The sequence below is a fragment of the Chlorocebus sabaeus genome, chromosome 6 (assembly GCF_047675955.1).
Source record: "Chlorocebus sabaeus isolate Y175 chromosome 6, mChlSab1.0.hap1, whole genome shotgun sequence".
Taxonomy (NCBI): Eukaryota; Metazoa; Chordata; class Mammalia; order Primates; family Cercopithecidae; genus Chlorocebus; species Chlorocebus sabaeus.
The window spans coordinates 18,217,947-18,289,535 of NC_132909.1; the positions used below are offsets into that span (position 1 = coordinate 18,217,947).

Sequence of the window (71,589 nt, forward strand, 5' to 3'; positions counted from 1 at the left end):
TAGTTGTTCTCTTTAATCTGTAGGATGAAATGGATGGATGAGATGTTCCCTAAGCACCTTCCTTGCTTTTACATTCTCTAGTCTAAAGCCCCCAAATCTTTTCCTTTGGGAAGGAGGAAAGGGACAGAGTCTTTGGGAACCTCTTTCCCCATGTCTTCCTCAGCACAGCCAAGATTTACCCCACGGAGCTGTGAATAGGAAATTAATCCTTCATGACCTCCTGGAGCGTGGTGCTGAGTTCGGCAGTATCTGCAGAAGGACAGGCCAGCATTAGAGTCTCAAGTTATTCTGGTTGGCCCTGGAGCCCTGCACAGGACTTTGCCCACCTGTCTGTCTACACTTGTCTTGGATCCCGTCTTTCTATCTTTCTCTTTCTCCTTTCCTGCAAGTTAATGTTCCCCTCAATCACCCTGTGTGCTCCTGCATCTTTGTATTTTGTGCCATTTTGTCCAGTGGGTTCTCCTGGATGCCTCTGCCATGTTTATCCTCATTGATACAACTGTCTGTGTGTCATTCTGGGTGCATGCTTGTAGTGTCTATGTGCATGTGTGTTTCAGTATGTCCATGTTGATACATGAATTTATGTGTGCACCAGGCTTTGTGGGGTGTATGTTTGTGTTTGATAATGGGTATCCATTCCAACTTATGTCTACACATGCACATGGGTGTGTGTGCCTGACAGGGTATGCCACTGTTTCTCAATGCTTGCCAATCTTTATGTCTGTCTTTGCATACAGCATGTGTGTACACATGATTTAGGGGTGTCTATGATGTGCATTTCTGTGTGAAACAAGATGTATGCTGCATATTCATATTTGTGTGTATGCATTCACAACTGGGTGACTACATGTAAGTATGTGGATGTTTTCATGTGTGCATTCAGGTGTCTGTATGCAGGCTTGTGGGCCATGTTGCATACATGTGAACAGCTGATACTTTCCTGTGCTCGTCTGTGTTTGGATTAAAACAGTCCTAGCCCAGCTCCATGTATCTGCTTGAAAAAACCCCAGAACTGTGGGAAGATTTTATGAGCATAATCTTAATTAAACTCCTCATCGCAAGACTGTGAGGTTGGCTTTATCGTCTCCATTTTGCAAATGAGTTAGGTAAGGCCCCCAAAGTCGGTTGTAACTGACTTGCTTCTGCATTCCACAGCTAATGAGGGTAGAGTCTTAGTATAGTCTTGTGTGACTGTAAATTTCATTCTTTCTTTCTCTCTCCTTCCTTCCTTCCTTCCTTCCTTCCTTCCTTCCTTCCTTCCTTCCTTCCTTCCTTCCTTCCTTCCTTCCTTCCTTCCTTCCTTCCTCTCTCTCTCTTTCTTCTCTCTCTCTCTCTCTTTCTTTCTTTCTTTCTTTCTTTCTTTCTTTCTTTCTTTCTTTCTTTCTTTCTTTCTTTTCTTTCTCTCTCTCTTTCTCTCTTTCTTCTTTCTTTCCTTTCATTCTTTTTTTCTTTTTGAGATGTTTTGCTCTATTGTTCTCGTTGCCCAGGCTGCAGTGCAATGGTGCAATCTCGGCTCACTGTAACCTCTGCCTCCTGGGTTCAGGTGATTCTGCAGCCTCAGCCTCCCGAGTAGCTGGGATTACAGTCACCAGGCCCAGCTAATTTTTGTATTTTTAGTAGAGACGGGGTTTCACCATGTTTGTCAGGCTGGATCTCTTGACCTCAGGTGATCCTTTCACCTTGGCCTCCCAAAGTGCTGGGATTATAGGCGTGAGCTACCACACCTGGCTGTGAATGTAAATTTCATGCTGTTAATCACTACTTTGGGACTGCCAGGCCCCACCTGTTTTTCTTTATGAAACATTAGAAAAACTGCTTGTAATCTCTTGTGTTTCTTCAAATACTTCCGTGTAAACATGTAACAAAAGATTTCAAAATGTTAGAAAAAAAGTCTTTTAATAGGAGGGAGACTTGACCTTCTATAGTGTTTGCACTCTTTGGAACCTTAACCAAAGACCTAGTTGACCAGTATAACCCTCAGGCCATTGGCAATGAAGCAGTAGGGGAGTTGGGGTAGTAGGGGTTGTGGTCAGAGAGTGAAATGTCTGTGTTTCACATTTCAGAGTGATGACAAGGATTAGGGTGGGGCTGTGGGAATGTTGGCTGAAATAGAGTGAGGAAGGTCAAAGCAGAGAAGAAAGTCAAGATTCTTTTTTTCTGAGTGTTTGGGCAGCGCACATCCATTGCCATGAAGTTCCTCCCTACAAGGAAAATGGCAAGACTTAGAGTCCAGAGATGGGAAAGAAGTTGGATAGATGACAGGGATGAACAACATTTGTGTGTGTGTGTGAGACAGAGTCTTGCTTTGTCGCCCAGGCTGAGTGCAATGGTGCGATCTCGGCCCACTGCAACATCTGCTTCCTGGGTTCAAGCAATTCTTCTGCCTCAGCCTCCCGAGCAGCTGGGATTACAGGCACCCGCCATCATGCCCGGCTAATTTTTGTACTTTTGTAGAGACAGTGTTTCGCCATGTTGGCCAGGCTGGTCTTGAACTCCTGACCTCAGGTGATCTGCCCGCCTCAGCCACCCAAAGTGTTGGGATTAGAGGGATGAGCCACCATGCCTGAACAACTTATTTATTTTTATTTTTTTATTATTTTTATTTTTAAGAGGACAAAGATGTCAGCCGCCAAGTGCACTGATGAAGAGTTTCTTCTGGTAATATTTGAGTAGCTTCTATTGGAATAAAAACTATTAACTCTGTGGAAAACATTTGTAACAACCTAATTCCCTGAAATCACTGGGGAGTGAAAAAAAGCAGCAGCTTCTGAAGGGAGTTAGAAGAAAGGGATTTCCAGATGAAAAGAAAAAAGAAAACACATAGCTTTGGTCTTCCTTATTTTAGAATATTTTTCATCTTATTAAAATCCTTTAAAATGCAGACCACTTCTTGACTGGGAGGGCTAGGTAAATAATAATTCCTAAGGGAACTAATATTTTTTACATGCTGTGTCTCTTTAAATGTAGAAAGGTGATCAAGATGGCTGACCAGATGCAAGTAGTATGGCCTTCTTCATGGAGAGGAACTCCATTTTAAACAGATTATCTAGGAGAGAGTGCTTGGATTCATCAGAGAAGAGATGGGATTCAACAGAGAAGAGAGGGGAAGCACCAGAAGTGAGTAAGGAAAGGGGATTGACTGAAAGCTGAGAGTGGCTCCTGGATGTGGGGAAATTATAAGAGAGAAACTCCCAGGGCTCCACACTTTGAAATGGGCATTTATGATCTTGGCTATGGTAGAAACCCTCAACCCACTTGGGTCTTGGGCGTGACATATGGAGCTCCCTAAAGATTGTGCAGAGACATTGCCCTGGAAAATGGAACCCACACGGAATCCCATCTGAGCCTAGAGCAGCCTCAGCTGGGTGCCATTTTGAGAACCTAGATGCTAGAGATCTACAGAAATGGTTGCTGCCCCTCTACTGCTTCAGGTAGGTATGGAGGAGACCCAGCACTCCCAAGCACCCATGGGAGGGTCCTTTCTGCCTTGCTATGGGCTGCTATTGAGACTGAGATGTGAGTGAACCACACTCCCTGCAGCTTCTTACCCTGGTTGCAGGCCCAAGAAACCATTTTGAGAGTTTAATACTGTGCTGTGCCCTACCCTCAGGCCCAGTTTGAGTTGACCTGGCTGCAGCCACCACCTGGCCAAGGAGGGACAGGGAAACAAAGCTCCTTTACATACACTTAGGACAAGTCCCCTGACCCTGCTATGGGCTGTTGTGACAGGGAGACTTGAGCGGACCCCACTCCCCACAATTTCTTGTCCATACTGCTAACCTGAAAGGGTCCTGGCCTCTTGGGTCACAAGCCCACAGCTTGCACAATTATGAGAGTTTAATGTTGGGCTCTGTCCCCCTTTTTGCCAAGTGTGAGTTGACGCCACTGTAGCCACCACCCAGATCAGGGAGGGACAGGGAAGAACAAGCTCTCCTAAGCACACTTAGGACAATACCACCACCCTTCTACAAGATGCTGTGGGACTGGGGAGTAGCCCACCGAACCCACTGCATCTACCAGCAACACCAACATGGACTGCCTGGGTCCTAGTGGATTGCTCCACTACCACTACCGCCATCACCCATATCTCACCAGGTTGTGCTTCCCAGAGGCCTGAGAACTTGCCCACATCCCTGTCCCCCAACTCCCATGACTACCCTCTCACCAAGCCACTAGGAAGCTCAAGAATCAGTCTCCCAAGACTCACTAATACCAAAGCCAGTGTAGGCTGCTCTGGGGCTCAGGCACACTCTCCAAGCTGCTGCCACCACCAGGGCCCAAGGATGGGCTCAGTTGGCATCCAATACCCAGCTAAATTTTTCCACAATCTCAAGTAATAACTGTACTCTAAGCTACCAAGGTAATCAAAGATACCAGTGACCCTGGGTACTGCCTATGAAGTCATACTAAGATCACACTACCATAGGCACCCAGAATGAAAGCCAAAGTATCCTACTCAACTAACAACATACATACATTTTTCAGGAAAAAAATTTCTCCTACAAAAACAATTAAAAAAAAACTCGAACAAGCTACTGCTACACAAGATTTGCAGATACCAATGAAAAGACACAGGAAACATGAAAAAGGAGAAAAATGAGACATCATCAAAGGACTACAACAATTGTCCAGCAACAGATCCCAATCAAAAAGAATCCCTCAATATGCCAGATAAATAATTCAAAATATTGATTTTATAAAGCCCTACAAGATGCAAGAGGAATTTGAAAATCAATACAAAGAATTAGAAAATCAGTCCAGGAAATGAATGATAAATTTAACAAGGAGATAGATACTTTAAAAAATAAAATAAAAAACCAAGCAGAAACTCTTGAACTAAAAAAATTCAATAAAGGGAATACAGAATATATTCAAAAGCTTCAATAGTAAACTGGACCAAGCAGAAGAAAGAACCTCAGAACATGGCTGGGTGAAGTGGTTCATGCCTGTAATCCCGGCATTTTGGGAGGCCAATGGTAAGCGGATTCCTTGAGGCCAGAGTTCAAGGCCAGTCTGGGCAACATAGTGAAACCCTATCTCTAAAATTAGAAAAAAAGAATCTAAGAACTTGAAGACAGGTCTTTTGAAATATCCAGTCTGATGAAATAAGGAAAAATGAATAAAAAAGAAAAGACAAAGACTTTGAGATATCTAGGACTACATAGTGTAACCAAACTTATGCATTTTTGGTATTTCCAAGGGGGAAGAGAGATTTTAAAAAATTAGAACACCTAATTTTAGGAAGTAATTGATGAAAACTTCCACATCTAGCAAGAGAGTTAGACATCCAGATACAGAGCCCCAGCAAATACATTGCAAAAAGAACTTCACATAATAGTATATTTAGAAAGTCTAAAGTCAAGAAGAAAGAAATAATTTTAAAATTAGCAAGAGAAAAGCATCTAGTTACCTATTAAGAAAACTCGTCAGACTAACGGCAGACTTTTCAGTGGAAACCTTATAGGCCAGAAGAGAACAGAATGGCATTTCAAACTGCTGAAAGAAAAGTACTGTCAGCCAAAAATCTTATATTCTGCCAGAATAAGCTTCATAAATGAAGGAGAAATAAAATCTTTTCCAGACAAGCAAATGGCGAGTGAACTTGTCAACACTAACCTGTTCCTATGGGAGATGCTCAAATGGGTCTTAAACATGGAAATGAAAGGTCAACACTCAGCATGATGAAAACATACAGAAAAATAAAACACATTTCTTATAAAAACAACCTCATAAATGAGGAAAAGAATCAAATGGCAACATGGCAGAATCTCATCAAACCACAATGACAAAAAGAGAAAAAGAAAGAACTTATCATATAAAACAACTTAAAACAATTAACAATATGACAAGAATAAAGCCTAGCATATCAATATTAACCTTGAATAAATGGATTAAATGCTCCACTTACAAGATATGTATTGGCAGAATAAACAGCATGATGCCCAACACCTTAGGAGGCTGAGGCGAGTGGATCATCTGAGGTTGGGAGCTTGAGACCAGCCTGACCAACAGGGAGAAACCCTATCTCTACTAAAAATACAAAAATTAGCTGGATGTGATGGCATATGCTTGTAGTCCCAGGTACTGGGGAGGCTGAGGCAGGAGAATCACTTGAACCTGGGAGGCAGAGGTTGCAGTGAATCGAGATCATGCCATTGCACTCCAGCCTGGGCGACAAGAGTGAAACTGTATCTCAAAACAAACACACACACACATACATGCACACACACACACACATACACGATGCAACTATATGCTGCCTATAAGAAATCAACTTTACCCGTAAAGACACATATAGACTGAAAGTACATAGATTGAAAAAGATATTCCATGCAAACAAAAAACAAACAAGCAGGAATAGCTATATCTTATACCAGTTAAAACAGATTTTAAATCAAAAACATTAAAAATAAATACAAAACAAAGAAGGTCATTATATAGTGATAAAGGGATCAATTTAGCAAAAGATTATAACAATGCTGAATATATATGCACCCAACATCACAGCCCCCAAATTTACAAACAAACATAACTAGACCTAAAGAATGAGACAGACAGAATACAATGAAAGTGGGGAACTTCAACATCCCACTCATACACTAGACAGATCATTGAGAGACAAAATTAGCAAAGAATCATTAGAGTTTCATATGCTTTGGATGTGTGTCCCCTCCATATCTTATGTTGACATGTGATCTCCAATGTTGGAGGTAGGGCCTAAAGGGAGGTATCAGATCATAGGGGTAGATCCCTCATGAATGGCTCAGTGCCATCCCCTTGGTGATGAGTGAGTTCTCACTCAGTTTAAATGAGATCTGGTTGTTTAAAAGAGTCTGGGACCACCCCCTTCCATCTCTTGCCAATGTGATACACTGGCTCCTCCATTGCCTTCCACCATGATTGTAAGCTTCCTGTGACCCTTATCAGCAGCAGATGCCAGTGCCATGCTTCGTGTTCTGCCTGCAGAACTGTGAGCTGATTAAACCACTTCTCTTTATAAATTACCCAGCCTTGGGTGTTCCTTTAGAGTGATGCAAAAATAGACAAACACAGACTTAAATCGGACTTTAACCCAAAGGACTCAACAGACACTTATAAAACATTTTACCCAACAACTACAGAATATACATTCTTTTCATCAGCACATGATATATTCTCCAAGATAGGCCATATATTAATCCACGAAACATGTCTTAACAAATTTTTAAAAAATCAAAATTATGTTAAGTATCATCTCAGACCACAGTGGATAAAGCTAGAAAAGGGTTCCATTCCATCAATACTAGGAGGAACTTTGAAATGGTATAAATGCATGGGAATTAAACAGCATGCTCCTGAAAGATCACCAGGTCAACAAAGAAATTAAGGTGGAAATTAGAAAAAAATTTGAAATGAATAATAATGAAAACACAACATACAAAAGCCTGTGAGATACAGCAAAAGCAGTACTAATAGGGAAGCTTATAGCACTGTGCCTACGTCAAAAAAGTAGAAAGGGCCAGGCATGGTGGCTCACAGCTGTAATCCCAACACTTTGGGAGGCTGAGGCGGGTGGATCACTTGAGGTCAGGAGTTTGAGGCCAGCCTGGCCAGTATGAAGAAACACTGTCTCTACTAAAAAATACAAAAATTAGCAAGGCTTGTTGGTGCATGCCTGTAATCTCAGCTACTCAGGAGGCTGATGTGGGAGAATGACTTGAACCTGGAAGGCAGAGGTTGCAGTGAGCTGAGATCGTGCCACTGCACTCCTGCCTGGGTGACAGAGTGAGACTCCATCTCAAAAAACAGTAGAAAGATCACAAATTAACAACCAATGTCACACCTCAAGGAATTAGAAAAAGAACAAACCCAAAGTTAGCCAAAGAAATAACAAAGATCAGAGCAGAACTAAATGAAATAGAAACCACAAAAACAATAAAAAAGATCAACAAAACAAATCTTGGTTCTTCAAAATGTTAAACAAAATTAATAAACCACTAGCTAGACTAACCCAGGAAAGAAGAGAAAATGAAAATAAAAACAATCAGAAATGAAGAATGGGACATTAGAACTGACAGTATAGAAACACAAAATATCATGAGAGACTACTATGAACAGCTATACCCTCACATACTAGAAAACCTAGAGGAAATGCATAAATTCCTGGACAGTTACAGTCTATCAAGATTGAACCAGGAAGTGGAACTCTTGAACAGATCAATAATGAATAGCAAGACTGAATCAGTAATTAAGTCTCCCAAGAAGGCCGGGTGTGGTGGCTCATGCCTGTAATCCCAGCACTTTGGGAGGCCGAGGTGGGCGGATCACTTGAGGTCAGGAGTTTGAGACTAGCCTAGTCAACACAGTGAAACTCCATCTCTACTAAAAATACAAAAATTAGCTGGGCGTGGTGGCGCACGCCTGTAATCCCAGCTACTCGGAAGGCCGAGGCAGCAGAATCGTTTGAACCTAGGAGGTGGAGGTTGCAGTGAATCGAGATCATGCCACTGCACTCCAGCTTGGGTGACAGAGTGAAACTCCATCTCAAAAAAAAGTCTTTCAAGGACCAGATAGATTCACAGATGAATCCTGCCATGCATACAGAGAAGAACTAATAGCAATCCTGTGAAACTATTCCAAAAAATTGAGGAGGAGGAATTCTCCCTAACTGATTCTATGAGGCCAGTATCATCCTGATAACAAAATCTGGAAGAACACAACAAAAAACAAAACTATAGATCAATATCCCTGAATCACATAGATACAAAAAGCCTCAGCAAAATACTAGCAAATCAAATCCAACAGCATGTCAAAAAGATCACACACCACGATTGGGTCGGATTTAACCTGGGGATCCAAGGATGGTTTAACATATGCAAATCCATAATGTGATACATTCTATCAACAGAATGAAGGACAAAAGTCATATGATCATCTCAGTAGATGCAGAAAAAGTATTCAATAAAAATCGGCATTTCTTCATGATAAAAATCCTCCACAAACTAGGCATAGAAGCAACATACCTCAACATAATAAAGGTTACATATGACAAGTCCACAGCAAACATAACATTTAATGGTGAAAATTTGAAAACGTTCCCTCTAAGAACTATAACGAGACAAGAATGCCACTTTCACCACTCTTATTCAACACAGTACTGGAAGTCCTAGTCAGAGCAGTTAGGCTTCAGGCTGCGTCCACTCATAGTGGAAGGCAAAGCAGAGCCAGCGTGTGCGGTGATCACAGAGTGAGAGGGGAAGCAAGAGAGAGAGAGTATGGCCAAATTCTTTTAAACAATCAGCTCTCATGGCAACTAATAGAGCAAGAACCCATTCATTACCATGAGGAGGACATCAGGCAACTCCTGGATCATGAACCAAACACTTCCCATTAGTTTCTACCTCCAACATTGGGGATCAAATTTCAATGTGAGGTTTGCGAGGACAAACATCCAAACAAGAGCAGTTGGTGAATGGGAAATTCAGCCACTTCTCCGGGACCACTCTTACCAAGAGTCCCATAATTCAGCAACTACGGAGGCCTCCAGGACCCTACTCCATCTTCAGACAATGTTTCTGCTGCCCTAGTTGTTAAATATGTTTATTGTCATCATCTGTAATATTTAATTCCATACATACATCCTCCTTACAAGGAATCTTGCAATATCTCACAACTGATGATTTGTACTCCATGGGTATAAATGGGGTCAAATTATGCATTTTATACCTTTTGAGAAACTCTGAACTAATAATATTTCTGAGACCTCTTCAAGCTCTGACGTGCTATGTTTAGACTGGAACCCCAAGCTTGAGTGTAAGAGTGAGAGGAGATGCAGAAAAGAAGTTGGGGGCAGGTATGAGTACCAGGAAGACTTCCCTGTGGATATGGGACAGTATGGCATTAAATTACATTGATACACAGAAACTGTGGGAAACAACCAATCGTTTTTGTCTTAAGCCTCGGTATTTTCTAGTTATGATAGAAAATAGGTAATTTTCCATTAAAGGGAGAAATACCAAGTTCCATCTTAATGAATTTAAGTTCTTAAAAAGGAGAGTCAATTAAAGAAACATTAAATTAATATATGGGGGTACTCAGACACAGCAAAAAAAAAAAAAAAAAAAAGAAGGCAAATGTCCAATGCTGGACAAGCACTTACCTTGGTTCAATGATTTTTCAATCATTTTTTCACAGAAGCCTAATTTCCTAAGATATAGTGAAGACCTGAAACAGCAGTTTAAAGGGGCTTACACAAAATGGAAATGTAATTTTCTTTCTTTCTTTTTTTTCTTTTTTCTTTTTTTTTTTTTTTTTTTTTTGAGATGGAGCCTCATTCTGTCACTCAGGCTGGAATGCACTGGCATCCTCTCAGCTCAATGCAACCTCGGCCTCCCGGGTTCATGCGATTCCCCTGCCTCAGCCTCCTGAGTAGCTGGGATTACAGGTGTGTGCCACCACACCGGGTTAATTTTTGCAGTTTTAGTAGAGACGGGCTTTCACCATGTTGGCCAGGCTGTTCTCGAACTCCTGACCTCAAGTGATTCACCTGCCTTGACCTCCCAAAGTGCTGGGATTACGCCTGGTGGAAATTAAATTTTCTTACACTTAATGGCTCTGCATAAGCAACCCAGAGCTCATCAGGTAGTTCACTGATATCAAAGGCCCAGGTTTCTTCCATGTTGCTGCTGCTGCTTCCTAAGTTGTTGCTCTTGCTATCCCCACATTTCCATCCCGGTTAGCCAGAAAGAGGAAATATTCAGGAAGAAAATCTTGCCCCTGCCTCTAAAAGCATAAACTGAAAGTTACATACACCACTTCCACTCACTTCTCATTGGTCAGAACTTGGCTACATGGCCATACGCAGCTGCAAGGGAGCTTGGGAAATGTAGTTTTTCACTCTAGATAATCATATCGCTGGATAGAATTCCATTACTGCGGAAGACGGGGAAAACAAATATTGGGAGACATCTAGGTGCCTCTGAAATATGAACCTTTTCTCAAATACAGTCATATATGAATTTAATGTAGCAAACCAGATGACAATGAGAGCTATACTCCCGAGCACTGGAAACATCTGAATACCTTTTCCCCAGTATGAAAGGTATTACACGGAGTTAAAAAAAAGAAAAAAAGTTTATCCAACAACTTCAGGTTATAAGAATATTTGTTTTAGGGTGACCTGAATCATCTCTGACTATTTAACATGCCCCTCCTGGCAAGCTGGTTGTTTGGATTGGAGGATACCCTGCTTGTCAAGCACACAGCTCCATGCCTGGCACAAAGTGACAACAAATTTAAAAAATTTGATTGGGCGCAGTGGCTCATGCCTGTAATCCCAGCACTTTGGGAGTCCAGGCAGGTGGATCACTTGAGGTCAGCAGTTCAAGACCAGCCTGGCAAATCTGGCAAAACCCCGTCTCTGCTAAAAATGCAAAAATTAGCCAGGCATGATGGCGGGTGCCTGTAATCCCAGCTACTCCCGAGGCTGAGGCAGAAGAATCGCTTGAACCCGGCAGGCAGAGGGTGCAGTGAGCCAAGATCACACCATTGCACTTCAGCCTGGGCAACAGAGAAAGACTCCATCTCAAAAAAAAAAAAAAAAAAAAAAAAAAAAAAAAAGTCTGGCAGCATCACATTTCTTAGTCCCAGAAACAGGGCATGTGACTAGGTATAAAATGACCCAGGTTCCATTTCACACACAGTCCCTGAAGCCCAAATCTCCTTCTCTCTATCCCACTTAGACCTCGGTTTGTCTCTTGTCTCTGTGTCTCTTTGTTTCTTTGCCTTTCTCTTTGTTCATCTCCATCTCCAAATTTTTCTCTAGTTGGATTTCTCTCTGAGTCACTGGTGCTTTGTTGGTTGGTTGGTTTTTTAGAAATGAGGGAGAAAGTGCGTTCACACTTTGGGTTCCTCTTGATTCTCTTCTCAGCCGTATATCACTTTCTCAGTCTCTGTCTCACTGAAACTTTTTTTCCTGTCTTTTATTCTTTCTGCTTCTATCTCCCTCTCTCTGCTTCTTTGAATTGTCTTCTGTCTCTGTGTCCTCCTTGACATTTATCTTTGACTCATAGAATCTCTCTCTCTCTCATCTTTATTTTGTTTTGTTTGTTTTGTTTTTGAGACAGAGTCTCACTCTTGTTGCCTAGGCTAGAGTGCAGTGGCGCGATCTCGGCTCACTGCAACCTCTGCCTCCCGGGTTCAAGTGATTCTCCTGCCTCAGTCTCCTGGGTAACTGGGATTACAGGTGCCCACCACCACACCTGACTAATTTTTTGTGTGTGTGCATGTATTTTTAGTAGAGACGGGGTTTCACCATGTTGGCCAGGCTGGTCTCTAACTCCTGACCTCAGGTGATCCACCTGCTTCGACCTCCCGAAGTGCTGGGATTACAGGTGTGAGTCACCGTGCCCAGCCCCATCTCACTCTGGTTTTGATCTCGTTCTGGTTGTGTTTCAATGCACCTCTATTTTCTCTCAATCTTGATCTCTGTCTCAGTCACACATAATCTGCCATGCTCTGAATTTCTCTGCCTCAAGTCCTCTGCAATTATTTTTCCTCTTTAGCTTGCTTCTACTTTTTAGTTCAAGTTCCTCCATTCCTGGCTTCCTATCTGGAGGTGGGATGTTGAGGGGAGCTGTTCTAAGAGTACTTGCTCTCTCCCTTCCTGTCTGAATCGGAAAACCAAACTCACAATCAACCAACATCACCACACACACACCACCACCGCAAGATGGTTAAGAGATTAGTCCTGAATGGGTGTTAAGTGTTGGGGGGTGAGGATCAGAATGGGGTGGGGAGGCAAAAGCTAAGAGAGTCAAAGGAGTTGGTCTGAGCTGAGTCTCTACTCCAAGAAGGACATTCTAGTAGCAGATCCAAGAGACAAAAAGTGATACTGTGTGTGAGTCACTCAGTTTTCCCAGAACTCCCACCACTTCTGGACACAGGATGCCTCGGCTCAGCCAGCCAAACCCCATTCCCCAAACCTACAGATACCTTGAGGGATTCAGCTTCCAAGTCTGAGGATACAGTTGCATGAAAAGGACATTGAATTCTGTTAAATAGTATATGTGGGTAGGATATAATATCCAGGAAGTTCATGTCAGGACAATAAGGCTTTGAAAATATTTGGTGCCGAAAAGGTAGTGAATCACTTTTTAGATTATAAGAAACGCAATCACTAATTGCGCTGGAGGAGACGTTCCCCTCCAGAGACTGCGGTTCAGGGGTGATCCCTACACCTTAGGCTTTCAAAATACACACACACACACACACCCCGACACACACTACAGCAAAGTTCTTTTTTTATTTCTTTTTTAAATTTGATACAGCAAAGTTCTGACACACCAACACAGGTAATCTTTGGTTATTGTTATTTAACATTATCTTGAGTAGAAAACAAGAACTTTTTGAACAAAACCCTTTCAATTGATTTATTTCTCTTGTTTTCTAAATCTTCAGCTTACTTGCCTTATTGACATTCTAGTGTTCCATTACACAGTAGGGTGGCTGTAGTTAACGATAATGCATTGCGTCTTCCAAAATAGTTAGAAGAGAGGATTTTAATGTTCTTACCACAAAGAAATGACAAATGTCTCAGTAATGGATATAATAATTACCCAAATTTGATTGTTGTACATTGCATGCCTGTATCAAAACATCACACTGTACCCCACAAATATGTACCATTATTGTATCAATTAAAAACATTTAATAACTGATTAATTAGGGTTATCCTTAATTAAATAATGAACAAAGACTTTTCCTTGTTGTCTATCAAGCCTTTCTAAAACAACATGGTCTGCCAGCTGCGGTGGCTCACACCTGTAGTTCCAGCACTTTGGGAAGCTGAGAGGCGCGGATCACTTGAGGCCAGGAGTTCGAGACCAACCTGGCCAACATGGTGAAACCGCATCTCTAGAAAAATACAAAAATGAGCTGGGCATGGTGGTACGTGCCTGTAGTCCTAGCTACGTGGGAGGCTGAGGCATGAGAATCACTTGAACCCGGGAGGCAGAAGTTGTAGTGAAATGAGATCATGCCACTACACTCCAGCCTGGGTGACAGAGTGAGAATCTGTTTCAAATAAAATAAAATAAAATAATACAAATAAAACAACATGGTTTCCCTATTTGATAGATGGTGAAACAAGTCCCAGAGGTTAAGTGAGTTGCCCAGTGAAGAAAAGACAGAGCTGCCACTTGTACCCAGATTGTTTGGATCCTAAAACCCAAAGCCTAAAAAGAGAATAATCCGCCTCTTACCCCCCACCAAGAAATTCTGTCAATTCTGTTGAGCTGAGAGAGAAAAACAGACAGACTGGAAATATGAAGAAAGTGGAATGGCCCCAGAGGATTTCCCTGTGTGAATTCAATTTACCCTTATTCAGATGGGAGATTATAGGTTATATAACCACCCCCCAAATAAAGCAATCTCTTCTCCAATGACATTCAAACCCGGAAAAGATGAATCCCAGGGTGTTCAGATTTCAGTATAAGCTGATCTCCCGGGACCTATTTAGGCAGGATCTGGTGCCCAGGACAGAACCTGTTGACCTGGCACCATGGAGCTGGGAGGGGCTGTCACCATCTTTCTGGCACTCTGCTTGTCTTGCCTGCTCGTCCTCATTGCCTGGAAACGAATGAATAAGGCAGGAAAGCTGCCCCCAGGTCCTACACCAATTCCTTTCCTGGGGAACCTGCTGCAAGTTCGAACTGACGCTACGTTTCAGTCTTTCATGAAGGTGAGTGTGTCTGTCTCCTCTAACAGGGCTTAGAGCAACTAATCCTATAGCCAGATTCACATAGAACCTTATGCCTTCTAAAGATAGACTCTCAGAAGCACAGACTTTGCAAATCTTAGAATTCTGAAATTTCAGAATCCTAAAATGTTGGAAACACACATTCTCAGTGCATTGAAATAAGACTTTCATGATCTCAGGACTTTGGAATCACAGTTCATTATATTTTTGAACACAAGGACACTTTGACTCAGGTTGTCTTAGCGCTTTGAGACTTGGTATCATGAAGTCTAAGATTCTAGAAATTTAACATTTCAGAGAGAGAAGTATGAATCTTGGAATTTATCGAATCCAGGTCCATTATTTTATAGATGAGAACAGTAAGTCTTGTGGGGAAGGATGAGCTTTTGCCTAGGATGATAGAAGCCAAGACTTCCGCGCCTGTTTCCCAATAGTCCTTCCAAGCCCAGATTTACCCTGATTCCTTAGTACCATGTTTATATCCCCCTGAAATCGCCATCCTCTAAAATCCTCGATTGGCCTATACTTGGTACTCCAATCAGTTCCTCCTCTTATGTTTTCCTTCACTCCAAGCTCAGGGAGAAATATGGCCCTGTGTTCACTGTGTACATGGGTCCCCGGCCAGTGGTGGTTTTATGTGGACATGAAGCAGTGAAGGAAGCCTTGGTAGACCAAGCGGATGAGTTCAGTGGCCGTGGAGAACTGGCTTCAATAGAGCGAAACTTCCAAGGTCATGGTAGGTAGCAACAACAACAAAAACAATAAAACCAGAAATGACTGCAATGTACTCTTTCTATGCCAGGTTCTTTGGTAAGTAAGTACTCGACATGACTTATTGCATTGACTCCCTTAGGAGAGCCGTTAACATTATACTAATGTTGTCAATGAGAACGCTAAGATAAGCTGGGCGTGGTGGCTCATGCCTGTAATCCCAGCACTTTGGGAGGCTGAGGCGGGTGGATGACCTGAGGTCAGGAGTTTGAGACCAGCCTGGCTAACATGGTGAAACCTGTTTCTACTAAAAACTAAAAATAAAAATTAGCTGAGCGTGGTGTCATATGCCTATAATCCCAGCTGCTCGGGAGGCTGAGGCAGGAGAATCACTTGAACCCGGGAGGCGGATGTTATAGTGAGCCGAGATCATGCCATTCTACTCCATCTTGGGCAATAAGAATGAAACTCTGTTTAAAAAAAAAAAAAGAAAAAGAAAACAAAAGAAAAAGCTAAGATAAAGATTAGATAATGTCACACAGTAAGTGGTAGGATCACTTTATTTTGAGCCTATGCCATCTGACTCTAAACTGTTTTCTATGTTATTTCTGCTCTTATTTTTAATGGATTAGTGATATTCTTTTTTTTTTTTTTTTTTTTTTTTTTTTTTTGAGACGGAGTTTCACTCTTGTTACCCAGGCAGGAGTGCAATGGCACGATCTCAGCTCAGTGCAACCTCTGCCTCCTGGGTTCAAGCAATTCTCCTGCTTCAGGCTCCTGAGTAGCTGGGATTACAAGCATGCGCCACCATGCAGGGCTAATTTTGTATCTTTAGTAGAGACGGGGTTTCTTTATTTTGGACAGGCTGGTCTCGAACTCCCAACCTCAGGTGATCCACCCACCTAAGCCTCCCAAAGTGCTGGGACTACAGGCATGAGCCACTGAACCTGGCGAATTAGTGATATTCTTTATGCACCCACTAAAGCTGTCATAGCCAACCTTATTTCTCATCTTCCTATACTCATCCACATACCTAAGCCATAGGTCTCTGCCTCCTTCACTTAGGTAGATCTCTTTCTCCCAAGCATCCATCTCTAACTGCCTTCAATTCCAAGCAGGCTCACCTCTTTCTTTCTTTCTTTCTTTCTTTCTTTCTTTCTTTCTTTCTTTCTTTCTTTCTTTCTTTCTTTCTTCCTTTCTTTCTTTCTTTCTCTCTCTCTTTCTTTCTTTCTTTCTTCCTTTCTTCCTTCCTTCCTTCCTTTCTCTCTCTCTTTCTCTCTCTTTCTTTCTTTTCTTTCTTTTTTTCTATTACCTTTTCTTCCTTTTGTCCATTGATCCATATTCATCAGAAAATCCATTCATTATTCTTTCTATAAAAACATCTTTCACTCTATTATTTATACATCAGTCAATTAACTTTCTATTTATTCATCTATCCATCATTCCATCCATTCATTAATTCTTTCATGTTTTATACATCTATCGATCTCTCTATCCACTCTCCAAACGTTATCCGTCTATCTCAAACCATCCATCCATTAACCATCCACCCATCTATTAAGTCTTCCATCCGTCCATCCTTCCACCTTCCTATGCATTCACTCAGTTATTTTTTTTTATTTATCCAGTTCCACCCCTCTTTCCTGTAAGAAACACTGTTTGATCTCCCCCTATCACTCCTGCACTGATTCCCTTTTCTTCCACTTCAGTCTGGACTTTTTTTTTCTTTTCTAAGGATCCTGCAGAGAAGGAACCTTACTCTCTTGATTGAGCCTTGAAGGTTGAGGATGGCTTCCTTGACAGCACAGTCTAGAGATTTCATAATCTGTCCCCATCACTGTGTAGCACCGAGTTGAACGCAGCAAGGGGAGGGAGGCAGAAGCCTGAGACTGAGATCTTGGCAGGTGTGGCTCTGGCCAATGGAGAGCGATGGAGGATTCTCCGACGCTTCTCCCTGACCATCCTTCGGGACTTCGGGATGGGAAAGCGGAGCATTGAGGAGCGAATTCAGGAGGAGGCTGGCTACCTACTGGAGGAGTTCCGGAAGACCAAGGGTATGGGGGCCACAAGGGGGAGGGCCACTAGGTGACTGGGTGGTTATGGAGCTCTCAGTCAAGAGAAGATGGGCTTTGGTGGGAGAAAGCTCTGGAATGGAAGAAGAGGGAAAATATTAAGAATCCACTGGGATTTCTGGCCAGTTTCCGTATTAAAAGTTTACATGAGCTGGGCATGGTGGCACATGCCCGTAGTGTCAGCCACTTGTGGGGCTGACGCCGGAGGATGCTTGTGTCCAGGAGTTCAAGGCTGCTGTAGTGCCTTGAACTGCACTGCACTTCAGCATGGGAGACACAGTGAGACTCTGTCTCTTAAAAAAACAACAACAAAACAGTTAACATGGAAGACCCTTAGAGACCACTTCTTTAGCAACTTTAATCAGTGGATCTCAGGGGGTCTGTGAGCTCTTGATATCCTATGCAGATTTTGGCGACATGTGACTTTGTGACTTTTCTTGAAGACAGGCTCAAATTTCATTACATTTGTATATCCATATTGTGGTAAAAAATACATAACCTAAAAGTTACCATATTCGCCTCTTTAAGTGTCCAGTTAATTAGTGTTAAGTATATTCATGTTGTGAAAAAAATCTTTTGAACTTTTTTATCTTGCAAATCTGAAACTCTATATTCATTTCATTATGTTTTAAAAGGAGTTCAGTCCCACCATAAAATAAGGTCTAGAAACACTGGGATCTATAGAGAAAGGACACAGAGGCTGGAAAAAAAAAAAACAAAACAAAATAGAAAAATAGATAAGAGGTAGAAATAGAGACACATTTTCTCTGCATCCAAGGCGCCTTGCCTGGTCTACATGGGTGATTAACAGGTCTATATAAAAACTTCAAATGCCCATGTACCCCAGACATTATTCATAAAATTGTGTATCTGTGAATATGTGCATTATTCTAGAGAAATTCTTCCCACATCTACTGATCTTGTTTTACAGAAGGTATAGGTGAGGGCAAGGGAAGAATTTTGTTTTGTTTTGTTTTGTTTTGAGACAGAGTCTTGCTCTTGTCACCCAGGCTGGAGTGCAATGGCACGATCTCGGCTCACTGCACCTCCCGGTTTCAAGCGATTCTCCTGCCTCAGCCTCCTGAGTAGCTGGCATTACAGGCGCCTGCCACCACATCTGGCTAATTTTTGTATTTTTAGTAGAGACGGGGTTTCGCCATGTTGGCCAGGCTGGTCTCCAACTCCTGATCTTGTGATCTGCCTGCCTCGGCCTCACAAAGTACTGAGATTACCAGGCATGAGCCACCACGCCCGGCCGGGAAGAATTTTTTTAATTGCCCAAATGGAATCATCGGTAGAGCTAGACAGAATTCAGGAACTTTTATAATGTGTCCCTTATCCCACTTTTCCCCAAATATGTGAGTCTCTAACATCAACACATTTAAGTAATAATAATACAAAATAATGATTAAGCTCAACTAGATTTTCTTGAGTGCTTACTGTATGCCAGGCATTGTGCTAATTATTTTATATGGATAATGATATTGAACCCTCATGAATCAACGAAATGGTTCCCAAACCAATTTGCAGATTGGACAATCTAGACCCAAAACACAAAAATGAAGTGGCTCACACATGTAATTAAGTAGTAGAGCTGGGACTCAGATGCATCACTGTGACTCCACACCCCATATTCATGACCATGGCCTCCAACATAAACAATTTCCACTACCCAGGTGCCCCCATCGACCCCACCTTCCTGCTGAGCCGCACCGTTTCCAACGTCATCAGTTCTGTTGTCTTTGGAAGTCGCTTCGACTATGAGGACAAGCAGTTCCTGAATCTGCTGCGGTTGATCAATGAGAGTTTCACTGAGATGAGCACTCCCTGGGCGCAGGTGCCCACCCAGCCACCTCTCTGTCCATGCACCAACCCCAGTTAACTAAGCACCTTCCTATACCCCACTTGATCCTCCCCACACCCCCGGGAGGTTAGTACAGTAGTTCCCCCTCATTGCTGGGGGATATGTTCAAGACCCCCGTGGATGCCTCAAGCCATGAATAGTATCCAATTCTATAGATACTAAGTTTTTCTGATATATACATACTGTGATAAAATTCAATGTATAAATTGAGTGCAGTAAAAGACTGGCATTCATAAGTAATAAAATAGAACAATTATAACAATATATTCTGACAACAGTTATGTGAATGTACTCTTTCTCTCTCAAAATATCTTATTATATGTAATATTTTTAGACTGCAGTTGACTGCACACATAACTGAAATGGTGGAAGGCAAAACCAGGGTTAAGGGGGAACTACTGTTTCAACAGGACCCAAGTTCCGTGAAGCAAAAGGGCCTCACCCGATTCTTAGACCCAGCACTGGACTTTGAGCCCAGCTGTCCACCTCCAGACTCAGCCCATGCGGGCCCCTGGCACCCATCACTGACAAAGTCCCCTTACGTATTCCCACAGCTATATGACATGTACTCTGGAGTCATGCAGTATTTGCCAGGAAGACACAATCGCGTCTACTACTTGATAGAAAAGCTCAAGGACTTCATTGCCTCCAGGGTCAAGATCAACGAAGCATCCTTTGACTCCCAAAACCCTCGGGACTTCATTGACTGCTTTCTCATCAAGATGCACCAGGTACCTCCTCTTCTTCCACTGGTCCCTCCCTCTTGTCTTCTCAACCTCTAGTCCCGCAACTTTCAACCAATCTGCAAACATTAAGGACAAAACAAAACATAAAAAACAAGCATTATTTCACAGGGTTTACTTTTATCTACAGATGAGTATAGAAACTATAAAAGTATAAACTGTTACAGCTTTAAAACAGACTTGGAATCTAGAAATTTTAGGAATTTGGAAAATTTAGGAACTTAGAAACTTAAAATCTTACACCTCATACATGCCAGAGAGTTACAACTGTAGTTTTGAGTCTTAGAATCTCAAAAACTTAGAAATTTTCTGAAGTTTAAAGTTTAAGTTAACATGTAAGTTAAAGTTAAAAGATTTGAACATGTAGGGACATAGGCATAGAATTTAAATTTCCAAGGGCAAAGGTTCAATAACATAAAAATATAAATTTACAAATGTATAAAACTCTAAGAAATGATGATACGGAAGTATTAACCTTCTGAATTTGTTTAGAGATATACATCTATTTCTATGTAGAGATATATCTCTGTTTCTATAGATATGTATCTCTATTTCTATATCTCTATAGATATATATCTTTATTTCCATATCTCTATAGAAATTTAGAAAGTTAATACTTCTGTATCACCATTTCTTAGAGTTTTATACATTTGTAAATTTATATTTTTATTATCAAATCTTTGCCCTTGGAAATTTAAATTCTATACGCTACTGTCCCTACATGTTCAAATCTTACAAGGCATCCTACATTCTTCTTCTCCTCCTATCCTCCCTATTGTTCACTCCATCACATCCACCCCGGCTTCTGCCTTGCTGTTTCTCTAACACACCAGGCACGTTCCTGCCCCAGGACCTTTTTTCTGACTGTGTTCTCTCCCAGACACGCTTGGTTTACCCACCTATTGTTTCCCTATACAACAGACAATAAAGCCAATGAGAAAATAAGACAATAGGCCAGGCGCAGTGACTCACGCCTGTAATCCCAGCACTTTGGGAGGCCGAGGTGGGCGTATCAACTGAGGTCAGAAGTTTGAGACCAGCCTGGCCAACATGGTGAAATCCCATCTCTACTAAATATTCAAAAAAAAGAAAAATTAGCCAGGCATGGTGGCAGGCGCCCGTAACCCCAGCTACTCAGGAGGCTGAGGCAGGAGAATTGCTTGAACCTAGGAGGTGGAGGTTGCAGTGAGATAGTATCATGCTACTGCACTGCAGTCTGGGTGACAGAGCAAGACTGTCAAAAAAAAAAAAAAGACAATAAAGACAGAAGAGAGTGACTCCATTCACTATCCCCTCACTCTCAGGATAAAAATAATCCTCGTACAGAATTCAACCTCAAGAACTTGGTCCTCACCACTCTGAACCTCTTCTTTGCTGGCACGGAGACGGTGAGCTCTACACTGCGCTATGGATTCTTGCTGTTAATGAAGCATCCTGAAGTGGAAGGTGAGTCCACCCTGAGCTGCTTATCTGGTACCTCCCCCTCCCAATATAAAGAAGACATCATCTTGAAAATCTAGAATCCCAGGGCCTCAGACTCTTCACCCTTTAGAACTTCAGGACGTGAAACACGACATCCCCGACTGTGGGGGTCATTTAACTTAATCTTCAACTTGGTGTCTGTGGCCTGTGGCCATTGTAACAAATTACCAGGAACTTAGTCGTCTAAAACAACACAAATGTATTATCTTTCTGTTCTGAATTTCAGAAGTTCAAATAGGCTTTCACTGGCTGACACCAATGGACCATCTGATTCTCTGCCTTTTCTGGGTGTTAAAGCTGTACTCTTTGTAATCCTGGGTTCACGACTCTGTTCTCCATCTTCAAAGCCAGCAGTGTAGCTTCTTCAAACCTCTATTTGCTTCTGGCATCACATCTTTTATTCTTTTTCTTTTCTTTTTGGAGACAGAGTCTTCCTCTGTTGCTCAGGCTGGGGTGCAGTGGTGTGATCTCAGCTCACACAACCTCTGCCTCCTTGGTTCAAGCGATTCTTCTACCTCAGCCTCCTGAATAGCTGGGATTACAGGTGTGTGCCACCATGCCCAGCTAATTTTGTATTTTTAGTAGAGACAGGGTTTTGCCATGTTAGCCAGGCTGGTCTGAAACTCCTGACCTCAGGTGATCCACCCGCCTTGGCCTCCCAAAATGCTGGGATTACAGGTATGAGCCACTGCTCCCAGCCTGACATCTTTTTTTTTCTAACTCAGATTCTCCTGCCTCTCTCTTATACAGATACACAATATTATATTGAGGGCCAATCTCGGCAACCCAGGCTAATCTTTTCGTCTCAAGATTCTTAATTTACTGGCATTTTCAAAGTCTCTCGTGTCTTTTTGTTACCCTTATATACATAGCCTTCCAGGCATTAGGTTTTAGAGACTTGGAGGTGGTTATCTCTGATGGCCATTATTGAGCCAACCGCCCTGCCAAAGTTAAATAGAATTCGTCTCCAATAAATTATGATCTGGTCCATTTGAGTAACTTTAGTAATGAAGAACTCACTACTTGCTTAAGGAAAATTCCCAATTTTGGCCCCTCTCCTTAATAAGGCAATTCAAAACAAGCCAAAGGATTTCTCCTGGCGCAGATGAGAGACACTAACACACTTCCACTCAAATGTTTCTAGTCTTACCTCCATTGTCTGAGTTGTCTTTCACCAGTCTAAATAATCAGGCCGGGTGCGGTGGCTCATGCCTGTAATCCCAGCACTTTGGGAAGGCAGAGATGGGCAAATCGCTTGAGGCCAGGACTTCAAGACCAGCCTGGCCAACATGGTGAAACCCTGTCTCTACTAAAAATGCAAAAATTAGCCAGGTGTGGTAGTGCACACCTGTAATCCCAGCTACTTGGGGGGCTGAGGCATAAGAGTCATTTGATCCCGGGAGGCAGAAGTTGCAGTGAGCCAAGATTGCACCGCTGCACTCCAGCCTGGGGACACAGCAAGACTCCTTCTAAAAAAAAGAAAAAAAAAATAGAAAAAAGAAAAGAAAATCAAATCAAATCAAATATTTATTGGATGCTTCTATGTGCCAAGCACTGTCCTAGCTCCTTGTACACCAGACTTTATGTAATGTTTACAACTCTATGACCTTGTCCAACCATCACACTCATTTTGAAGATGACAAAACACAAGTTCAGAAGGTGAAGTCACACAGGCCGGGCGCGGTGGCTCACGCCTGTAATCCCAGCACTTTGGGAGGCTCAGGCGTGCGGATCACGAGGTCAGGAGATCAAGACCATCCTGGCTAACACGGTGAAACCCCGTCTCTACTAAAACTATATAAAAAAAAAAATTAGACGGGCGCGGTGGCGGGTGCCTGCTGCCCCAGCTACTCTGGAGGCTGAGGCAGGAGAATGGCGTGAACCCGGGAGGCGGAGCTTGCAGTGAGCTGACATCGTGCTACCGCACTCCAGCCTGGCCAACAGAGCGAGAAGACTCCATCTCCAAAAAAAAAAAAAGAAGGTGAAGTTACTCATCCCTAAACCCTAAAGTGCAAAGAGGAGTAACTCGACCAATGGTGATCTTAATCAGTGAAATAACCACTTGCCATTTGTGTCAATCCTGTTCTAGTCACCTAGCATGCCTCTTTCCCATTTTGTAAAAATCCCATATATGAGAGCCAAGTTGGCACCATGGCTTTCTGATGCTTTTAAATAAAGACCAAATGTCCTGGCAGCATTCAGGACTCCAAGCTGCCTGTCACCTGATGTCTGACAAGTAATTGAGCACCACCAGTGTGTCACTTGTTAAGTTAAAGAAGCGCCCGAACAGGCCGGGTGCCGTGGCTCACACCTGTAATCCCACCACTTCAGGAGGCCAAGGTGGGTGGATCACGAGGTCAGGAGTTCAAGACCTGCTTGACCAACATGGTGAAACCCCGTCTCTATTAAACATACAAAAATTAACTGGGCGGGTGGCAGGCACCTGTAATCCCAGTTATGCTGGAGGCTGAGGCAGAAGAATCACTTGAAGGGGAGGCGGAGGTTGTAGTGAGCCGAGATCATGCCATTGCACTCCAGCCTGTGTGACAGGCTGCTAAAAAAAAAAAAAAAAAAAAAAAAAGGCGACCAAACATGCATGGCTTGCATCTGAGATCTCTTTCTGTTGGAGCTTGGAATGCATGATTTGCCCTGGCTTCCCTAATAAAAACACCTCCTGTGTTTTTGTTTTTGTTTTTGTTTTTGTTTTCTCTGTTCTCCACTATATTTTCTGGCCCCTTCCAGCTAGGATCCACGAAGAAATTAACCAGGTGATTGGACCACACCGGCTCCCAAGTGTGGATGACCGGGTCAAGATGCCCTATACGGATGCCGTCATCCATGAAATACAGAGACTGGTAGACATCGTGCCCATGGGTGTCCCCCACAATGTCGTCCGGGACACTCAATTTCGAGGCTACCTTCTGCCCAAGGTGGGGTTGCACCCTCATTGCCTCCCTTCCACTGCACTTCTCTCTCCCCCTGGTTCCCTACTCCTGTAGCCCAACACTGATTTCTCCTAACTGCCCCCATTTTCACCCCAGGGCACAGATGTATTTCCCCTGCTTGGTTCTGTCCTCAAAGACCCCAAATACTTCCGCTACCCAGATGCCTTCTATCCCCAGCACTTTCTGGATGAGCAGGGCCGCTTCAAGAAGAATGAAGCTTTTGTACCTTTTTCCTCTGGTAGGTTTCTCCGGTCTGACTTCCCCCTAGGCATGTGCTAAATCCACCCCCCAGCCACTGGTCTGTATTTGAAGTTCAAGTCACAATGTGAGTTTGAAGGTTATATCTTAGAACCATAAAGTTTTAGAATCCCAGAATTAGTAAATATTGGAACGATTGACCCTGACAATTAGAAAAAAAAAGTTAGGATGGTAATAGCACTAAACAGGGCATAAACCAACTGGCTGTTAAGAACAAAATAAGATATATTTTCTGTGTTTCCAGGCAGATAGCCTCTGAACCTTTGCCGTTGATCTACAAAAGCAGCCATAGACAATATGTAAATGAATGAGGGTGTGTGTGAGCCTGAAAAACTGTTTACAGACAATGAAATTTGAATTTTATCTTCATATATCACAAAAGAGTCTTTTTTCCCCAACCATTTTAAAATGCAAAAGCATTCCTAGTTTGCAGGCTGTATGAACACAAGCAGCAGGGCACATTTGCCCAACAGACAGTCATTTGCCTACTGATGGCATAAAATCTATATGCAGCAACATTTTAAGTGTATGTTAGTGGGACACAATGGCTCACACCCGTAATCCCAGCACTTTTGGAGGCCGAGGCAGGCGGATCACTTGAGGCCAGGAGTTCAAGAGCAGCCTGGCCAACATGGTGAAATCCCATCTCTACTAAAAATACAAAAATTAGCCAGGCATGGTGGCCTGCGCCTCTAATCCCAGCTACTTGGGAGGCTGAGGCACAAAAATCACTTGAACCCGGGAGATGAGGTTACAGTGAACCAAGATCATGTCACTGTACTCCAGCCTGGGAGACAGAGTGAGACCCGGTCTCAAACAAACAAAAAACAACAACAAAAAGTGTATGTTGTTTGGATCCTGGAGTCAGGGCAGTGGTTGGGAACCTGGACTCCACTCCACCTTTTAGAAATGGTGGGGCCTTGGGTGAGTCACTTCAGCCGCCGTCTGTGAAACAGGGATTCATCCCTCCAAACAATTGGATGAGCGGCTTACAAACAGTAGGTGTTATTAACGGTGAGTTTCACTTTTCTTCTCACCAGTGTCTGGCACATAATAGGCATTTGACAAACCCTTGAGGAACTGAAATGAACACAACCTTGAAACTCATGGATCCTATACAACCATTCCCTCTTGGAATGGGATGGAATCAGAGCCATCAGAGAAGTAGCAGGTCCTAGCTGAGCCTAACTGTAGACACCCACTAAGCCTGTGTAACACCCCTTTATAAAGCAGGCACAGTCATGAGCCCTGAGGTGCTGATGAGGCAGCTGAGGCTCAGTGGGGTGGTCAGTCCAGACACCCCCGACACCCCATGACCTGAGCAGGTGCGACCCTTCCTTCTGTCCTTCCCTGTGCCTGCAGGAAAGCGCATCTGCCTGGGTGAGGCCATGGCCCGCATGGAACTCTTTCTCTACTTCACCTCCATCCTTCAGAACTTCTCTCTACGCTCGCTGGTGCCACCTGGGGACATCGATATCAACCCCAAGCTCTCAGGCTTTGGCAACATCCCCCCGACCTATGAACTCTGCCTCGTGGCCCGCTGAGCGCCACCTGCGGGGCAAGGAGGAAGTGGGGAATGCAGCTCTCCTCTCATGTTCAGGAGCACCCCTCTTCCTCATCTTACTAATCCTCACAGCATCCCTAAGAGGAGGCACCATGATTACAGAGTCAGCCAGGGTCACCTGAGAATGTACAGCTGCGTGTCTTCCCCTCCCATAGAAGAGCAACGCCCTGTGCAAGATCTGCACCTCTGCCTGCAGGTTTCACGGTCACATGGTCACCGTGGCTTCGGTTTCTGGCTGCATCAAATCCTTAGTGTAGACCCTGTGTCTTCATGTTGTCCCTTTTTGTGTGTGCTGTGATTTTGAGCAAAATGTAGTCTAAAATCCTTTCTGCTTGGTTCTTGTCTTTACCCACCAGCCCCCGAAAAGTCAACAAAGACCTCAAGTCTGTTGAGTGTAGCAAGTTTACTGTGTATTATGTGTGACAGCGATGTAGGGTACAATCAACAGCTTGAAATGTCTTTCTTGACTTGTTATTAGTTATAGTTTCTGCCAGCTCCGCTCCAGTGACTTCCCCTGGGTAAAATGTCCCATCCCCACCCATCTTACTGACTCATTACCTTTCTCCACCGTCATCTCTTCTAATCTTGCTTTCTGGTTGCTCTTACTTGAACTCCCAATTCCAAATACTCCCCAGTCCATTTGTTTGTTTTGAGATGTAGTCTTACTCTGTGGCCCAGGCTGGAGTGCAGTGGCACCATCTAGGCTCACTGCAACTTCCGCCTCCCGGGTTCAAGCAATTTTTGTGCCTCGGCCTCCCAAGTAGCTGAGATTATAGGCATGTGCCACTGCACCTGGCTAATTTTTGTAATTTTAGTAGAGATGGGGTTTCGCCATGTTGTCCAGGCTGGTCTCAAAATACTGACCTCAAGCGATTCACCCACCTTGGTCTCCCAAAGTGCTGGGATTACAGACGTGAGCCACCATGCTCGGCCTCCCCACCATGCTTGGCTATCCCCATTTTTGACGATAGCTCGGTTGTTCCCACCTTCTATCATTCCCTTTCCAAACTCCATTAACTGACAACAATGTTCCCTCTTTTTCATTTATTCAGTCAATATTTATTGAATACCCAACATGTGCCGGCATAGTCTTCAGGGACTTGAAATCCATCAGTAAGCAAAACAGACAAAAACTCCTGCCTTCAAGGAGCTTACATTCTAGTAAGGAAGGTGAACAATAGAGCACACAGGAAATAAATATGCGAAAGACATACCGCGTTAGAAAAGCAAGGCTGATAAGTGGGATACACATTCTGTGATTGGAATTGTAAATGGATGGTTAGGGGTGGTTTCACAAGGTGATGGAGCAACAAGCTATGAAGATACCTGGGAAGGAAGTGTTCCTGGTAGAATGATTAAAAACAGCAGCAGCTGGGCATGGTGGCTCACGCCTGTAATCCCAACACTTCGGAGGCCGAGGCAGGCAGATCACGAGGTCAGGAGATGGAGACCATCCTGGCTAACACGGTGAAACTTCGTCTCTACTAAAAATACAAAAAATTAGCTGGGCGTGGTGGCAGGTGCCTGTAGTCCCAACTATTCAGGAGGCTGAGGCAGGAGAATGATGTGAACCCGGGAGGCAGAGCTTGCAGCGAGTCGAGATCCTGCCACTGCACTCCAGCCTGGGTGACAGAAGGAGACACCATCTAAAAACAAAAACAGAAACAAAACAAAACAAAGAAACAAAAAAATGGCAGCGACCGGGCACAATGGTTCACACCTGTAATCCTCATACTTTGGGAGGTCAAGGTAGTCACGTCACCTGAAGTCAGGAGTTTGAGATCAACCTGACCAACATGGTGAAAACCCCATCTCTACGAAAAATACAAAAGTTAGCTGGGCTTGGTGGCAGGTGCCTGTAATCCCAGCTACTCAGGAGGCTGAGGCAGGAGAACCGGTTGAACCTGAGAGGCAGAGGTTGCAGTGAGCTGAGATTGCGCCATTGCACTCCAGCCCGGGCAACAGTGTGAGATCCCGTCTCAAACAAACAAACAAACAAACAAACAAACAAACAAACAAACCATCAGAGTCCTAAGGCAGGAGGCTGTGTGCATCCAGGAATCCACAGGGAGCAGGTGTAGCTGGCATGGAGGAGGAAGACAGAGTAGGAGTGAAGGAAACGAGACCAGGGAGGTTTTGGGGGCCAGACTGTGTGGGGTCTTATGTGCCAAGGTGAGGCCTTGTTTTTTACCCTGAAAGTGATCGAGGTCTTTGGAGGGATAGTGAGCAGAGGGTGACATGTACTGACATATTTTATGGGGCTCACACTAGCTATCATATGATGGATATGAAAGCAAAGACCTATTAGCAAGCTACTGCAACTGGTGATGTTGACTCAGACCCAGCAGCAGCAGTGAAGCTGGGCAGAATATGGTAGATTTGAAACCTATTTCACTACCTGGTCTCTGTTTTGGGGCTTCAGGAACTGGATGCCTCAGGCCTCAGCCCAGCTGAGTTGGGGGCTCCGCAAAACCTCCACTAACATCTTGATTCCACTGCTTTTCACCTTTTCTGGAGGCTGAGGGAGAGCCCTGAGGCCTGCCTGTCTCCTTTGGGAAGCTCCACCTGATTGCAGCCTCTGTCTCCCAGCCAGAGCCCCTCACTCCCTCTGGTTCTGTATGATTCATTGTCTGACCTTCCCTGGGGGAGGGAGGCAGTGATCTGACCTACCCGCCCAATTCAGTAGCCGTGGAGCTGGGGGAGGTATCTATGAGGCCAGTTTGATGGATGGGTGAGAAGAAAGAAAGTCTTCCTTCCTGGTCTCCTCCTTATCCCTCACCCCACCCTCTGGAATCATGACAGTTACATAATCACCTCCACCTTACTCCTTCCCACAGGCAGAGAGCCAGAAGGGGAGGTATGTGGGCAATGAGCATGGGTAAGAAGAGAGCAAGAGAAAAGCTTCCAGGGGGGCAGAAAGGAAGAGAAAGAGACAAAGAGAGAGAGAGCAAGAGAGAGAGAGAGCACACCAGAGAGAGATGGAGGGGAGAGAGAGATGGAGAGAGAGAGAGAGAGAGAGAGAGAGCACCAAGGAGAAATGGGGGAGAGACAGAGAAAGAGATGGAAAGAGAGAGAGAGAGGAGAGAGAGATGGAGAGAGAAAGATAGAGAGAGAGAAAGAGAGACAGCACCACAGAGAGATGAGAGAGAGAGTAACAAGGAGAGATGGAGAGAGGAGAAGATAGACAGAGAGAAAGAAAGAGAGACCAACAGCACCAGGGAGAGATGGGGAGGTGAGAGAGATGAAGAGAGAGAGAGAGAGAGAGACAAAGAGAAAGAGAGAGAGACAGAGAGCACAAGGGAGATATGGAGACAGAGAGAGGTGGGGGGAGGAGAGAGAGATGGAGAGAGAGAGCATGCACCAGGGAGAGATGGAGGGAACAACAGAGAGAGAGGGATGGGGAGAGAGAGAGAGAGAGAGAGAGAAGAGCAAAGAGCACCAAGGAGAGATGGAGAGGGGCGGAGAGAGAGAGAAAGAGAGACCGAGAACACCAGGGAGAGATGGAGGGTTGAGACAGATGAAGAGAGAGAGAGGAGAGAGAGAGAGAAAGAGAGAGAGAGACAGCACAAGGGAGAGATGGAGAGAGAGCGGTAGAGAGAGGAAAGAGAGATGGAGAAGGACCACCAGGGAGAGATGGAAAGAAAGGGAGAGGCAGAGAGAACCAAGGAGATACCGAGAGAGAAGGAAAGAGAAAGTGCCAGAGAGAGAGAAGGGGGAGAGGAAGGGAGGGAAGGAGGGGAAGGAGAGGGAGGCAGGGAAGAAGGTTGGAACGGATGGAGGGAATAACTGGGACCCAGTGAAACAGGGAGAAGGAATCTGAGAAAGACACAGGACACAGTTAGAGGGAGAGGCAGAGAGAGATGGAAAGAGGCACCCACAGAGAAAGGAAGAGGTGGACAGCTGGAGAGATGCTCAGTCAGAAAGGTGTAGATGGAGATATAGACAGACCCAGAGCCCTGGAAAGACCTAGACAAGTGACAAAGAGAGACTCAGAGGAGACAATCAGAGAAGTACAGAGTGACTGATCTAGAAGTTCAAAGAGAAGGACAGAGAGACACAGGAAAAGAAGAAACAGCCCAATGAAGGAGGCAGAGACTTGCCTGGGGCAGAAACGGAGGGTGGCAGCAGGGAGGAGAAATACCACCCGATCGTAGGGGTGGGTGGCCCTGCCCAGACATGCCAGCTTGGCCTGGGAAGCCTTGTGAGCAGCCAGCATGTCATTATTTTTCTAGTACCTCTTGTGCGCCAGGCCCTGCCAAGACGATTTCTTTTAATCCCAACAACAAGTCTCAATGATAACCATTACAGCTCATTCTTACAGTGCACAATGATATCCCAGACTTTTTGCAAGTGCAAAAAGCTCTTTGCACCTACCTCACCGAATCATCAAACAGCCCCACATGAGAGACGCTATGATTATCTCCATCTACAGAGGCCGAAATAAGGCACATAGAGGGATTAAGTCACTTCTCAAAGGCACCAGCATGGAGCTGGGATTCAACATCCAGACACTCTAGCTCCGATTGGTGATGTTGTCTTCTTCATTCCTGAGAGACAGAGAGCTGAGAACTCTAAAGATGTGGCCCCCAGATTTGGAGAAGTGGGAGTTCTTTTGCAGGTGTCAAAAGATCAACCACAAGAGCCAATGAACACCCTGAAATAGTCATGCAGCTGGGTGTCATCATGCCCACATAGAAAAACTGCATGCAAGTATTTTGGAACCCTTGAAGGCTCAGCTCTTATTTATTCCACAAATATTTATTGTGAACCATACTATATGTCAGTTCTGGAGGGTGGGGGAACACACAGGGACCAAGCAAACCATGACAAAAGTAACAATTAAATAAATGAGAACCAGCCAGGCATCGTGGCTCACACCTGTAATCTCAGCTCTTTGGGAGGTCAAGACGGGAAGATCGTTTGAGACCAAGAGTTTGAGACCAGCCCGGGCAAAATAGCAAGACTCCATCTCTCCAAAAAATTTAAAAGTTAGCCAGAGGTGGTGTCACACACCTGTAGTGACCACTACTCGGGAGTCTGAGGTGGGAGGATTGTTTGAACCCAGGAGTTGGAGGCCACAATGAGCCGTGATCACACCTCTGCACTCCAGCCTAGGTGATATGGTTTGGCTGTGTCCCCACCCAAATCTCATCTTGAATTGTAGCTCCCATAATCCCTACATGTTGTGAGAGGGACCCGGTGGGAGATCATTAAATCATAGGGGCGATTTCCTCCATAGTGTTCTCACAGTAGTGAATAAGTCTCGTGAGATCTGTTGGTTTTATAAGGGGAAACCCCTTTCACTTGGTTCTCATTCTCTCTCTTGCCAGCTGCCATGTAAGACATGCCTTTTGCCTCTCACTATGATTGTGAGGCCTCCCCAGCCATACAGAACTGTGAGTTTATTAAACCTCTTTTTCTTTATAAATTACCCAGTCTAGAGCATGTCTTTATCAGCAGCACGAAAACGGACTAATACAATGGACTACAGAGCAAGACTCTGACTCTGTAAATAAATAAAGATAGATGATAGATACATAGATAGATAAATAGATAGATAGACAGATAGATAGATAGACAGATAGATAAATAGACAGGAAATAAGGACCCTGCCCTCCCAGAGCTGTCATTTTAGCAGGAGGAGGTATTATCAGAGCCGATGCCTGCTTGCTCCTGGAAGGTGCCGAGCTTGCTTTCTCACCTCTAGGCTTTTGACCTTGCTGTTCCCTCAGCTGAGAAGGCTTCTCCCCACATCTTCCCATGGCCAATTCTCAGAAGTCTTCTCAAAGGAATCCTCTCTGACCACTCAATCTGAAGTAATACCCCCTGGAACCCTCGTACACTATTGATGGTAATGTAAATTAGTAGAGCCACTTTGAGGAACAATATGGAGGCTCCTTAAAAAAAAAAAAGTTGAAATAGGTCAGGTGTAGTGGCTCATGCCTGTAAACCCAGCACTTTGGGAGGCTGAGGCAGGTGGATCACTTGAAGTCAGGAGTTCAAGAGCAGCCTGGCCAACATGGTGAAACTCCATCTCTACTGAAAATACAAAAATCAGCCAGGCCTGATGGCGGGTGCCTGTAGTCCCAGCTACTCGGCATGCTGAGGCAGCAGAATTGCTTGAAACCAGGAGGCAGAAGTTGCAGTGAGCTGAGATCATGCCACTGCACTTCAGCTTGGGTGACAGAGTAAGACTCCGTCTCAAAACAAAACAAAACAAAACAAACAACAGCAACAGTAGAAAACAAAAGAAAAACACTAAAAATAGAGCTACCACACAATGCAAAAATCCCACTGCTAAGTGTGTATATATATATATATAAAGGAAATCCGTGTATAGAAGAGATGTCTGCATGCACACGTATTTTGCAGCTCTGTTCACAATAGTCAAGACATGGAATCAGCCTAAGTGTTCACGTGGTGTCCGTACAGAAGGGAGAACTATTCCGCCATTAAAGAAGAATGAGATCCTGCTGTTTGCAGCAACATGGGTGGAACTGCAGGACATTATGTTAGGTGAAATAAGCCAGGCACAGAAAGGCAAACTGCACATTCTTACACATTCATGGGAGCTAAAAATTAAAACAATTGAACTCATGGAGGTAGAGTAGAATGATGGTTGCCAGAGGCTGGGAAAGGTGGAGTTGAGGGAGAGGGGATGGCTAATGGGTATGAAAATATAGTTCGATACAATGAATAAGATCTAGTTTTTGATAGTACAGCAGGATGATTACCATCAGTAATAATTTGTTGTACTTTTTTTTTTTTTTTTGAGACCGAGGTCTCACTCTGTCGCCCAAGCTGGAGTGCAGTGGCACCAACTTGGCTCACTGCAAACTCCACCTACCAGGCTCAAGCAATTCTCCCAGTTCAGCCTCCGGAGTAGCTGGGATTACAAATGCATGCCACCATGCCTGGCTAATTTTTTTTTTTTTTGTATTTTTGTAGAGACGGGGTTTCACCATGTTGCCCAGGGTGGTTTCGAACTCCTCAGCTCAGGCAATCTGTCCACCTCGGTCTCCTAAAGTGCTAGGATTACAGTCATGAGCCACTGTGCCCAGGCTGTGGTACATTTTAGCATAACAGAGGGAATGTAATTGTAATGTTTGTAACACAAAGAAATGGTGAGTGCTTGAGGTGGTGGTTACCCCATTTACCCTGATGTGGTTATTATAAGTGACTATACACTGTATGTCTGTCTACACTGTATGTCTGTGATTATACCTTGTATGTCTGTATCGAAATATTGCACATACCCCATAAATATATACACCTACTATGTAGCCACAAAGATTTTTAAAACTAAAAATAATTGCATAGAGTCCTCAAACCCCAATCTTCAGTACTTTTCTTGCCTTGCTCCACCCCAGGACCACAATTCAAAGCCTCAAGTCTATCAGAATTTCTCCCTCCAGTCTGCCATTTCACCTTACAAAATTCCAGAAGCTTCTGTAGTAAATATATAAGTCAAAAAGGAACTCCCAAGCTTGTCTGTGGAGTCCCACCCAAAGTTGCACCCCAACTGCCTTTCTGCCTTGCTAGCTGTTTCCCGTCTACCCACCTCCTCCTTTTCCATCCCTTCCGCACTAACCCGTCTCACCACCTGGACAGACTTGAGAAAGCCCTGTGGTTTATTTGCAAAGTGCTCCTCCAGAAAGGGCAGAGGCCAGAGTCCAGGAGAGAGGCAGCCCTGGGAGGTAGGATGGCCCCAGATCCAGAGTAGCAAGAGGCCACTGGGGACAATGAGGAGTGAGAAGGCTGAGGGCGCCGTGGTCCTCATTCCACCCACCTTCCATTCTTCTGTCGCTCTTAAAAGACAAGTTGCTCTGTTTGTTGTTTTATTTCTGTGGTTGGTGAGGGAAGGTGTGCCATGCATTTGCACTGGCAGAGTCCCTGCTAACTTTTCAGAGGCTACAAGGAGCCCAGAGCTGGCAGGTGCTACAGAGGCCAACAGGTTAGCATCTCAGGGCTGAGTCCCAGAGCCAGCTTCCCTTTGACCACAGGCTGGCTGATGTATCCTTGTGATAAAGATATTAAACTTACAACCCCTCCTTCAGGGAAGGGTGGTGGTCCTGCTGGTGGAATGTGTGAAGGCTGAATTTATTTATTTATTTTTGTTTTTGAGATGGAGTCTTGCTTTGTTGCCCAGCCTGGAGTGCAGTGGCGGGATCTGGGCTCACTACAACCTCTGCTTCCTGCATTCAAGTGATTCTCCTGTCTCAGCCTCCTGAGTAGCTGGAACTACAGATTCGTGCCACCATGCCTGGCTCATTTTGTTGTTGTTGTTGTTGAGACAGGGTTTCAGTATATTGGTCAGGCTGGTCTTGAACCCCTGACTTGAGGTCATCCACCTGTCTCAGCCTCCCAAAGTGCTGCGATTATAGGCATGAGCCACCACGTCCAGCCTGGAGGCTGGATTAGGCTGGTTCCATTGCAAGAATAGCGCTAAGCTTTACCAAAAGGTGGCATTGCAGCACAGGGGATTGAGAGTAACTGGCAGGCAGAATTGGGGGCATCCTGGGCCCTTTGGGGATGAGAATTTATTCTGTGCTTCAGAAGAAAGAGGGATGTGGAGGAGACAGTCTGATGGAGAGGCCTAGCTCCATTTTGGGAGGGCTGTGGGGGTAGGAGATGCTGATTAGCCACTCATTCATTCATTCATTCATTCATTCCTCAGCAAATATTTTGAAAACCTGTCATAGGCCACATGCTGTGTTGAAAGTACGGTGATGAGCAAGACAATGGTTTGGCCCTTCACAGAGTTGGCATTGAGGTGAGGAAGGCGTTCTCACCAACATTCCTTCCAGAAAAATCCCTAGGGACCTGACAACAAGAGAGTCACACACAAAATGGCACAGATCACTCTTGACCTGGGGAGGTCAGGTTTTAGAGATGCTTATTTAATTCTCAGGGAATTGAAGGAACATATCAGGGAATCCAAAGCACCAGTGCAGAATCCCACAGCTCAGGGAACCTGGGCCAAGGAGGCTTTTGACAGAGGGAAGCAGTAGGAAGAGGCAGCTGGGAACGAGGATGGGGGAAGACTACAGCAGTGTGTGACTGTGGTCTACAACAGGCACGACCCTCAAAAATAGCGTTCAACGTGAAAGCAACCAGACACAAAAGATCACCTATTACGCCTGTAATATCAGCACTTTGGGACGCTGAGGTGGGTGGATCACCTGAGGCCAGGAGCTCACGACCAGCCTGGCCAACATGTCCCTACTAAAAGTACAAGAAAATGTACCAGGCGTGGTAGCACATGCCTATAATCCCAGCTACTTGGGAGCTGAGTCAGGAGAAACTCTTGAAACTGGAAGGCGGATTTGCAGTGGACCAAAATCGCGCCACAGCACTCCAGCCTGGGAGACAGAGCAAGGCTTAGTTTCAAAAAAAAAAAAGTCAAATATTGTATGATTCTGTTCATAGGAAATAATCAGAATCGGTAAGTCCATAGAGACAAAAACCAGATTGTCAGGGGCTGAGATGAAAAGGAGAATGGGGTATGGGGAGTGACAGCTTCACAGGTATGGGTTTTGTTGGGGGAAAGATAATGAAAACATTTGTAACTAGGTGGATCACCTGACATCAGGAGTTTGAGACCGCCTAAAAATACAAAATTTAGCCGGGCGTGGTGGCGGGTGCCTGTGATCCCAGCTACTCCAGAGGCTGAGGCAGGAGAATCTCTTGAACCCAGGATGTGGAGGTTGCAGTGAGCTGAGATGGCGCCACTGAACTCCAGCCTGGGTGACAGAGCAAGATTCTGTCTCAGAAAAAAAGAAAATGTTTGGAACTAGATGGTGGTGGTTGTACAGCTTTGTGCATGAACCACACGCCGCTAAATTGTACACTTTAAAATGGCTAATTTTATGTTATGTGAATTTCATCCTAATTTTTAAAATTATATATATATGGCCAGGCACGGTGACTCACACCTGTAATCCCAACACTCTAGTAGGCCAAGGCGGGTGAACCACTTGAGTTCAGGAGTTCAAGACGAGCCTGGCCAACACGGTGAAACCCCGTCTCTACTAAAAATACAAAAATTAGCCGAGCTTGGTAGCGCACACCTGTAATCCCAGCTACTAGGGAGGCTGAGGCAGGAGAATTGCTTGAACCCAGGGAGTGGAGGTTGCAGTGAGCTGAGATCTCACCAATGCACTCCAGCCTGGGTGACAGAGTGAGACTCCATCTCAAAATATATATATAATTATATATATATAATATTGTATATTATAATTTTCAGTAATCTCACTTCTTCACTCACTTACAATGTGACCTCAGACAACTGGTGCCATGGAGGGGAAGGAAGCTGGCTTGCTGTAGGTCTCTCAGAGGCAGGCAGTTGAGGGGAGTCAGAGCCACTGTCTACAGAGGCGGGGACACTGAATGACCCTGGAATCCTTTGACCCCCTTCCCTCAGCCCCTTCAGTGGGGCAGGAAGCGGATCTGGTACTTTGGGGGTATTTTGCCCACACCACTCTCCTGGGGTGTCAGGTCGATGTCTTCAGGAGCCACGGGGCTGGCCACGGAGAAGTTCTGAAGGATGGTGGTGAAGAAGAGGAACAATTCGTTGCGGGCGATGCCTTCACCAAGACAAATGCGCCTCCCTGTGGACACAGAAGGTCACCAGTGTGGGCACAGGGCAGGTGCATACTCTTTGGCCTGATATGTCCCTAAGTCCAACGTATGTCCATTGCAACAGATTTGCATAAGACTGGCCTTTAACCTGCAATTCAGGGTGGACTTTTAGGAAGCTGCTCTGAAACCAGGTGCAAATCTTTGAGAATCTTTGAGTGGATGTGCCATGTTCATTTCTCACTCACTCACTCTCTCTCTCCTTTTTTTTTTTTTTTTTTTTTTGAGATGGAGTCTCTTTCAGTTACCCAGGCTGGATCACAGTGGCACCATCTCGGCTCACTGCAACCTCCGTCTCCCACAGGGTTCAAAGGATTCCCATGCCTCAGCCTCCCAAGTAGCTGGGATTACAGGAAGCTGCCACCATGCCTGGCGAATTTCTTGTATTTGTAGTAGACATGGGGTTTCACCATGTTGGCCAGGCTGGTCTCAAACTCCTGACCTCAGGTAATCCACCAGCCTTGGCCTCCCAAAGTGCTGGGATTACAGGCATGAGCCACCGCACCCAGTGCCATGTTCATTTTTCTAGTAGAGAGTTGGTACCTTCTGTTACAGTTCCAAAGGGTTTGGTGACCCCCACAGAGTATAATGACTCACTTCTGGTTGTGTGTGTGTGTGTGTGTGTGTACCTCTACATGTGTGAGTGTGAGCATATTTATGACAACACTCTTAGTGTTCTTCACTTCTCATATGGGAAGAATGGCATCCCTCTCAAAGGGCTCTTATGAGGTTAAAGGAGACAATTGACAAAATTCTTAGAATAGCACTTGGCTTGTGCTAAGGAACCTTAAGGTTTGGTTATCGTCTTGTGTTTGTTTCTGGGGGTATGTGTGGGGTATATGTTTCTGGCCATGTGTCTGTGTGTGTGTCTCTAGGCTGTCTTCTGGTGTCAACCTGAGATCCACAGGCTTCAAGAGCTCAAGAGGGAAAAAACCCAAATTGTATATAAATTGTGAATGGGACTGATGCATATGAGACAGGGAGGGTCTATGGCTTCCACTGATTCTCAGAGGTGCAAGGAGCCCCCAGTAGGTTCTAAACCACAGACTCGGAGAAAAATGAGAACAAAGGGAGCTGGGAAAAGCTGAGGCAAAGACAAAGGGAGCCTTTCCCTTTACGTCAGTGTTTCATAATCTGCAAACCTTGGAAAGGCCATGTCGAGTGTGAGTTTTCAGGCATTCCCTATGCCTGTCAAGTTGTTGGACAAGTGTGTCTACGTGGAGGCGTCTGGAAAAGGTCCACGTCCCTTTGGCACATCCAGAAGATGGGCGACATGAGCTGAGAAACAGGCAGGTCTCTGGGCCGGTTCTTCTGTAACTATTTGTGTGACCTAACGTTTTCCACAACAGCCTGATGCTTGTTATCTCCCTCCCATCACGCCCTCCCCATCTCTGGGGCCGTCTGTTTGGACACCTTTTGGTATTTCTTTGAATGCAGTACCCTTTTGGCTTGGGTTATACCTTTTCTTCTGTCCCTGGCAGCCCTACCCCTGTCTTTTTCTCTGTCTATACCTGTCAGACACAGTTTTTCTTCCTTTCCTCTCCTTTTTTTGGCTTTCTTCCATCTTGCTTAACTTCCTATCTCCGTCTATTTGAATCTTATTCCTCCCCAATCTCTCTTGCTCTCTCCTTCCTTTTCATCTCCCTCTGAAGATACCTTATTTGTCTTGTTCATTCTTTCTTCCTCTCTTCTTATGTCACTCTCTCTTTTTCCTATCTCTTATTCTGTTTCTCTCCTTTCCCTCCTTCCTTCTCCCCTCCTCCTTCCTTTCCATCCTCCCTGTCCTCTTATTCCTCCTCCTCCTCCTTATGTGGCTCTCTCTCTGTGTCTCTCTCTCTGTTCTTCTCCGTATACTGTCTGATGTTCACCCGCTGTCTGTCTTTCTGCCACTGTCTCCCCATCTCTATCTCTCAGGGTGTTCCCTCTTTGTCCCTAACTCTGTTTCTCAGTCTCGTTATCTTTGTTACTTATCTGTCTCTGTCCTTATTTCCCTACATCTCTGCCTCTCTTAAAACAAAGTAGCAGGCCGGTCACAGTGGCTCACACCTGTAATCCCAGCACTTTGGGAGACCAAGGCAGGCATACCACAAGGTCAGAAGATCGGGACCATCTGTGCTAACACGGTGAAACCCTGTCTCTACTAAAAATACAAAAAATTAGCCAGATGTGGTGGCATGAGCTTGTAGTCCCAGGTACTTGGGAGGCTGCGACAGGAGAATCGCTTGAACCCAGGAGGCAGAGGTTGCAGTGAGCTGAGATCATGACACTGCACTCTAGCCTGGGCAACAGAGCAAGACTCTTTATCTCAAGAAAAAAAAACTTAAGATAGCAAAATTGAGAGATGACATTGACCCTGAAGCCATCACCCCATATGTTCCCAACTTTTATTGAAGGTAAAATGTGGAAGGAGGCCACTGTACTGGACAAAATGAGAGGTTGGGCCAGGACCCTGGATCACTGAAGTCCCTGAGGAAACTCAAGACTGGGGGTTTGTTTCTGGGGCCTTTCTTGGACGGTGCCTGTTAAATTAAACTAAATTTGGCCTAAAGTGGCCTCCCTAAATAACAAACCGTAATAACTCAATATGTAACTCAATATGTAAACAAACTGCAATGTAACTTGAGAGTATATTCTTGTAACAAGTAATCTTGGCCAATCAGGGCAGCCAAGTTTCAGGCAATCACAGGCTGCAAGCTGCCCAGACATGATCAGATAAGGCAAACACAGAGCTGTAACCAATCAGGCTGTTTCTGTACCGCAGTTCCTTTCCCTGTGGATAAATAATGCCTGACCACATTGCTGGGTGGAGCTCTCTGAACCTTTACTGGTTCCGTGTGCTGCCCAATTCATGAATTGTTTCTTTGCTCAAATAGACTCTGCTAAGTTTAATTTGTCTAAAGTTTTTCTCTTAACCAGCCAAAGAGTGGAGGATGAGAACCGGGACAAGTCAGAGCATGTCAAGACCTTCTCCACCCTCCAGTGCTAGAGCAGAAATCCAAACTCCTCTGGCAGATTTCAAGGTCCTGCCCAGCTGAGCCCTTTGTCTTATTCCCTTCTGCAATCTACACCCAAGGCTCACTGGATTTCCTATAGTTTCTCAATGGTACCATCACATTTCCACCTTTGGCCTTTGCCCTTGCTGTTTCCTTTGCCTGGAACACACTTTGCAATGGTTGATTGACACTCACCCGTGAACATGTTGGCTTGGAAGCCAGTTCCTCTGGTAAACTTTTCCTTACTGACCCACCACAAGACTAGCTAGTATTTCCTATTTTGTGCTCCCAAAGCTCCCTTTAGAGTACTTATGTCTAATTATAATAATAATTGCCCTTGTGAGTATGTCCTTTGTGCCAGGCAGTTCTAAGCACGTTGCAGGCATTCATTCATTTCATGAGATGATTGTTTTATTATTATTTGATGAATGCCCATCTTCCCTGTTGGACTTTAAATTTCCTGGGGCAGGAACCCTGTCTCTGTGTGACTTTTTTGATGCATTATCTTCAGCCCCCAGTAGAGCACTGGGCTTAGGGTAGTGCTCAACAGATTTTTTCTTTTTAAGAAAATGAATTCACTGAGGTTTAGAGATGTTAAAATACTTGCCCAAGGTCCTGCTTGCCAAGATGTGCCTTTGGGAATGTGATCTTCCTTTTCAAGCCCCCTTACAGGGTTGTAGTGAAGATGGAATGAGATAAGGCAGGTGAAGCAATTGGCATATATTAAGTGCTCAATTAATAAGGACCTGTCATTGTTTTTCTCAAGTTGAGGGTAGGACCTGCCCTTGGTGTCTGGGAAAGAAATTGTGGGTCCAGCTTACCTAAGGAGAAGGGGATAAAAGCTTCATTCTTCTTCAATGCTCCATTGGCATCCAGAAAGTGGTCAGGATTGAAGGTGTCTGGTTTCTCAAAGTAGCGTGGGTCATGGAGAGCAGTACTCAGGAGGGGAAATACTTCCGTGTCCTGAGGGAGGATCACAAGATCAAAAGATATTGTCATTCCCTTCCCACCCTCCACACACACACACCACAAAAAAAATAAAAAGAAAAAACAAAAACAAGGGGACTCAATCGAGAAGCTTAAAAAAGGTTGAGTTTGGGGATTAAGAGAATCCAGGATGCCCACAGAGGAAGGATGTGGGAGTCCAGCTGGTGTTACCTTGGGGATGATGTACCCTCGGAAGCTGGTCTGTTGTGTGACAATGTGGGGCACACCCATGGGGAGAAGGTCGGCAAATCTCTGAATCTCATGGATGACTGCCTCTGTGTATGGCATTTTGGCTCGGTCATCAAGCGCTGGAGGGCGATGTGGGCCAATCACCTGTTCAATCTCCTTGTAGATTCTCTCTGCAGAGGAAAGAACACGAATGAATCTCATTTTAAAGAGTCATTTCAGGCCGGGCGTGGTGGCTCATGCCCATAATACCAGCATTTTGGGAGACCGAGGCAGGCGGATTGCTTGAGGTCAGGAGTTCAAGATAAGCCTGGCCAACATGGCAAAACCCCATCTCTACTAAAAATACAAAAAATTAGCCGGGTGTGTTGGTGCACGCCTGTAGTCCTAGCTACTCAGGAGGCTGAGGCAGGAGATTCCCTTGAACCCAGGAGGTGGAGGTTGCAGGGAGCTGAGATCGTGCCACTACACTCCAGCCTGGGTGACAGAGCAAGACACCTTCTCAAAAGAAAAAAAAAAAAATTTAAAAAGAGACCTTTCAGCAGGGACACTACTTTCTACTCAACAATGAAAAACCTATAGTAAAGGGTCAGATCCTTGATACCCCTCAAAGCAATCAGCATGGGGTGAGGGGAGGAGGGAGGAAGCAACAAGAAGTCTCACTGCTTGAAACCTAATGAATATTAGGGATCCTCTACCTACATGCAAAGGTACACACCCATGTGCACACACACACCACGATTTTACGTGGAATTTCAGATTAAGAACTGCAGGCTACAACCACTCAAAACACCCTCTCTAAGATGAGTAGAAAATAAACTAGCATTTATTTTGTGTATAATATACATGAGACACTATTCTTGGTTCTCAGAAACATAGCAGTGTAGTAGAACAATAGATGAATCCATGAACAACTGGATAGATAAATAAATACATAAATCATTCAGTCAATAGATTAACTCATGGATGGAAAGATGGGTGAATAAATGAACAAACGAATAAATGGATGTATAGATTTACTTATCAATTAGTAGATGGATTGCATATCACTGTTTCAAAGGATCAACTTGTGGATCAAGTAATCCAAATAAATGAATGACAGTATATGTCTTTGGATGAATCATAAATGAAAGAATCAGTGAGTATACATTCTTTAATCAATGAATTAAAGAATGAATAGATGAAAAGATAAGTAGATGAATGGATCAATTTTAAAGTGATGGCACAGAAAGTCAAATTTCGCATGTTCTCACTCATAAGTGAGTGTTACAAAATGTGTACACATGGACACAGAGAGAGGAATGATAGACAGTGAAGACTCAGAAGAGTGAGGGGGCAGAAGGGGGTGAATGATGAGAAATTACTTAATGGGTACAATGTACATTGTTCGGGTGATAAATACCCCAACAGCCCTAACTTGACCACTACAAAACTTAGGTATGCAACAGAACTGCATATGTACCCCTTAAATTTGTACATCATGAGGTCAGGAGATCAAGACCATCTGGGCAAACACGGTGAAACCCCGTTTCTACTAAAAATACAAAACATTAGCTGGGTATGGTGGTGAACGCCTGTAGTCCTGGCTACTTGGAAAGCTGAGAAGGGGAGAATGGTGTGAACCCTGGAAGTGGAGCTTGCAGTGAGCCGAGATTGTGCCACTGCACTCCAGCCTGGGCAACACAGCGAGACTCTGTCTCAAAAAAAACAAAAAACAAAAAACAAAAAAACAAAGAAAAAAAACCAACTTAGAACAAAAAATCCTTAAGTGATGGAAGAAACCAGTGGGAGAACGTATGGACAGGTTCCTCATGTGTTCATGCATCCACCAACAGAATTGGCTTGGTGGAAGCTAGTCCAAAGCCTGCAGTGCTCCCAGAATAGGAAGCCAGCATCCCCTCTCTCATCCAGGTGGTACCCATAGCCCCATTTCTACAGCTCAGAAGGAGGTCAGAAGACCCCCTTGACTGGCTGTCCCTTGCCCACCTGCGACGTGAGGGTATTTGAGCATGAGCAGGAAGCCATAGCGGAGAGTGGTGCTGGTGGTCTCAGTGCCAGCAAAGAAGAGTGAGAGTGTGTTGATGATGAGGTTCCGGTGGCTGAATTCACTGTGTGGGTTGGATTTCTCCTGTGTCCACAGTAGGGAGGGGCAGAGAGGGGGAGGCTGTAGCCTTGCTGTGAACACGCCCATCTCCCTGGCTGCCCTCTGTTTGCCTAAAGGTCTTTGACACTATCTGGCTCAGTGTGCTTTTCGCTGTCCTCTACATGTCCAACCGCATATCTCTAACCGGTCTCTCTCAGCCTCTCTTTACCTGGCTCTGTTTCTACCTCTCTCCACATCTCTTTGATGTGTTTCTCTCTTTTTGTCTCCCAGACTCTTTCTGCCTCTGAGTCTTTTCTCCTGTTGCTGTATTTTTGTCCCTTACCCTGAATTCCTTCCTCAGTCAGTCTTCTCTCTCTTTCTCTCTCTCTGTCCCTCTCCCTCTCTCCCCACCTCCCCTCTCTCTCCATCTCAGTTCCTCCTCCCTATTTTCTCCTTCCTTTCACCTCATCTTTCTTTCCTTCCTCATCTCCTCTCCTCCCTTTCTCTATTCTCCCCTCTCTAGTCTTTGTTCTTCCCTCCCCCTCTTCCCCTTCCTTACCACTTTTTCCTCCCTCTTCTCACCTCTCCATCTTGCCCTCCCTCTCTTCCCCTCCCTTTTCCATCTCCCAGACCCCACTTTTTCCATTTGGAGCAGGTAGCTGTCAATGAGGTCCTGGGGGGCGCTGGGGTCCAGGGTTTCACGGTGCTTCTCCACACTGTGGCCAATATAAGTGCTGATTTCCTGTAGGTTTTTGTAGACTTGCCTGTGTGCCCCAGGAAAGTGTTTCAAGAAGCCAGACAAGAGCTCAAACAGCTACAAGAAAGAAGGGGTGGTGAGGTTTGCCTAGGGCTGAGCGAGCAGGTCACAGGGAGAGGGCCCTTCCTGGGCCCCAATACCTCCGTGGGAACCCCCTTTCCCCACTCCCCTCTGTCTCTGAACCCTCATTCACTGACTCTATGTCTCATTTGATCTGTTATTCTCACATTTACCTCTTTCTGCATCTTCCTCCCTCATCTTTCTGTCTTTTTCTTGGCCTCTGCCCCATCTTCCTGCCTCTCTCCTTTCTATCTCTCCGTTTCTGTCTTGCTTCCTTTCTGTGCCATTCATTGTCTACCTCAGCCTGTTTATTTGTCTTTCTCATACTTTTCTCTCCCTCTTCCCACCTCTTCTCATCTCCCTTGCTGTGTCGGACATTGATAAAATGATTCTTACACAAGATAAGCCTGCTGACACTTTAGGACTATGTATTTTGGAGCACATCTCTATTACTTTGATGAAGAATGGAATGCCTAATGTATTGCAAATAATTGCAAAAATGCAAACGTATATACTGAGATGTAAAATTCCTTCTTAATCTCTCCTTCTAGAGATGACCATTGTTAACTGTCTGGTGGGTCTCCTTCCAGACTTTTCTCTGTGGTTCTCAGTGGGAGGAGAACATTAGAATTATTGGTCCGGCTTGTTACAAGTACTCACTTTGGGCTCCATCCCAGACTTTCTAGATCAGACCGTCTGGAAAGCAGGGTCCTGAAAATCCATAACTGTGACAATCCCACATGTGAATCCAACATACACCCTTAGTTAATAGATGTAGCTATGTTGACCAGCCTGGCCAACATGGTGAAAACCCATCTCTATTAAAAATACAAGAAAATAGCCAGGTGTGGTGGAGCTCGCCTGCAGTCCCAGCTACTTGGGAGGCTGAGGCACGAGAATTGCCTGAACCTGGGAGGCGGAGGTGGCAGTGAGCCGAGATCACAGTACTGTACTCCAGCCTGGGCAACAGAGCAAGATACTGTCTCAAAACAACAAAACAACAAAGCTACTGCTATGCATACTGTCCTGCAGCTTGACATTCTTAAATTTAATATGTAATAGGCACATTTCCAGGTTAATCAATAAGGAGACTTTTTAGTATTTTGTTTTAAAAGAGCAGAAGATTATCTTTATAATCTGGGTATTTTTTTTTTAAACAAACAAAAAAACAGGTAGAAGGAGAAATGGGAGAAAATGAAGAAATGCTGTTCATTATTGTCATGCATCCTCGATTTTCTTCAGGTGAGGAGCTTTATCAACGACAGAGAAGCAAGAATACAGAAGAACGAGGAGCAGGCTGGGCACAGTGGCTCACGCCTGTAATTCCAGCACTTTGGGAGGCCAAGGCGGGCAGATCACTTGAGGTCAGTAGTTCGAGATGAGCCTGACCAACATGGTGAAACCTCGTCTCTACTAAAAATACAAAACAATTAGCTGGGCGTGGTGACAGGCCTGTAATCCCAGCTACTCAGGAGGCTGAGGCAGGGGAATTGCTTGAACCAGGGAGGTGGAGGTTACAGTGAGCCGAGATTGCACCACTGCACTCCAGCCTGGGCAACAGAGTGAGACTCCGTTTCAAAAAAAAAAAAAAATTAGCCAGGTGTGGTGGCACATGCCTGCAGTCCCAGCTACTTGGGAGGCTGAGGCAGGAGAATCACTTGAACCTGGGTGGTGGAGGTTGTAGTAAACAAGATGGCACCACTGCACCCCAGCCTGGGTGAGAAAGTCAGACTCTGTCTAAAAAAATAATAATAATAACAAAAATGACATCGAGGAGCAGAAGAGTAGAGATGAAGCCCAAAGCCTGATTCGTTCTCTCTCTCCCTCTCTTTCACACTCATTCTCATCAACTCTGTCTCTCAGGATCTCTTGATCTCTGTCCTTTGTCTTGTTTTTGCTCATCTTCCTTCTCTCAGTCTCTCTCTGACTCTATTTCTGCCTCCCCATCACATCCCATTCTCTCACTGTCTCTATCCCTGTCTCACCATCTCCCCTCCCTCCAGGTCTCCATGTCCCTGACTCTCCATGTGGTCTCTGCCTTTCTTCCAGCGATAAGCTGCATTTCTGGGCCCCCAAAACAGGTCATCCTTTTCTTGTGTGTCCTGGATGTTCGCCCCTACCCTCCTTCTCCTTCTCCCTCTCCCTGACCTGGCCGAACATAGAACTGGCGAGCGAGAAAGTGTGGTAGAACAAGTTCAGTATCTTCAGGAACTCTTGATCTTGGTAGTGGAAGCGTTTTCCAAAGACGATGGAGCAGATGATGTTGGCGGTAATGGAATGGAAGAGGAAGGTGGGGTCCACGAGGGCTCCTAGGAAGAAGCAGCAGGTCAAGGACACAGACTGAAGGACCTGGGGAACATCAGGCTGTCACCCATCTCTGTGTGATTGTCTGCCATCACTCAGTAATGATAACCATAAGAATAACCATAACAGCTAATTCTGTACCAGCACTTCACACATAATTCCATTGAATTCTCTCTACAACATTATGAGGCAGACGCAATTTGATTATTAGCTCCAGTTTTTAGATGGGCAGACAGAGAGGTTGAGTAATTTGACTAAAGTTGCACAGTCACTCATTACTGAGGCCAGGATTTAGACCCAGGCAACACAGCTATAGAGTCCATGCAGCCGGTTCTCACTCTACACCTCCTCTCAGGCCCCACCTCTGACTCTGGGAGCAAATACAGTTAAATCCCAGGGGTAGGGGTTGGGCAGAGTAGGTGTTCAATCAATTGCTTGTATAAATCAAAAAGCTCTGGGTGGGCACAGTGGCTCATACCTCTAATCCCAGCACTTTGGGAGCCTCAGACAAAAGGATCAGGAATTCAAGACCAGCCTGGGCAACATAAGGAGACCCTGTCTCTACAAAAAGTTAAAAAAATGTAGCCAGACATGGTGGCACATGCCTGTCATCCCAGTTGGAGGTGTCCAGGGTGCTGAGTGGGAGGATCACTTGGGCCCAGGAGTTTGAGGCTGCAGTGAGCTGTGATGGTAACACTGCACTCCAACCTGGGTAACAGAGTGAGACCCTGTCTCTAATTTTTAAAAAAATAAAAAACCATCTTTCTACCCCTACCTATTACTCCCCAGTCATCTCTTCTTTTCACATATAGGGCTCTCCAGTCTTCTGGGAATTGTTCTACACTTGTTAATTGATACCTGTATACACCAGGCTCAGCCCTGGCTCCAGCTGGAGGGTAATCTGTGAGCGCCCAAGAACATCAGGTTGGCGCAGCCTCTCTCTGAGTTTCACTTGCCTTCTTCTCTCATTACTCTGCAGACCTTTTCCTGAGCCTTGTCTGTCTCTCTAATTTTCTCTCCCTCAGTTTCTCTTTGCCTTTGTTTCTTTCTGTCTCTCTGTGTGTATATTTGTCTCCCTCCTACTTTTTTTTTTGGAGACAGAGACTCACTCTGTCATGTAGGCTGGAGTGCAGTAGTGTGATCTCAGCTCACTGCAACCTCTGTTTCCCGGGCTCAAGCAATTCTTCTGTCTCAGCCTCCTGAGTAGCTGGGATTAGAGGCACAGGCTACCAAGCCTGGCTAATTTTTGTATTTTTAGTAGAGACGGGGTTTCACCATGTTGGCCAGGCTGGTCTTGAACTCCTGATCTCAAGTGATACACCCACCTCAGACTCCCAAAGTGCTGGGATTACAGGCATGAACAGTCACCATGCCCAACCTATCTTTCTTTGTTTTGGTCCCTCCATCTGTCTCTTTCCTCCTGCCTGTGTCACTCTGTTTCTTCCTGTCCTTCTCTTCAGTCTTCTTGTCCCTGTTTTCCAAGAGCTCCTGTGTCTCTACCTCCCCACACAGCCTCTGCATTTATGTCCCAGAGTCTCCTGAGACATTTTGATAAGAGAGATGGGAAACACCTGGCATGAATGAGATGGAGGCGCTAGCCAGAGACCCGTCACCTGTGTTTCCCACAGACACCAAGTAATGGAGAACTCAGAAACAACCTAGTGCTTCCTTCATGACCCCTCCAGCTGCACCAGGGCGGAACAGCCCACCTGGCCTGTTTGCTCACTGCCAGCTCATCAGCACTGCACCCAGCGCGAGGAAAACACAGTTCATTATTTGTTAAATGTCTGTAGTTTTTTCTTTTCTCTCTTTGCTTTCTTTTACATAACTTCTGTCTTTGCCTTCGATAGACACAATTGATTTATGAAAATATATGTCTCTGAGGGTTTGTTTGTTTGTTTGAGACAGGGTCTTGCTCTGTTGTCCAGGCTGGAATGTAGTGGCACAATCACAGCTCACTGCTGCCTCAACCTCCTGGGTTCAAGTGATCCTGTAGTCCCACCGTAGCCTCCTAAATACCTGGGACTACAGGCACACACCACCATGCCTGGCTCATTTCTTTTCTATATTGTGTACAGACAGGATCTTATCATGTTGCCCAGGCTGTTCTCTAACTCTTGGCCTCAAGCAGTCTTCCTGCCTGAGTTTCCCAAAGTACTGGGATTACAGGTGAGAGTCATCGCATCCAGCCTCTTTGAGCAATTCGTGGACATTATACACCTGGCATCTCTCTCTTTCCCTGGCTCTCTGTGTTTCTCTCCTGCCCATCCCCGACCCTCTCTATTCCCCTCTCTCCCTCTCTGTCCCTATCCCTCTGTCAGATCGTGTCTCCTGTTTCATGTGTCTCTGTCTCTGCCCACATATACCTCTCCTTCTATTCCCATGCACCTGCATCTCTCAGTGTTTCGTTGTCTTTCTTTCCTATTCATCTTCCAGGACTCACCCTTGGATTTCCGAAGCTCCTCTATCAGACACTGAGCCTCCTCCTGAATCCGCTCCTCCACACTCCGCTTTCCCATCCCAAAGTCCCTCATGGTGGTCAGAGAGAATCGCCGAAGCACCTTCCAGCGGTTTCCATTGGCAAAGACAACGCCTGGGGTGTACGGAAGGTGTGGGTTGGTTGCATAGGAAGTTGGAAGAAGGCTCTGGGTCCTTCTTCCCCCCATATCCTCCCTTCCCTGATGCATCCCCCACCCGCCCCCTCCCAGTGCCTCCGAGGCCCTCACCATATCCCTGGAATACTGGGTCAGTGATGGCGATTTTTCCCCGGCCAGAGAAGGCCTCAGCGTTGTCCACCAGGGCCTCCCGTATGGCCTCTACTCCACACAGCATGACCACGGGCCTCGGTCCCAGGTATACTGTGAAGACGTCCCCATATTTCTCTCGGAACTGCCAATTACATCCACACCCGGGGTGGCTGTTAGTCAGCATACACCTCAGTTGTAAAACTATCAAAATACTTACATAAGAGATTGGTAATTAGCCCCTCCCCAACATCCGCCTTCCCAGGCTGCCCTTTCCCCTGCCAGGACCCAGTGACTAAGGGTTAAGGGTTAATGATATCCAAGGGAGAGAATACAGTCATGGGTTCTTAGTTTCTGTTTCTTGTTGGGCCAATAAAGCCCCTTGCTCATCCTTCTTTTCTGTATATCACTAGAGACAGAAACTGAAAACCATGACTTCAGGCTGCTAAAAGACTAAAACAAAACAACAACAACAAAATAAGGTGGTTGGACAAGCTTAGGTTAATGGGTGGCCCAGCCAGGCTCTGCTCTGATTGGCTGGTGCCCTAAACAGTAGAAATGGTTGCTAAAATACGACGAATATCACCCCATCCCATACTTCTTAGGATCTGTGGTTTTACTTTTTGCAGTTTCAGTTACCTACATCTCACTGCAGTCTGAAAATATTAAATGGAAAATTCCAGAAATAATTCATAAGTTTTAAGTTGTGCATCATTCTGAGGAGGATGATGATGTCTCTCACCATCCACTTTGTCCCACCCAGGACATGAATCATGCTTTGTTCACCACGTCTGCACAGTGTATACCACCCTCCCTATATAATGTGATTGCATAGGAAAAAGTCAATATGTATGGGGTTCAGTATTATGTGGGGTTTCAGGCATCCACTGGGGGTCTCAGAAAATATCTCCAGTGGATAAGGTGGGATTAGTGTGCAGCCACTTGGGGAACTGCTGGGCAGTATTTCCCGAAGCTGAACAAGTGGATACCCAGGAACCCAGCCACTTCACTCCCAGGAAATGCCCGGCAAAAATATGTACTTGTGTTCACGAAAAAATGAACAAAGTATTCACAGAAGCTTTCTTAATAAAATATTCATCAACATAGATATAGAGAAACAATGAGGGTTTCACACAATAGAATACTATACAGCAATGAAAAAGAACAGACTACAGCTACACTCGATAAGGTGGCTGAAACTCACAGGCATAATGTTGAGTGAAAGCAACTAAACACAAAAGAGTCCATGTATCATAATCTTATGTGTATGAAGTTCAAACACAGGGCCGGGCTCAGTGACTCACATCTGTAATCCCAGCACTTTGGGAGGCCAAGGTGGGCTGATCACGAGGTCAGGAGTTCAAGTCCAGCCTGACCAACATGGTGAAACCCTGTCTCTACTAAAAATACAAAAATTAGCCAGGCGTGGTGGCCCTTGCCTGTAGTCCCAGCTACTTGGGAGGCTGAGACAAGAGAACCATTTGAGCCCAGGGAGGTGGAGGTTGCAGTGAGCCGAGATTGTGCCACTACATTCCAGCCTGGGTGACAGAGCAAGAATCCATCTCATAAACAAACAAACAAACAAAGAAAAAGAAGTTCAAACACAGATAAAATCAATCCATGATCAAGGTGGTAGGTGGATAGTGACTACAAAAGAATAGGGTGAGGGGTTTCAAGGAACTCTTGCTACTTGGCCTGCATGTCAATTACATGAGTATGTTCTGTGTGTGAAAATTTATTGAGCTGTGCACTTTTTACGGTGATATTCAACTTCGATAAAAATTTGACAAAAAATCATAAAAATGGTTAACTTTACTTAGAAATGCCCTGCACTGATCTCTGCAAAGCCCCTTCACTGTTCTCCAGGCTTACATGCTTACACCGCTTAACAATTGTTTCAGTGCCCCACAAGCCAGGGTAACCCCACTAAAATGTAAAATAATTAATATTCCTGTGCTCACCAAGGCCTCCAATACTCCCGCTTTGCTGAGAATAAGATCTGAAGTCTCCACAGATGTTTCACATGGTCCGACATGACGTGGCCCCATTACCTCTCTGACTTCTCCTCCCACTCATTCCTCCATGTTGTTCCCTGAGATTTTTCCTGCTTCAGAATTCTTGCAACCACCCCTGCCTCCTTCTGGTGCCTTCCACCTGAATCTTTCCTGGTCCCTGCTCAGAAACAAAGCAGAAGGAGTCTTTCCTTAACCACTCAACCTAACGTAGTTCTCATCACCTTCCGAAATAACCTCCTGCTTAGTTTAATCATAGCTCTTGTCCACCTAAAATTTCCTCATCTGTTTATTTTTTGCTTATCTGTCTCCGCCAATGGAATGTCCATGAGCACAGTGACCTCGTACGTCTTGCCCAAGATACCACATCATCAATTCCTAGAATATTTCCTGGTACATAGAAAGTGCCCAGTGAATTGTTATTGGATTCGTGAATAAATGAATGAGTGGATCAAGGTAGTTGCCATTTAATGAGCACTTATTATATGCTAGCTGTATGCAATATCCCATTTAATCCTCACAACCACCTTAGGGGCACACCTTCTCATTGTCATGATCTCAAATGACAGAAGAGAAAACTGTGACTCAATGCATAAGAGTTGAATCTGAGACATGAGCCCGCATCCCTCTGACTCCAGAAGGAATCTGGAAGCTTATTGGGAATTGGAAAAGCAACAGCACCAGCTTCCTCAGCCTTGACACACACTTGCTCATGCCCTCCCTCTACCCTGCCCCCAAGAGATGCAATCATAATAGACGGTCAGGAATACCTGGAGAATCCTTGGAAGGTTTATGAAAGAGTTTTAGGGAGTCTGTGAAGCCTCATAACTTTGTGCAAACATGTATGTGCCTATTTGGAAAAGAGGGGTCCATAGCTTCCATCAGACTCTCAGAGGATTTCATCATCCACAAATTGTTAAGCAGCTTTAGTCTAGGAGGGCTTTAGAGACAGACCTCCTGCTGGATCTCAGCTTCCCCTTTTCCCATCTGTGTGACACTGGACAAGGGTTTTCCCCAGGCTGAGCATCACCATCCCTACTTTTTTTTTTTGAGACAGAGTTTCACTCTTGTTGCCCAGGATGGAGTGCAATGGTGCAACCTCGGCTCAGGGCAACCTCCACCTCCTGGGATCAAGCAATTCTCCTGCCTCAGTCTCCTCAGTAGCTGGGATTATAGACATGTGCCACAATGCCCAGCTAGTTTTCTGTGTTTTTAGTACAGATGGGGTTTCTCTTTGTTGATCAGGCTGGCCTCGAACTTCTGACCTCAGGTGATCCCCCCGCCTTGGACTCCCAAAGTGCTGAGACTACAGGCATGAGCTGCTGTGTCTGGCCACCATCCCTACTTCTAAGATGAGGGCGGCACCTCACCTTGTCCACAGGTAGTTGTAAATGACACCTGGACCATGACAACACAGATAATTCCCAGACACATTACTCTAGTGAGAAAATTAAGTCCATTGATTCACATGATACTCTTGTGACACATGGAAAATGATGAAAAGAAAACAATAGGCACTTGGGATCTTCACCTATGTGATACAGCTCTATTTGGTGGGGAGGGATCCCCAGATCTGCAACCCCCTACCGGGGACCAGGCAGCACTTTACAGACCCTAGCTGACCGCCAGTGAGCTTTCACTCACTGACTCCTTCATTTGTTCCTGGACACATATTTACTAAATGCCTACTGTGTACCAGGCACTATGTTCAGCACTATGCTGAGACCTCACAGGCCTTCGTTGTCTGGAAGTGTGAGGGAGAGCTCAGCCACAGGTTCCCAGGTAAATGCAGCACTGTCAAGGACATAGGCTCAGTAACGAGGGGCAGCTGGTGTATGAGAGTATATGGTGGGGACCTGGGGTTCAGGAAGTCTTCTCAAGGGAGCTGCTGCCTCTCTGGATAGCTAAGGAACCCCAATAATGAAGAACGGACACTGTTCTTGAACTGACATAAACCAAGATGACCCACCCACATCCTCAAGAAACAACAAAAACAACAACAAAACAAACTGTTTGCCCCAAGTCCTCCCTGTGAGATAATGGAAATCTTTGCTGCAATAAAGAAGGGCAGAGGGTCAAACATGTTTATTCAAAACTTATCCCAATGCTTTGGGAGGTTGAGGTAGAAGGATTGCTTCAGGCTAGGAGTTCGAGACCAGCCTAGGCAACATAGTGAGACCCTCCCCCAAACCCGCCCTACAAAAATAAAATCAAATAGTGGAGCATGGTGGCTTATACCTATAGTCCCAGGTACTCTGGAGGCTAAGGTGGGAGAATCTCCTGAGCCCAGGAGTTCAATGCTGCAGTGAGCTATGACTGTGCCATTGCACTCCAGCCTGGGTAACAGATTGAGACTCTGTCTCTAAATCAGTTAAAATGAAAAAATTCTTCAGCATCATTCCTGACAAGCCTCCACTTTCTATGAACTAAGAAGGTAGCCACAAAGATCCTTTTGAAAACTCATTTTAGGCAAACACGAATTTCACTGACAGTTTTGCTTGTTTCAGAATTTGTAAAGGATTGGGATATTCAATGACCATACCAGCTCTCATAAAGAAAAGGGGTAGTGAGATACCAAGAGCTAGAAGGAGCAGCAAATTCTGTTAATAGAGGCATGATTGGTGCCCAGGTAGCCTCTGCAGAGCTTGGAAAAAACCCTTAAAGAGAGGGTTCAGTGAATTGTGTAGGATGTGTTTGGCCAGACTTTAAATGTATACACACGTTCCTAAATGTTATCACTCCTCACACTGCAGATGATATATATATTTTTTAAGAGACAGGGTCTTGCTCTGTCGCCCAGGCTGGAGTGCAGTGACGGGATCATAGCTCACTGCAGCCTCATACTGCACGACTCAAGTGATCCTCCTGACTCAGTCTTCCAAGTAGCTGGGACTATAGACAAATGCAACCATGCCTGGCTAAATTTTTAAAATTTTTTGGTAGAGACAGGGTCTTGTTCAGTTGCCCAGGCTCATTTCTAACGCCTGGGTTCAAGCGATCCTCCCACCTCAGCCTCCCAAAGCGTTGGGAATACAGCTATAAGCCACCATGTCTTCGAGTGTTGACCAGTTGGGTGGTGAGCCACCCAAACAACATCTTACCTAATTATAAGCCTCCTTGGCTCCCTCCATGGCATTGCCCTGAAAAATCTAAAGATTCCATAATTTGAGAGTCTATGACCCAATTACTTTGTATCTTCCAGGTAAAGTGACAGTGTCTAACTAATAAACAAAGACCATGTGTTTTGACTAAATGTCTAGGATAAACATATATGTATGACAATTATCACATTCATCATTTGTATGTCCACGTATTCTGTCTAAGCAAATACTTTTAAAATTCATGGTAGTATTGGCATATATACTCTGTACTTGGTATCAGTAAAAGACCATTGATGAGAAAAAAATAAACTCTATTAATAGCAAAAGGATAAGGAGCCTAAGATTCAGGAGTATGTTAACATGGGAGGGGGATGGGGAAGAGCAGCTGGAAGGTATTGTCAGTGTTCTAATTCTCCCATTGGAAAGTGAGTTGATTGATTACTAATAATAAGTAGATAATTAAACATAAAATTATGCATGGTAAGCAGTGATAAGCCAGGTAAATACTGAGTAAGTGTCAGTTACACATTATAGGGCATTATGTATACTGTTGATAAGCACTCCCTGCCCAGACTCCTTTCCTGCTCTCCCTCTCTCCTCCACTGTCCTGGCACTGACACGGGCTAGTCTGCTCTCTCTCATTGGCACAGCAAAATCTATTTGATTCGTGTCACCACCTGTTTTACCTCATTCTTTCAGTGACAGGCAGGTACCCAAAGCGGAGACGGGCAGATCACGAGGTCAGGAGATCGAGACCATCCTGGCTAATACAGTGAAACCCCGTCTCTACTAAAAACACAAAAAATTAGCCGGGCGAGGTGGCAGGCGCCTGTAGTCCCAGCTACTCGGTAGGCTGAGGCAGGAGAATGGTGTGAACCCGGGAGGCGGAGCTTGCAGTGAGCCGAGATTGCACCACTGCACTCCAACCTGGGAGACAGAGCGAGACTCCACCTCAAAAAAAAAAAAAAAAAAAGAAAATCCATAGGACTATAATCTGCGAATGGCTTTAGCAAAGGCTTATACTCTAACAACAAACAAACAACAACAACAACAAAAAACAAGCAGTTGTTGAGTTTGTCAGTCAATGCCCCAAAATCAGGAAATAATTTCACTGGTGCCAATGCCTCTTTGTGTTCCCAATGGGAATCACCCTGAAACCCCAACAGAAAGCTATATCTTGATATTCCAGACATCATTGCCACTTGCTTTTTTGTACTCACTGGAAATATTTGGTGTTGATTATGTTCTTAGTTAGGTAATATAATATAATAACAGTATTTAATAACATATTATTAACTAACTAAGAACATAATCACTACCAAATATAGAAAACGTATCTGAATGATGGCTGAAAAAGGCGTATTGTGCTTCCAGGCATCCCGTATGCAGGACCTGGGGATAACCTGTGTCGGTGTGGGTAATTGCGTGTGTAATGTTACTGGATTAAATATGATAAAGTGGCCAGGCGTGGTGGCTCATGCTTGTAATCCCAGCACTTTGGGAGATTGAGATGGGAGGATCGCTTGAAGCTAAGAGCTCAAGAACTGCCTGGTCAACATAGCAAGACCCCAACTCTATCATAAATAAATAAATAAATAAATAAGTAAATACAGTAAAGTCTCTTTCCAACTAAACGTGGCTATGCACCCTTGCAGCATGCTAGAAAAAGACCACAAAAAAAGTAAGTTTCCCACCTTGTTCAGGAGCTATGCAGACTTATGGGTAGACAAATTTAACTGACCTCAGCTCTGATGCCAGTAGGTGACCCTCTTTTCAAACCCAAGTGCCTACCTTGAGTCTGCGGAGGTTTGCTTACTCTGTTCTTTCTCCTCACTGGTCCAGAACTTGCTATGTGTCCTAGCTCACTGCTGCTTTCCAAATTGTTTCCCTGAGAGTTCCCTGATACTTCCCATAGTTAAAAGCCAAAAGAGTCAATAACTGAAATTACTGCTGAGAAAAGGTTCCAATGGGGTTCCTGGGGGCTCGCTCTTGGTAGTACTGGGGGTGACAGTTGTATGGAATCTGAGGCTAATCTATACATTAGATTTTGTAGCCAGTTGAACCACCAGGGAGTTCAGATGGGTAGAAGCCACTCTCAAAAAAGGGGATGAGAACATTTGTGTTCAACAAAAATGCTTAATGGAACATCACGCAATTTTAGATCTCCTCCTTGCCCATCTTGGAGGCTTGTGTATGGTGCTGAACAAAACCGAATATTGCTCTTACCTTTCCCATGAATTCACTAGTACTTATAACTTAATTTAAAATGTGGCTGACACTGCTCTTTCTCTAGACACTGTCACCAAATACACTAAGGACATTTCTCAGGGGAAAGAGAAGATACGTGTTTACAGGTGCAGCTAACAGGTGATTTGCAAGCATCCTGAATGGTGATGGCAAGTGATATGGTTTGGCTCTGTGTCCTCACCCAAAACTCATCTTGAATTGTAATCCCCAGGTGTGGAGGGAAGGACCTAGTAGGAGGTAATTGGATCCTGGGGGCGGTTTCCCCTATGCTGTTCTTGTGAGAGTGAGTTCTCACAAGATCTGATGGTTTTATAAGAGGCTCTTCCCCCTTTGCTCTCTCTCTGTCTCCTGCCACTTTGTGAAGAAGGTGCTTGTGAATCAGTTACATCCCTTTTCTTTATAAATTACCCAGTCACATGTATCTCTTTATAACAGTGTGAGAACAGACTAACACAGCAAGCCTGACTATCCGAAGGTTTTCTACTCTTAATGTTTCTTCTAGTGGGTCTCCAGGATACTATGATATGTGTTACCAGGCCAACTACAAATGAATGCCTCTTTAAATCAAGTTATTTTATAGCAAGCTCTGGTCCTTAATCACCATCATGACCTGAACAAAGTCTGTGACCAATCGGACTCTAATACTATTGAACTATGTTTACTGCCTGAGCTTTGAATTATTCGATGTTGATCAGTTTGGTTCATGGAGACTTCTGGTAAGGTACAGACTTGATTTTCTTTCTATTATCCTCCTGAAAGCCATCATAACAGTCTCCCTGATGTGTTGTATTTTCTCAAGAGTCTTGGCCAGGTGCAGGGGCTCACACCTGTAATCCTACCACTTTGGGAGGCCAAGGCAGGTGGATTGCTTGAGCCCAGGAGTTTGAAACCAGTCTGGACAACATGGCAAAACCCTGTCTCTACAAAAAATACAAAAAGTAGCTGGGCGTGATGGCATGTACCTGTAGTTTCAGCTACTTGGGGGCTGAGGCAGGAGGATCGCCTGAGCCTTGAGAGTTCAAGGCTGCAATGAGCTGTGATCGTGACACAGCACTCCAGCCTGGGTGACAGAGTGAGACCCTGTCTCAAAAAAAAAAAGGAGTCTTAAATGCTCATATGCAGCCATTCTTTGTACATCCAATGGTCTCATTACAGTATGAATAACAAAACTAGGAAGAAAACATAAAGAATCACTCAACTACTTTGGTATTGTCCATTGTGAATTCCATACTGACAGCAAACAAGTCCATTATGACGGTGAGAGAAGTAATGTTGATGCCCAAGGTTTTGGTCAGTCTCAAAATTTTGAGGCTGACCAAAAGGGGAGAATTGTTTAATTAAATTAAATTTGACCTAAATTTCGCTCTGTATACAGTTAACTGCAACCTAATTTGGGACTATATTCTCTCTCTCTTTTTTTTTTTTTTTTTGGAGATGGAGTCTCCCTCTGTCACCCAGGCTGGAATGCAGTGGAAACATCTCGTCTCAGTGCAACCTCCACTTGCTGGATTCAAGTGATTCTCCTGCCTCAGCATCCTGGGTAGCTGGAATTACAGGCACGCACCACCATGCCCAGCTAATTTTTGTATGTTTAGTAGAGACAGGGTTTCTCCATGTTGGCCAGGCTGGTTTTGAACTCCTGACCTCAGGTGATCCGCCCGCCTCGGCCTCCCAAAGTGCTAGGATTACAGGCATGAGCCACTGTGCCCAGCCCAAAGGAATATATTCTTGTGACAAGTAGCCAAGTGTTGGCTAATCAGAGCAGCTGGGCTTTCAGTCCACCACAGGCGCAAACTGCTCAGATTGTGACCAAGTAAGGCAAGCTGCAATCTGTGTCCAATCAGGCTGTTTCTGTATGTCACCTCCTTTTCCTGCCTGTAAATACTGTTTGCCCATACTGCCGTGTAGTGTCTCTCCTTGTTTAAGGAGTTGTCCAATTCATGAGTCACCTCTTTGCTCAAATAAACTCTGCGAAATTTAATTTGACTGATGTTTTTCTCCTAATAACAGCACCCATCATGCTTCACTATGCTCCGTACTCACCATCCCTCCCCGTGCCACCCCTGACTCAGGAAGTCTGCCTCCGTCTGTTTGGTGAAGGATCCCCGAGTACAGAGGCAAGAAGCAGCCCACCCTCAGACCCCATTCATCTGTGCCTTACCCTCAGAAAGGATCTGAGTAGGCCTCTTCTGTCCATCTGCAGAAGGTTCCCCAAAAGGGGCAGAGGGCGGGGACCTGGTGGGAGGCGGCCATGGGCGTTAGGGTGGCGCTGAACCAGGAGTAGCAGGAGGCCTGTAAGGAGTGCAAGGAAGAGGAGGACGCTGAGCTCCATGGTTCCGGTGTGGCCGCCCTGCACCCCACTGCAGCCTCCAACTGGGCCTTTTATCCTGAACCTACCTCTCCACCCAGTTATGAAATTTCATCCATTCCCCGCCTCCTTTTTCATCATTGTCCAGGAGCATTAGCTTAGAAAAAGGTATTAAGGAACCCACACAACATGTTGGGCAACCCAGAGACCTGATCCCTATCCCTTACCCACTCTCTAGATGTTGGCAGGGATACAGTGGTAGAGTTATCAAAGTCCACCGGAGCATGTGAATGTGTATGTGTATTTTTGTAAGCATGGGTGAGCATGCACTTTTTTACTTAGCTTTGTCTGTTTGTTTATGCTTGCGTACATTCATCCATGCCTGCTTGCATCCCTGTATGTGCTTACATGGTTTTTGTATGTAAAGGGGTGCTTGAATGTATGCAAATGTGCTGGTGTGTGTTTCTGTGGTTGCATCTGGGGGTGCTTATGTGTATATCCTTGCATGTGTGGACCTTCCTTGTATTTATACAGTTTCATATATGAAAGTACATTTACATTTGTGTGTTGTGGAGGTGGTGGTAGTGTATGTTCAAAATCTAGAGGCTGACTGGGTGCGGTGGCTCATGCCTGTAATCCCAGCACTTTGGGAAACTGAGGTGGGCACATCACTTGAGGTCAGGAGTTCGAGACCAGCCTGGCCAACATGGCAACACCCTATCTCTTCTAAAAATACAAATATTAGCCGGGCGTGGTGGTGGGCATGTTTAATCCCAGCTACTTGGGAGGCTGAGGCAAGAGAATCACTTGAACCTGGGAGGCGGAGGCTGCAGTGAGCTGAGATTACGCCACTGCACTCCAGCCTGGGTGGTAGAGCAATATTCTATCTCAAAGAAAAGAAAAACAAAGAAAGAAAAAGAAAAAGAAAGAAAGAAAGAAAAAAGAGAAGCTGAAAAAAAGAAGGAATTGTTCAATTCAATCAAATTTGGCCCACTGCCTTTATAGCACAGCAAACTATAACCTAGCAATATGCAAACCAATTGTGTGTGTCTCTGTGTGCTGGCATATTTGTGCTTGTGTGTTGGTGCGTCTCCTAGCCCCTCTCTTTGAAAGCCTGCAGAAGCTCAGGGTCTATCTCCAATGTCCCCTCCTTCATCCGCCCTTCTGTGATAGCCACAGGTGGAAGTGATGGGAGAAACAGAATGAGGGGCAAGAGATGCCAAACTGGTGAGTCTCAGAGGAAGAGGTGGTCAGTTGGAGGGAGACAGAAACTGAGACTGGCAGGTGCAGCGATCAGGTACCCTTGGTCTCTGATCACCCTAACTAGTGCTGAGGAGTTTCTTCCCTGTCTCTGATTATCTTCACAGTGCAGGAAATTTCTCTGGCTCTGTCTCTCTCTAACTTTGTGTCTCTGTTTTCCCCCCGGAGACTCTTGAGGTCTGCAGAAAATGGGTCCAGTTTGATTGACGTCTACTGGATTCCCATTTGTCTCTATCTTCACTGTAAGCTTGCACCCACACAGCCTCTGACAGGGTCAGTCCGTATTTGCAAAATTTGGGTGTGAATGTGCCCATGTCTCCCTGTCTCATCCTAGGCCTGACTTTTGACCATAAGGCAACATCTTTCTTGCAATGTTAAGCAAACCCTTTGCTGGATCCAGGGCGCTGACCCCGAAGTTACTTTGATCCAGGAAAAGCAGACAAAGAGTCCTGATTTTTAAAAGGTGGAAGCTGTACTTTCCTCACCCTAGAGAGGTGCCAGCATGGACTTTCCTGACCCAAGGACCTAGGTCTTGCTGTGCTGTGTCATCTGACGCCAAGACTGCGTCCTCATTCCAACCCCAGGGTGAAGCACCAATGGGGAGGCATGAAGGGCTTTACACACAGTAACTCAGTCTTTACCCTTTTAGGCAGGTATGCTTGCCATCCCCATTTTATAGATGGAGAGACTGAAGCAGTGACAGTTTGCAAGTCTCACCCAAGGTCGTACAGTGGGTTAGGGCTACATTGTCCAATATGGTAGTCACTTGCTGCATGTGGACACTAATTAAGTACTTGAAATGTGGTCCAAATACTGTTTACAATAGCAAAGATAGGGAATCAACAGATGAATGGTTAAATACAATGTGGTATATATACACCACTGAATACTATTTAGCCATAAAAAGGAATAAAATCTTGTCTTTTACAGCAACATAGATACAACTGGAGGTGATTATCTTAAGTGAAACAAGCCAGGACAGAAAGTCAGTATCACATGCTCTCATTCGAAAGTAGGTGCTAAACAATGTGTACACATGGACCTAGAGAGTGGAATAATAGATAGAACCTCCAGTGCAATTTTGAATCAGGGTGGTAAGAACAGCCATTCTTTACTTGCTCCCAATCTTAGAGGGAAAGCATTAAGTCTTTCACCTTTAAGTATGATGTTGGCTGCAGACTTTTTTCTAGATGTCTTTAGTCAGGGTAAGAAATTCTGTTTATTTCTAGCTCGCTGATAATTTTTAATCAGGAATGGATGTTGGATTTCTATCAAGTGTTTTTCATGTCTGTATTATAATGAATATCTATATATATGCTTATTAATATGCTGAGTTCCCTTAATTGATTATCAAATATTAAACCAACCTTGCATCCCTTGTTAAACCCACTTCCATTGTGTTTATCCCACAAGGTAGTACACTTGTTTTATATTGTTAGATTTAATTTGCCAAAATTTTGTTTAGTATTTTTAAATCTATGTTCATGAGGGTATTGGTCCATAGTTTTCCTTTTTGGAATGTCTTTGCCTGGTTTCGAGATCAGTGTAATATTGGCCTCAGAGAATGAGATGGAACATTTCACGTCCTGGTAAATTTCTGAGATTGTATAGACTAGATAATGCTGTTTTCATAAATGTTTGATAGAACTCACTAGTGAAGTCATATGGGCCTAGAGTTTTCTTTGTAGAAAAGCTTTTAATTACACATTCAGTTCTTAAAATAACTATAGGGCTGTTCAGGTTATCTATTTCTCCCTTAGTGAGTTTTGTGGTTTGTGTCTTCTAAGGAATTTATGCAAATCATCAAAATTGCCAATTTTTTGCCGTAGTTTTCATAATTTTCCCTTATTATTATTTAAACATTTATAAAATCTATAATGATTTCAACTCTCTTTCTTGATATTGGTAAATGATGTATTTTCTATTTTTTTCTTTATCAATTTGATTGATCTTCACAAAGAATAAGTTTCTGGTTTCATTGATTTTCCTTATTTTTTCTCTATTTTATATTTCATTGATTTCTTCTGTTATTTTTAGAATTTGTTTCTTTTATCACCTTTGGGGTTTATTTTCATTCTTTTTTTTCAGGTGGAAGCTAATATCATTGATTTGAGATCTTTCTTCTTTTTAAAGAATGTTTAGTTACTCAAGTTACTCAAAGTCCTCCATGAGCTATCTGCACCCCATGTTTATTGTAGCATACTCACCCAGCCAAGATATTCAATCAACCTAAGTGTCTATCAACAGATGAATGAATGGATAAAGAAAATGTGCATGTGTGTGTGTGTGCATGCATGCATGCGCGCGCGCACACACACACACACACACACACCCTCTAATACTATTCAGTCTTAAGAAAGAAGAAAATCCTGTCCTTTGCAACACCAGGGGTGAAACTGGATCATGTTACATTAAGTTAAATAAGTCAGGCACAGAAATATATATACTGCATGATCTCCCTTATACGTGGAGTATTAAAAAGTTTAACCCACAGAAGCAAAGAGTAGAATGGGGGTTACCAGGAGTTGGTGGAGAGGGTGAGGAGATGTTGATCAAAGGATACAAAATGTAACTTAGGAGGAATAAGTTCAGGAGATCTATTACATAAATAGTGACTATAGTTAATAACAATGTATTGTGTTAACTATAAATTAATTGAAAAGCAATTACTTGAAAATTGCTAAGAAGTTTATGACTCCCACCTGTGGGTGAAGCAACACTCCACAGCCACTGAGAGCAATCCTGTCCTCCTCAGGAGGCCCCGCAGAGCATCTTCTGAGGACCCGGGGATCAGCCACTCCTGCCTACTGCAGTCAGTGCCCACACACCATTGAGAGGTCTGAGGACAGGCCCCCCTGGCCAAGCTCCACTCCACTAGTGCCCAAGCATGTCATACGGGGCGCTGGGGATCGCCCTGCTCTATCCACCACCTTTGGCACCTGAGGGCTCCTCCCAGGGAGGAGATGGGCCCACCCAACATGCTGCTACCACCATGACAGGCACCCACCTGCATGTGCCACCAGCAGGCCTGGCGACTGGCCTATCCAGTCCATTATACCACCACCAACACCAGCATGGACCATTTTGGAGCTAGAAGATTATCCTGCCACTGTTACTGCTCATTTTATGTCCACCACGCAGGGGTCTGAGGACCTACCTACCAGCGCATCCCTCCATTCCACTGTCAGAACCTGAGAAAATCACCTAGAGGCCCAAGAGTTGGCCCACCTAGATCCACTAACACCATTGCCAGTGTATGCTACCCTGGAACCCAAGGACAGGCATACTCAGCATGTTGCTGCCATCCCTTGGTCTACCTAATGCCCCCATCTCAGAAAAACTTTACCACAGCTTCCACTAACAACCACACCCTAAGCCAATGAGGAAATCACAGACACCACTGACACACTACTGACACTTTTTATGGAGGAAGAAATCATGTGGGAACCACACTAATGCATGCACTCAGAATCAAAGTCAAAGTGCCCAACCCAAGCAACACCATAGACACATCTTCAGGAAAAAGTCCTTCCCTACGAAAGCAGATTCAAAAAATTAAAAGAAGCAACCATGATCCCAGATGCACAGATATCAATATAAAGACACAAGAAACATGCAAAAGCAAGAAAACACGACACCCTCAAAAGAACACAGTAATTCTCCAGCCAGAGAGTCTAATGAAAAATAAATCTAGGCCAAGCACAGTAGCTCACGCCTGTAATCCCAGCACTGTGGGAGGCTGAGGTGGGTGGATCACTCGAGGTCAGGAGTTTGCGACCAGCCTGGCCAACATGGTGAAACCTCACCTCTATTAAAAATACAAAATTAGCCAGGTGTGATGGTGCGCACCTGTAATTCCAGTTACTTGGGAAACTGAGGCATTAGAACTGCTTGAACCTGGGAGGTGAAGGTTGCAGTGAGCTGAGATTGCACCACTGCACTATAGCCTAGGCTACAGAGTGAGACTCAATCTCAAAAAAAGAAAGAAAGAAGAAGACAAGAAGAAGAAGAAGAAGAAGAAGAAGAAGAAGAAGAAGAAGAAGAAGAAGAAGAAGAAGAAGAAGAAGAAGAAGAAGAAGAAGGAGGAGGAGGAGGAGGAGGAGGAGGAGGAGGAGGAGGAGGAGGAGGAGGAGGAGGAGGAGGATGGAGGAGGAAATAATCCATAAAATGCCTTAAAATTCAAAATAATGATATTTTAAAAGCTCAGTGAAATACAAGAGAAGGAAAAAACAAAAAACAAGAAACAAAAAAGTCAGAAAAACAGTTCAGAATATGAGTGAGAAATTTACCAAACAGATCACTGTCATACAAAAAAGAACCAAACAGAAATTCTGGAACTGAAGAATTCATTGAATTAAATACAAAACAAATTCAAAAGCTTCAATGATAGACTAGATCAAACAAAATTAAGAATTGCAGAACCTGAAGATGGGTCTTTTGAAAAATCAGTCAGAAAAAAACATATAAGAAACAATGAGCAAAGCATACCTGATATATACAACCACCAAAAAGCAACCAAGTATTCAAATTTTTCACTATGCCAGAAGGCAAAAAGAAAACCAAAGGGATAGAAAATCTATTTAATGAAATAATAGCTAAATCCTTCTAAAGTCTGTCAAGAGATTTAGACATCTAGACATAATGATTTCAGTGATTTGTAAGTAGTTACAATGCAAAAAGTTCTTCTCCATGGCACATTGTAGTCAGACTGCTTAAACGTCAAAGATTAAGAGCAGATTCTAAAAAAACGATGAGAGAAAAGCATTTAGCCATCTATAAAGGGGCCCCACCACAGTGGATTTGTCAGCGCAGAAACCTTACAAGGCCAGGAGAAAATGGAATCATATATTTAATATGCTGATAGAAAAAAAAAAAACTATCTGCAAGATACTGTACCCAGAAAAGTTATACTTTATAAATGAAAAGGAAATAAAGTCATGCCCAAGCAAATAAAATCTGAGAAATTTATCATCACTAAACCAGACCTACAAGAAAAAATTAAAGGAGTCTTACACATAGAAGCAAAAGGAGGATATCCACCATAAGGAAGCACACAAAAAGTAAAACCCATTGGTACAGAAAACATACAAATGAGAAAGAGAATGGACTCAAATGGTAGCATGACAGCAAAAACAAAATAACCCACCAAACTGTTATGGGGGCAAGTCTTTGTTCTTAGAGCTCCCACGATGGTGGCGGGCCGCTCCCAAGATGGGGCAGGCCACTTCCAAGATGGCTGCAAGCCTTTTGTTCTCTGACCTGGGGTTCTTGGCCTCATGGATTCCAAGGAATGGAACCTTGGGCCATGTAGTGAGTGTTATAGCTCTATTAGAAGCCATGGGTCGTGGAAGATAACAGTGGAACCTAGAGACTAGTGTTCAGCTCGATTAGGATGAACCCGGGTACTTAGCCATGGAGGAACAAAGGTGAGCTTTTAGCCCGATTGGGAGGGGCAATGGGTACCTCGCTGGATCAGGTGCACAGCCGACACCCTGCTAGATCCGGAGGGATGGTAGTCAGCAGCGGGTCTCTGGGTGGCATTCAGCAGTGGTGGACAGTGAGCAAAAGCTCAGCTCGAGCTGGAACAAACATGGACCAGAACAGTGTGCATTTGCAAGATTTAATAGAGTGAAAACAGAACTCCCATACAATGGGAAAGGACCCAAAAGGGGTTGCCCACCCATGGCTCAAATGCCTGGGATTTATATTCTAATCATTGTCCCTCCCCCTGTGCTCTCAGATGTTAGATGATTCGACTATTTCTTCACCTCCTACTTTTAGCCTAATTGGTGTTTCAGTGAGACCTCTTTACTACCTGATTGGTTGGGTGTGAGCTGAGTTACAAGACCCGTGTTTAAAGGTGGTTGTCGTCACCTTCCCCAGCTAGGCTTAGGAATTCTTAGTCAGCCTAGGATATCCAGCTAGTCCTGTCTCTCAGTACCCCATCTCAACAGGAAAACCCAAGTGCTGTTGGGGAGGTTGGCTGATGACCACAGTAACTACTTTCTGCTGAACTGGGCCATAGAAGAGGTCGTGCAGTTGAGATTTCCTTGGGAGGGGTGACTTTGATATCATCAACATCGGAGTATGGGCTAGCAGGCCAGTCCAGGGGTCCACAGTAGATCTTACTGATGGACTGCATCTGGGGCTCCATTTGAAGAATGATTTGTGTTTTTACAGCTTCAATTCTGGAAGAGACAAACTTAACGAAAAGGTTAAAAATACAGGGATTGAAATGTCTGGCCTGAAGTGCAGGGGATTATTTCTTTGGCATACTTCACAGGCCCTGACTATCTGCTCAATAGTTTTGAAAAGGCCTGGTCCAGTAAATAATGATTTGGTCATCTGATGGGTGCTATCGATGCCTAAGTGAAAGGTTTGATGAAGGGTTTTAAGTAATTTCCATTGGTTAGCTGCAGGCAAAAGTATTTTTCCTACTTCGGTGGCTAGACATCCTGAGGGGAGGAAACTATGTCCTTGTGAGGTTCATCATTTTATTTCTTCTGCTGAGTACTGGGGCTTGGTTTCGCGGAGGGGATTACCCCATACTAGGGGTCCTTCTATAAGCATTTCTAATGGAGGGTCGCACCTTGTGGCTCTTTAGGCTTCAACATACGCTTGGTAGTTTCCTTCTATTTCCCTTTCCTTTCCTTTCTGATGACCCCAGCAGTGTAAGACTGGCCCCCTCTTCAGGTTTCTGTACAGCAAATAATAATTCCTAATGGCTTCCTGATGTTTAATAGGTGTTCTCTCAGAAGTTAGGAATTCCCTTTCTCTCCATATTGCTGCGTGGGCATAGAGGACTAGGTAAGCATACTTAGAGTCTGTATATATATTTACCCTTTTTCCTTCTCCTAATTCTAGCGTATAATGGCCCCTGATTTTGCTAAGATGTCTCTGCCTAACAAAGGAGTGGGGCATTCAGACATAATTAGAATGGCATGTGAAAAGGGTAAAGTTCCCCAGTCACAACTTAGTGGCTGGGAGAAGTACCTAGTGACTGCCTGTCCTAGGACCCCTTGGATAGTAACAGATCTGGAAATCCAGCTAGTCCTGTCTCTCAAAACCACAATGATAAACAATAAGAGAGAAAGAAAGGAACAAAGGATATACATATATAAAGAAGCCAACTAATACTATGACAGGATTAATCTCTCACATATCAATAGTAACCTTGAATTAAATGGATTAAACTTTCCACTTAAAGAAACAGACTGGCTGAATGGATTTTTAAAAGCATGACCCAACTATATGCTGCCTACAAGAATCTCTTCTCACCTGTAAAGACACATATACTGAAAGTAAAGAAATGAGAAAGATATTCCATGCAAATGAAAACCAAAAGTGAGCAGGAATAGCTGTGGTTATAAAGGAAACACACTTTAAGTCAAAAACTGTAAAAAGAGACAAAGAAAGTCATTACATAATGATAAAATGATCAATTCAGCAAGAAGTTATAACAATTCTAAACATATATGCACCCATCACTGAAGCACACAGATATATAAAGCAAATGCTATTAGATCTGAAGGGAGAGAGAGACTCCAACACAATTATAGTTGGGACTTCAACATCCCACTTTCAGCATTAGACAGATCATCTAGAAAAAATATCAACAATAAAACATGGGATTTACATTGCACCATAGAACATACGAATCTAACAGACATTTACAGGACGTTTTACCCAACAGCTGCAGAATATACATTCTTCTCATAAGCACATGAAACATTCTCCAGGATAGATCATATGTTAGACCACAAAACAAGTCTCAACATATTTTTGAAAATCAAAATCACATCGAGTATCTTCTTAGGCCACAATGGATTAAAACTAAAGCAATAACAAGAGAAACTTTGGAAATTGTAAAAATACAAGGAAATTGACATGCTTCTGAGTGACAACTGTGTCACAGGAGAAATTATGAAGAAAATCAAGAAATGTATTGAAATGAATGAAAATGGAAACAAAATATAGGAAAACCTATGGGATACAGCAAAAGCAGTAATAAGAGGGAAACTTATAGTAATGAATGCCTACATCAAAAAAGTAGAAAGATTTCAAATAAACCATCTCATCATGCACCTCAAGGAACTAGAAAAACAAGAAGAAACCAAACTCAAAATTAGTAGAATGAAAGAATAAACATCAGAGCAGAACTGAACACAATAGAGACTAAAGAAACAATACAAAGGATCAATGAAATGAAAAATATTTTTTGAAAAAATGGTAAATCAGCCATGAGCTAGACTAACAGAGAATGAAAAGACAGAAGACCCAAATAATTAAATTCAGAAATAAAAAAGAGTTACTGTAACTGATACCATAAACATAAAAGATCATCAGAGGCTATTATGAGCAATTATATACTAGCAAACTGGAGAATCTAGAGGAAATGGATAAAATCATGGATACATATAACCCACAGAGTTTGAATCAGATAGAAACAGAAAACCTAAAAAGGTCAATGATGAGAAATGAGTTTGAATTAATAATAAAAACTATCCCAACAAAGAAAATTCCAGGACTTGATGACTTCATGGCTGAATTCTACCAATATTACAAAGAACTAACACCAATTCTCCTCAAACTTTTTCAAAAAGATGAAGAGAAGGGAAATCTTCCTAACTCATCCTGAGGCCAATATTACCCTGATACCAAAATCAGACACAAGAACAAAACAGAAAACTGTAAGCCAATATTCCTGTTGAACATAGACTAAAAAATCTTCAACAAAATATTAGCAACCTGCTGTGATTTGGATCTGTGTTCTCACCCAAATCTCATAGTGAATTGTAATCCCCAGTGTTGGAGGTGCAGCCTGCTGGGATGGATCATGGATCCATCATGGATCCCTAATGGATCATGGGGGTGGTCTCTCATGGCTTAGCACCATCCCTCCTTGGTGCTGTATAGTGAGTGAGTTCTCATGATAGCTGGCTTTTTAAAACTGTGTAGCACATCCCTCCTCTTTCTCTTCCTTCTGCTCTGACCATGTGAAGACACCTGTTCCCGATTTGCCTTCTGCCATGAGTAAAAGTTTTCTAAGGCCTCCTCAGAAGATGAACAGGTTCCATCATCATGCTTCCTATACAACCTGTGAAACCATCAGTCAACTAAACCTAATTTCTTTATAAATTACCCAGTCTCAGGTATTTATTTATAGCAATGTGAGAATGGACTAATACACAAATCCAAATGCAACAATACATTGAAAATTATTGTATGATTACACCATAATCAAATGGAATTTATCCCAGGAATGCAAGGATGGCTCAACATATGTAAATCAATATACATCACACATCACATCACCAGAATGATGGACAAAACCCATATGATCATCTCAATAGACACAGAAAAAGTATTTGATAAAATGCAACATCCCTTCATGACAAAAACTCTCAACAAATTAGGCATAGAAGGAACATACCTCAACAGAATAAAGTCTACATATGACAGACTCACAGATAACATCACACTAAATGAGGAAAAACTGAAAACTTCTCTGAAAGAACTGGAACAACACAAGAATGACCACTTTCACCACTCCTGTTCAACATAGTGCTGGAAGTCCTAGACAGAGCAATCAGGCAAGAGAAAAAAATAAAGGGTATCCAAATTGAAAAAGAGAAAATCGATTTGTCTCTCTTTGCTGACAGCATGATCTTAGTTCTAGAAAAGACTAAAGACTCCATGAAAAAAATTCTTACATCTGATAAACAAATTCAGCAACATTTCAAGATGCAAAATCAACTGACAACAAAAGTAGCATTTCTATGCACCAATAATAACCTAGCTGAGGTAGAAATCAAGAAAGCAATCCCATTTAAAATAGCTGCCGAATAAAACCCTAGGAATAAATTTAACCAAGGAGGTAAAAGACTTTTACAGGGAAAACTACAAAACTATGAGACCAGATGGAAATATGGGTCTACACAACAGAATTAAAAACACCAGAAATGGTAAATATATAAGATTTTCCCCTATTATTTGAACATTTAGAAGAATAATTGACTGCTTGATCGAAAAAAGTAACAATCTAGCTTGCCTGAAGAACTTTCTTTGACATTTCTTATACTGCAATCCTACCAGTGATGAATTCTTTAAACATTTGTATATGTAAAAATATCTTTATTTTGTGTTTGTTTTTGGAAGTCCTTTTTGTTGGATATAGAATTCTGGGTTGATAGATTTGTTATTTCAGTATTTGTAAAATGTTGCTCCACTGTTTTCTCACTTGCACTGTTTCTGATGAGAAATCTGCTAACATCCTTATCTTTATTCCTCTTTACACAATGTGTCTTTTTTCTCTGTTATTAAGACTTTCTTTTTACATTGATTTTGAATCATATTCTTATAATGTGCCTTGGTGTCTTTTTTTTCATGTTTCTTGTGTTTGAGTTTCCTTGAGATTCTTGGATCTATGTGTTTATAATTTTCATCAGATTTGAAAATGTTTTCACCCCTCATTCCTTCAAATATTTTGTATTTTCCCACCTCTCTGTCCTTTCTTTTAGGGATTCCAATTATACATATTTGAGGCCCCTTGATGGTGTTACATGGCTTACTAATGCTCTGTTTGTTTTGTTTTAATTCTTTTTTCTCTGTGTGTTTCATTTTGAATAGTTTCTCTTGCTATGACTTCAAGTTCATTAACCTTTTCTTCTGTAATGTCTAATCTACCATAAGTCTTGTGTATTTTCAATCTCACATACTGTAGTTTTCATCTCTATAAGTTTGATTTAGACATTTTTTATACTTTACATATCTCTACTTAACTCTTTGAACATACAGAATACTATTATAATATCTGATTTAATGTCCTTTTCTGCTAATTCTATAATCTGTGTCTATTTTGATTGATTTTTCTCCTCCTATATATCTGCTTCATGCCTGTAATTTTTTGTTGGATTCTAGACATCATGGATTTTACCCTATGCATTACTGAATATTTGTATTTATATAAATATTCTTGAGCTTGGTTTTGGAACACAGGTAAGTTGTTTGGGAAACATTTATCCTTTTAGGCTTGGTTTTAAGATTCATTCAGTGAGGTTTGAAAAGGCTTCAGGCTAGGACTAATTATTCCTCACTACTGAGGCAATTCTTTCCTGAGTCCCAATGCCCCAGGAATTAGAAACTTTTTCAGTCTGGCTGACAGGAACAGGCATTATTCCTGGCCCTGTGTGAGCAACTGACACCGTTTCCTGGAATCTTTTTAAATGGTTCTCTCCCTAGCCTCGGGTAATTTCTTCACAAACATGAGCTAGTCAGGATTCAGCTGAATTCCCTCTCAAGGCATCTCCTAACCTGTACTCCATCCTATAAATTCTAGCTGCCTTGTTCCCTCTCAGATGTTCCACTGTTTCCTCCTCAATGCAGCTAGCACATTTGGTTCCACCTGGGTTCCTCCTTCCTGCACTGCAGTGTGGGAACCCTCTTAAGGCCATAAATGGACGCAATTATAGAGCTCTTCTTTCATTTCACATATCTCAGGGATTACCATCCTTCTTTGCCTGATGTCTTGTGC

The 71,589-nt window shown here is 43.9% G+C and overlaps 2 protein-coding genes across 3 annotated transcripts; one reads left to right on the forward strand and one right to left on the reverse strand.

The window, feature by feature from the left end:
• The first annotated feature begins 14,165 nt into the window (after positions 1–14,165).
• On the forward strand, positions 14,166–26,921 carry CYP2G2 (cytochrome P450 family 2 subfamily G member 2). 2 transcript variants are annotated; one of them, XM_007996878.3, is made up of 9 exons: positions 14,166–14,719; positions 15,311–15,473; positions 17,353–17,502; positions 19,197–19,357; positions 19,939–20,115; positions 21,432–21,573; positions 24,352–24,539; positions 24,651–24,792; positions 26,175–26,464. In XM_007996878.3, exons 1-9 carry the CDS (start codon positions 14,540–14,542, stop codon positions 26,354–26,356), a joined length of 1,485 nt encoding a protein of 494 aa, XP_007995069.1. In that variant the 5' UTR covers positions 14,166–14,539; the 3' UTR covers positions 26,357–26,464. The 2 variants fall into 2 exon arrangements, with proteins under 2 accessions (XP_007995069.1, XP_072873368.1); XM_073017267.1 differs by lacking the exon at positions 24,651–24,792 and having other exon boundaries at positions 26,175–26,921.
• Positions 26,922–35,063: 8,142 nt separating this feature from the next.
• Positions 35,064–58,997, reverse strand: CYP2B6 (cytochrome P450 family 2 subfamily B member 6). The gene is made up of 9 exons (XM_007996877.3): positions 58,650–58,997; positions 49,111–49,273; positions 48,828–48,977; positions 46,229–46,389; positions 43,901–44,077; positions 43,167–43,308; positions 41,166–41,353; positions 40,829–40,970; positions 35,064–36,986 (listed from the first exon to the last, which is right to left on the reverse strand). The coding sequence occupies exons 1-9, from the start codon at positions 58,818–58,820 to the stop codon at positions 36,805–36,807; spliced, it is 1,476 nt and encodes a 491-aa protein (XP_007995068.2). The 5' UTR covers positions 58,821–58,997; the 3' UTR covers positions 35,064–36,804.
• Between the last annotated feature and the right edge of the window lie 12,592 nt (positions 58,998–71,589).

Excerpts from the sequence above, each read along its gene's own strand:
- CYP2G2 (XM_073017267.1), top strand. The coding sequence starts at position 14,540 with ATGGAGCTGGGAGGGGCTGTCACCATCTTTCTGGCACTCTGCTTGTCT. Across the intron at positions 14,720-15,310 it reads CGTTTCAGTCTTTCATGAAG|CTCAGGGAGAAATATGGCCC; the intron begins GTGAGTGTGTCT and ends CTTCACTCCAAG. Across the intron at positions 21,574-24,351 it reads GAAGCATCCTGAAGTGGAAG|CTAGGATCCACGAAGAAATT; the intron begins GTGAGTCCACCC and ends GGCCCCTTCCAG.
- CYP2B6 (XM_007996877.3), bottom strand. The coding sequence starts at position 58,820 with ATGGAGCTCAGCGTCCTCCTCTTCCTTGCACTCCTTACAGGCCTCCTG. Across the intron at positions 48,978-49,110 it reads CCCAGTATTCCAGGGATATG|GCGTTGTCTTTGCCAATGGA; the intron begins GTGAGGGCCTCG and ends CGTACACCCCAG. Across the intron at positions 41,354-43,166 it reads CAAATACCCTCACGTCGCAG|AGAGAATCTACAAGGAGATT; the intron begins GTGGGCAAGGGA and ends TTTCCTCTGCAG.